The sequence below is a fragment of the Benincasa hispida genome, chromosome 2, assembly GCF_027475165.1.
Source record: "Benincasa hispida cultivar pf3 chromosome 2, pf3_genome.v1.1, whole genome shotgun sequence".
NCBI lineage: Eukaryota > Viridiplantae > Streptophyta > Magnoliopsida > Cucurbitales > Cucurbitaceae > Benincasa > Benincasa hispida.
Window position 1 is genome coordinate 7,777,475 of NC_143479.1, and position 72,089 is coordinate 7,849,563.

The window sequence follows — 72,089 nt, forward strand, 5'->3', positions numbered from 1 at the left end:
AACAGCAAATGAAGCAGTATGGCTCAGAAAGTTTCTGACAAATCTGGAAGTAGTTCCTAACATGCACCTGCCTGTCACTCTCTATTGTGACAACAATGGAGCAGTTGCAACCATGAAGCCATAAAAGGGGAAAGCATATAGAACAGAAATACCATCTCATCAGGGAGATTGTACACAGAGAAGATGTTATTGTCACTCAGATTACTTCCCAAGACAACTTAGTTGATCCATTTACAAAGGCCCTCTCGGCTAAAGTGTTCGAGGGTCACCTAGTAGGACTAGGTCTACGAGTTTTGTATCACTAGGGCAAGTGGGAGAATTTATGGCTATTGTAATGCCCTAGTTTATTATATTTGTATTTATGGGTATTGTAATGCCCTAATTTATTGTATTTGTACATTTTATTCTCTCCATGTAAACTCAACATTGTATATATTTGTATATATTGATCCACTAGAGTTTTAGTCCATGTGGGAGTATTGTTGGGTTTTATGTCCTAAAACTCGTAGTTTGTAAAATGATAAAAATTATCTATAATCAAATTACTTGTTATTGATTTCATAAATTATATGAAAGTCTAAATTCAATAAACTAAGACCCACAACTATTGTATGAGTACTTGAACTTTATGTGGAGACATAAAAGTGGATCAGGTTAGAGTAAATAGTCAAAATGATCTATGGTACATGAATAAGGTTGGGTACCTTATTTTGGTAGCACCATTGGATGCGACATACTTTGTAGTTTACAAAGAGTTATAAAGTGCTACATATGATGTGATCCTAATTCGTACATGTTATGACATGAGGAGTGGGAGTGTTCTATGTAATGAGTTTTCATAAGATCAGGACCAAGAAATAAGTCACTCTTACTTTATAACGTTGTTTATTGTATAAGACTGGCTATTTCGCCTAGATGACCTAGGTAACTCGATCTTAATTCTAAGCTAACTATGAATTCCTGTTTATTCAGGATTGCCCTTAGATTTGCATAGTTGAGGGTTGGCTCAACAACGCCGACTTAATAAGACTTTCATCTCAAGTGTAAGACCGGGTAGATAGCTGGGGACATAGGGTGCAAGACGGAGTTCACGCCTACCTAACTTAGGGATAGAAGAAAGGTTGTTCTCTCATACTGAATCCAGGTCTTGAACAAGGTGCCCCACCCTCTCACTGGACTAAGAGTGTTTGGTTTAGTGATTGGATCACAAATCATTTGTTCATTAGAGGATCAGTAGGGACTTGAGGAATAAGACGTAATCTCGAGGGTAAAATAGATATTTGACCCAGCCGTTATTATGAACAACTTGTGAAGGGCCGACTTGCTGATTATGTTTAAATCATGTGGACATAATATATCTACAGTGAGGGGAGTGTAACTATGGGCTTTAGTGGATTGGCCCATTAGTTAAAGAATGGAGATTAATTTGGTCTAATGAGTTTAGCCAATTAATCTCGGATCGTTGGAGCCCAGGATTCGTAGGTCCGCGAGGTCTGCCTACTAGCTCGTAATAGACTAGCTCTAGAATAGTGTGATAAGTTAATTTGAATCGTTCAAATTAGGATTAAGGGAGTTAGTAATTATATGAGATATAGTTACATGTTTAATTTGAGAATTAAACGGAATAGGAGAATTTATATATTTAAATATTATTTAAATATATAAAGATGGATATGTATTAAAATTTATTTAATATTTGATATTAAATTAATTAAGTTTTATTTAATAATTAATTTATGAAATTAATTAAATTTTTCATTCTTAAAATCAAAATAGATTTTATAAAATCAAAATTTTATTTTTGAAATAAATTTCAAAAGGAAACGACAAAACACACAACATGGAAAAAGAAGTTTTTCCATTATCCATCTTTGAAGTCACTCACACAAAATGCATTTTCTTTGTCTTGTCTTCTCCAAGCATGAGCTACAACTCATCCAAAGTCTCTCCTTTGCATGTTGATCTGCAATATAATGAAGAGATTGGATTGAAAATCGGGCATGAAATCTATAGAGAATTTGAGAGAAATTTTGGGTTGAAGAAAGAGTTCTTCAACAAGATTACTATAGTGAGCATTTCTCCTTCATCCCTTCATTCAAGCTTGTTTTGAGTCTCACAACTCAATATAGACCACCAGGAGAATAGTGAGGAAGATCTTGAGGTGGTCTGCAACAAGATTTGGAGAAGAAAGCAGCTGAAGAATGAGCTTTGAAGAAGTTCTACAAGAGGTATGTCTTGAAACTCATTTGTTTTTCTGCAAGAGCATGCTTAATATTTTGCCAAAATTAGTGAATTTGAATGCTTAGATAATCCTTGTGCTTCCGCTGTTGTTGATACAATTCTACATTCTATACCTTATAATATTCTTAATTTCCCTAGACAAGATGACTCATATCCCGTAGACCCAGACTCTCTAGGTGACTTTCATTAAGTTTAGCTGTGAGGGTCTTCATAAATAGATTAACAACATTGTGCTCCGAAGCAATCTTCATGACGATCACGTCTCCTCTGAACGAAATCGAACACGAGATTTCTATGAGCAGTGGAAAATAGATCATTCCAAATTACAATCATGAATGAACATTACAAATTACAATCGTAAACTCAAACAAATGGTTATGCAATCATTACAGAAATTACAGCATGATAGCTACAAATGAACAAGGAAAATGCTACGAACATTTGTAGACTCGTCTCCACGCTTCTTGCTCACAAATGCTCAAACACAGCAACCTCAAACACTTGAACAACATGACCGCAACACTACATGTGCTTACCACTCGAACTCAGCAATTGCCTCGGTCATGAACTCCCCAACAGCACGAACGACCCCCATAGAACCTCGATGGTGTCGAGTTGAGTATGACACCACCAAGAAGGTTACCTTGGTATTCTCGGGTGAGAATCCAGAGAGTGGGCTCTGTGTGGACTTGGAATGAGGCAGACAAAGGAGGAGACAACAATCGTGTACACGATTGGGCAAGTGGGAGAAGGCTGAAACCTATTATATAGGTCGATGTCCAATCGGTTAGCAAAAGCTAAGCGATTGTCTAGAAAAAGCTAAGCGATCGTTTAGCTCATCACTTAGTACCGTGTTTGTCGCTTACAAAACACTACACAATCATCTAGCTCGCTTAAGTTGTCGCTTTTTAAATCCGTATTTACTTGACAGCTTCTATGAGATGTTTTTCCGAGAGAAAATCTCTAAATTACTTTCGCAAAACTTACTAAAATTAGGAAAAAAAAATTTTCCTTTTATCTCACGGTTACCATGAACCATCAATAACCGTCCACTCAATTGGTTATTAGAGAAAAAGATTTAATTATACAATAATTAATATTATTATAAATATAAATGCAACTTATCATACTATATTTATAACCTATAGTTTTAATATTTCATCTCATGAAACATATAAACCATAGCTTTTTTTCCTATTCCATGGTACTTAATGTAAATTTCATTTACATTAATCCTCCACTAGATGTATCTCATACACCATATCGACCATATCATATATAATCGAATTACCTTTCGTTAATTTGAACATTTCAAATCAACACCAAGAACAGATCCTCAACTGAATCTAATGAGCTACCAAGGGACCTTATGAACCTGTAGCTCGAAGCTCCAACGGTACATGAATAACTAACTAAACTCTTTAGCCACGGGATCCAACATCCATTAACTGCCAAACACTCCACTAAAGACCGATAGTTGAACTCTCCTTACCACAGATATATTATGTGTCCATCTCAACTAATCATTAGTGCGACAACCCTTCATAGATCGCTCATAAGTACAACTGGGCCAATAATCCTTCTAGTTACATCTAACTCCTTAAGTATCACTGATCTTTTTAATAAACATAAGTCATAGTCCTATTATGACTGAGCCTTCTCTTCCAAAGAGAAGTTGTGACCATTATGTTCAAACCCCGAAATCAACTCTTTAGGGAGCAATCTCTCTACTTATCCTTGCTTCGGGAAAGGAGTGAATTCCATCTTGTGGATTGAGTTCACAACTCCCAGATTAGACAAGTCCCCAAAAAGGTAGGCATGTTGAGTTGGCAATTTGGCCACTCTCACCCATACTAATCAAAGGACCGCCCTCAAAGGCAGGGGTTTCCAAAACACTCAGCATTGAGGTCGTGTCACCTATGGTTGTTTAGATGAGATGTAAGTCTCTAGTATCAATGGAATTATATACAGAGTCTAGTTAACTTGTGGTTCGGGTCTTATACAAACTCTTTGTATAGAATAGCCCCGCTCGCACGTCTTCACATGAATGGTCAGGATCTACCATCTGTAGTAGTTTACAACACTTGAAAACCTCTACAAAGCGGGTTGTATCCGTAGTGTCACCAGGATCAGGTATGCCACCTTAATCCTTATACTACAGACCTATTTAGGTTATCACTTAAAGCATGATCCATTTGTATATCACATATACATGCTTAAGTTCACATAAGATAACCAAGGAGCTTTGTTTATTGGATATGAGTAAATGTCAGAATTAAATAACAATTATTTTATTCATCAAATAATGTGTATCTTTACAAAACAACGAGACTCCGGGAGAATTAGGATACTAATCCCAACATCCTCATTGCACAATCTCCCGTATGGGATGATATTTACACCTGATATGTTTTCCTCTCTTGTGCCTTAAAGGTTCCTTGGAGTTTGCCACAACACTAACATTGTCATAATATGAAGTGATCGACATTGACATATTTGGAACCACTTCCAAGTATGTCAAAAACTTCCTGAACCAGACAGCTTCTTTTGTAACATCACAAGCAGCTACATACTTTGTTTCCATGGTAGAGTTAGCAATATAACCATGATTGATGTTATGTCATAATATAACCATGATTGATGTTATGTCATACTATATCTCCTTCATTAAGAGTGAACATTGATCTTGACGTGGATTTTCTAAAATCCTTAATAGTCTGAAAATTAGAGTCAATGTATCCCGTAAGGATCAAATCCTTAGCACCATAGACAAGCATATAGTTTCTTATTCTCCTAAGATACTTGAGATATTTTTAACCGCCAACCAATGATCAAATCTTGGATTAGATTGATATCTATTGATTATTCCTACTGCATAGAAAATATCTGACTTAGTACATAACATGGCATATGTGAGGCTACCTACTGCAGATGCATAGGGAATCTATCTCATCTTCTCAACCTCTTGAAGGTGTCTTAAGATACTGTTTCATAGATAAGATGATTCCATATTCGAAAGTTAATAAACCCTTCTTGAAATTCTGCATCGAATATCTGACAAGCATTTTATCGATGTATGATGCCTGAGGCAAGGCTAGAATTTTGTTCTTACAATCTCTAGTGATCTGGTTCTCTAGAACAAACTGTTCTTCACCTAAATCTTTTATTTGGAATTGAATAGTCAACCATTTTTTAACCTCAGTCAATAAGCCTACATCATTCCGAATGAATAGGATATCATCCATATACAATACTAAGAAAACTACTGAACTGTTGACGATTTTCTTGTATACACAAATTTTATCAATATATTGGTCAAAGTCATAAGATTTGATTTCAGTACTAAATAATATATTTCAAGATCGAGATGCTTGCTTCAATCCATACATGGACCGATTAAGCTTGCAAACCTGTTACTTTTGACCCTGGGCAACGAATCCCTCTAGTTGTTTCATGTAGACATTCGCATCATGATTACCATGAAAAAAGGTAGTCTTGATGTCAATTTTCCATATTTCATAGTCATAATAGACGACAATAAACAGAAGAATATGGATAGACTTTAACATGACAACAGGTGAGAAAGTTTCATCATAATCCTCTCCCTCAACCTGGGTATAACCTTTTGCCACTAGTCTAGCCTTAAAGTTTGACACCTTTCCATCTACTCCTCTTTTCCTCTTATAGATCCATTTATAACCTATAAGTTTTACACCATCAGGTTGATCTACAAGATCCTAGACTTGATTGAAGTACATGGACTCCATCTCAAGATTCATGGCTTTAATCCATTCATCTTTATCCATAGCACCCATTACCTGGTTATAGGTTAATGGATCATCGACGCCATCATCTGACATGATGACTTGAGTTTTTGTAATACCAAAATAGCGGGTAGGTTAGGTAACAACATTCCCACTACTTCGAGACTCCGTCAACTCTTGAGAAGGATGTGTTTGACTAGATGAAGCAACATCAACACTACTCGTTAAAGTGCTAGGTTCTTCAACAACTTTTGTTGAAGTTTTTAGTAGTTTCATTGGAGAACTCATTCAATACAATTTTGCTTCTTGGTTTATGCTCCCTAATGTTGTCTTCCTCTAAGAAAGTAGCATTTTCGATACAAATACTTTATTCTCTCTCTGATAATAAAAGAAACCACCTCTTGTTTTTTTTGAATAACCTACAAATAAGAATAACTTCGAACGTGGTTCCAATTTCTTTGGGCTAGCCACTAGTACATGGGTCGGACACCCATGTCACCACGTGCCCGAGACGACGCGGAGTGGCCGACGTCCTTAAAAATAGTTTATTTAAAGAAAATAAAATAGGAATCAGCTATCAATCCTTTTTATGATGTGATTGGACACCAAAATAAAATGAGTAAATTTTAATTAAAAAAATGGTCTACAAAAACTAGAGTTGAGTTCAAGTCGTTTGTGTATGGAGAAGTTGTGAGCACCCCACAACACCCTTTTAGAAAACAACGACCAAATTTGAAATCTTGAATTGCTTTATTCCTTAAATAAATTGGTTTGAGAAACAAAAGTTTAGAAACAAATGTCTTATCATGTCCCTCATTCTCCAATATTTTTTGAAGTAATGATCCCTAAGATATGTGGAATAAACTTCCATCAATTAGGCTACGGTGGAATTGAGTAATCATTTCTCACCTCAAGAATATGAGAAAATATTACCATTTCCTAAAATCCGTCACAAGAATAGCCTTTAATAAGGAAAAGATTTTTTAAAGATATTAATTAAATTCATTTTTTCTTGGAATTATATCTCGAACTCTCAAAGCTATGATTCCTCACATAAAAAATTTTAGAAAATTGGACTCCAAAATTTTCTAGATCCCGTTGTAGGATTATTTTTTTATTTTTTATTTTTATTTAGAGAAACGACCATAAAAATAATTTACTAGAAAAGTGGTTAGAAATTTTTTTGAAATAATATATTAATTTATGTTTAAAAACACAAAAAATTTAATTTAAGGTAAATTTTTAAATGACTTAAAGAAAAGTTTATGAAAAGATTTAAAAAAATTGGAAAGATTTTAATTAAAAATCAAATAATAGTTCATGTGAACGTTATGTAAGCAAAACATAATTTAAGAAATTAAAATTATGAATTAAATAAATATAAATAAACATATTAAAAAATTTATGAAAATATATTAGAGATCGATATCAGACTTCTAAATAATCAATTCCCTATCTCAAGAATTCTAGGAAATTGGATTCCTAAATTTATAGATTCTGTCGTCAGAATTTTTTAAAATTTAAATGAGCATTAATAATATTAGTATAATGGCATTTATAACATAACATGAAAAATATTGAAATAATAATACAATAAAATATTGAAAAATAAAAGGACTAATTGCACTATGTAAAATAAAATGAATAAATATAATATAAATAGAGTACATAAATAGAGACATGAAAAAAAAGAGTATTTAAATAGAGATATGAAAAAAATATATGTTAAAGTTTGAAATAAACCTTTTTAAAATAAAAGTTTAAATTAATTTAAGAAAAATGATAAAACTTGATTAAAACTATATCTAAAAAAGGAAAGAAAAAAATGGAAAATAGTGGATGGTGAAGTGGGGATAAGTGGCAACCCCTGATCAGGGTTAAATCAAGTGGACAAAAACATTCAAATTCGATTCAGGGAATTATTAACTATATACGATATAATTAAATGTTTAATTATCAAATTAAACAGATTATAGAATTGGAAATATTTAAATATGATTTAAATATTGTGTACATAAATAGGGATTCATGTTTAGGATATGTGTTTCATTATTTTAATATTTGACATTAAATTAATTAAAATTTTGATTAAATTATTTAATTAATTATTAAAATTAAATCAATTTTATTTTAAATTAAAGAAAATTCAAGTTAATTATGACTTTTCAGGAATTTATTTAAAGTAAATAGAATATAAAATTTGAAAGTAAAAAGTTCCCACATTTCAAATTTTATCTTAATTCAACACCTATTTTCCATTAATTTTTTCTGTGTTTCGTAGTCAATTTCTCATGTATTTCATTTGCATGATTTTGGTTCATAGATATGTAAGTTTAATTATTGGAACAACTTCATGCAAAATAGAAAATTGATGAAGAAATTGTGATTTTTCTCTGCAACACACCAAAGTTCTCCAAATCCCAAAAATCCTTCAAATTTCATCAAATTTCATCGAATTTGGATCCCACAATTCACTATAAGGTCAGAGTATAGTAGAGAAGATCCTTGTAACGACCCTAGTTTCCTACTTAATTCTAGGATGCTACTTCATGTATGCATAGGCTTAACCGTACATTTTCTTTTAAACCAACCAATAAAAGCCGAATTTTATTTAATAATGCTCAAATGAGCAAAGATAAGAAAACATAATTAAATGAAAATAAATACACTAAGACAAAAATAAAATAAAATAAAATATAATAAAAATTTACCATTCGGGGTACCCCTAAACCCTACTTTAAAAATGAAGGAAATTAAATAGTCAAATAATAAAATTGATGTATTTTGCATGAAAGTGTAAGATGCCTAACTCCTAACCAGATTTCAAAATATGATACTAGGTGCAGAAGCAGTAAATCGTCCTAATGGCCAAGTCATGGATCTCTCTTGTCATGCGCCAGTCTGTCATTACCCTTACCTGAAAAATAGGGAAAGAAAAGGGTGAGTATAAAAATATACTCAGTAAGCAGCCCACTACTGAGCCCACTCAGTGATATGTTAGTCTATCCATTGGACCAAAATGCACAAGGGCATCATAGACATAGGCATAGGCATAGGCATAAGGGGTGAACCCGAAGGCACGCTTTCATAAGTAGTGACACAAAGGTCACAAACATAAACACAAGAGGTGGTCCCCCAAAAAGGACACCATACATAAGCATAGGGTGTGGGCCCAAAGGCTCAGACATGCGATGTGCATAGCCCAATGGTAACACTAACAGCCACTAAAATCTCATATGGACATAAGCATATAAACAGTCAGTACAATCTCAGACATAAGCATGCAATCAAGGCCATGAATCAACATCAAACTTTAACACCGCTACCTATACATAAACTTTATCACAGTTTCCTCATACATTAAACCTCATCATAGTCTATTCATACATCAACATTAGCACCCTATCCCCAGCCTACTCATGCATCAAACCTTATCCCAGTGTTTAGTCTACTCTTACATCCAACTTTACACAGTATTCTCATACTTCAACTACAATTACCCATATCAAATTCCATCACAGTTTACCCATAAATGACATAAAAATTTTCAGCAGACTTAACAAGATCTTAGGGCGATTGGTAGTAAACCACTTACCTCAGGATAACGAACTTGTCCCAAAACGAGACCTTACTCCACTTGCAAACTTCCTTCACCGTCACATGTTCCTAAAACCAATTACAAATTCCATAGGCGACGTTAGCTTAGGCCCAAGAATCTCTAAATTACATTGGGCTTCCAAAAAAAAAATCGAACTTACCTCAACAGACCAATCGGCTGGACTGCTGTGATCCGACTACTACCAGAACCAACAACAGCAGGCAAACAGAGAACGACGCTTGGAAGAGAAGAATCCGGCATGGCTGGAAGACCCACAATCGAGCGGTGACTTGGTTGACAACAGTGAGGAGGCACAGCTGCGGGTCGTCGGAGGTCGAGCTTCGCAACGGCACGAACCAAGGCTTCGGCTACACGGCGCTTGGTCGATGACGGAGAAGACGGAAAACAACGATCGACTCACCACTGGATGCCTCGGATCGACGGACAGGGAAGCCGACGGGGACTGCACCATGAAGTGGGGGGGTTCACGAAACTGGAGAAAGAAGAAGAAGAAGAGAAAATAATTTTTTTTTCTTTTTGCACGGTTCCCCAACACCTTTATAACCTTAAACCCCTTTTCTTTTTCCTAAATTAACCACCAACTCTCCTTTTTTTTTAAAGACAAAACTTTGGGGCGTCAAAATCCTTGTGGTAGTCTACAACATGCATGCTTATTTGCTAAAATTGATGTTGTTAGAGTGCTTATGATCCTAATTGCTTCCACATGTTGAATGTCAACACCATTAACCACAATATATATTTGTTTGGCTTTCTCTCTGAACTTTTGTTATCCGAAAAGCATTTTGTGTAATTTTGTTTGATTGTAAAGTTGTTGGAGAGTTTTATAAAATTTTGGTGATTATAGGCATTGTGTAGTTTTGGAACATATTGTGTAGCATTGTTTGATTATCAAGCTGTTGGAGATGATTTTTGAAATTTTGGTAGAACTTATACATTTTGTTTAGGTATGAAACATGTTGCATAACTCTATATTAAAATCCAGTTGTGAATTAATCATCAAAATTGAAATGATATGATAGATTGTATTCTCTGGAAGGTCTTTGTTTTGATGAATATTTTTGTGGAGAAGTTAACTAAAACAGAGAATAAGAATTATTAGTATTATAAAAATAATTTATGTAGGATTTGGGTTTCATTTTTTACTAATAGTTTGTTGCAGGTCATAACAGATATGATGTCAGTGTTAAACTGACATCGTAGTATACAACAATAATAAATATGAAACGAAATCTAAACACAACATAATCAAATTTAGTTCACAACTGCCATCCATGACCTATATTATGTCGATTAGAAACTGATATCGTACCGAACCGTCATTGTAGTATGTATGATGGCAGTTCCTAACCACCATCATACAAAATTGTTGGGAATGTCTGAAAACTCGTAGTTTGTAAATCATGGAAACATATTCTATTTTAAATAAAAGTATTGTTGAAGTATTTATTCAATAAAAGCCTTGTTGAAATGGTATTATCTAATAAAAATCCAATAAACGAATCCATGACTATAGTATGAATACTGTAACTTTATGTAGAGACATCAAAGAGGATCAAGTTATAGTTTATAGCCAAAAAGGTCTATAAATATATAGATGAGATTGGGTACCTCGTCTTGGAGACACTATGGATGCGGCCTACTTTGTATAATGATACAAATGACGTGATCCTGAAATCGTTCATATGAAGACATGCGAGTAGTGACATCCTATGCAAAAGAATTTTGCATAAGACCGGATTACAAAATAATCACTTTTTCTTTATAACGACCATTTACTATTAAACTGACTATTTGAATTCGATGACATAGGGTAACTCAATCTTAATCCTGAATTAGCTATGAACTCCTATATATTCGAGATTATCCTTTGATCTGCATAAGTGAGAGTAGTTCAGTAGCACTACTCAACAAACTTACCATTTTGGGGTTAAGACCGAGTTAGCTGGGAACATAGTCCTACAAGATGAAACTCATTACTACCTTTTTTTAGGGTTAGCAGATAGGTTTTTCCCTTAAGTATTGATTTCTGGTCTTGAACAATGGAGTCCCACCATCTCATGGCCGAGAGCGACATGGTTTATTAGAGGATCAGTGGTAGCTTAAGTGTATTAATAGGGGTAAAATGGTAATTTTGACTAAGTTGTAAATACAAACGACCTGTGAAGGATCGACTTACTGATTATGATTAAATTTTGTTTCTTAATTTAAAAACCTTTCAAACTTATATTTATATTCAAAGGTGGACTTGAATTTTCGAGTCTCATATTATATATTACCTTTCCTTAATACTATATATATATATATATATATATATATATATATATATATATATATATATATATATCTTATTTTCTACTAATCCAAACTAAATCATACAATTTTTAACAAGTTTTATCTTTGTTATAATTTTGTTTTAAACGTGAAATATAATATTTTTACCGATTCTTATTATTTTTAAATTTGAAATCATCATTATCTTTATTTTAGTTTGGTTTTAAACAAGAAATATATAGGGTTCAGTTCATTTTTACCAACGAAATCAGCCTAAAAAATATTAATTATGAGTAAAAAATGTATAGACAAACTAGTTAAATGAACCTAAAAATAATGTGTATAGAAACCATTAAATAAAATCACGACATTTATACTTTGGTTAAAACCATAACCTAGGAATTGAAAATGGAATACCCAACTCATCAGACAGAAGAGAAAAATAATAAAAATCCCCAAATTCCTTGTCCAAATCAAACCAAGAAACATATCTCAATCAGAATGATGAACAGTGAACCTATAAACCATAACATGTTCATAACTCTCCCCTGGCTTCACAATCTGCGAAGGAAAATTAGGATGATTCACGGAATCCAGAAAGCCTTGATTCCAAGCAAACCCCTACATATTCCTTATACATAACCCCATCTTTCCTTTTCACATCTTTCAATTGATTTTCTGTATAAAATTGAACTCCTGGTTGATTACTCCATAGCTCCATCTTTGTCCCCGATGTTCTCCCTATAACCTCTGCCACTTTCTTTAAATGCTTACTCCCGGTGTCATCCACCACGTAATTAGTGTCCTATCCGCCGGCTGCACTCTTGATCTGCGACCCGATCTCTCATGGGGTTGAGAAATCGAAAGGGGTTCTGACCACTGGCACGATTTCACCGGTGGGGATGAGCTCGGTGTCGACGGGAGTTATGCTTGAGGTGATGAGTTTAATTTTGTGAGATAAAATGTTGCCGCTTGAATAGCCGTCTAGATTCCAGTCAGAGTGTTGGGACAGGTTTACTAGGGTTGGTTTGTTTATGGATTTTGCTTCCATTTTTACTCCTAATTTGTTTGTCTCTATGAACATGTAAGTTACTGAAACTCGAAGATCGCCGGGAAACCCTGTTTACACAAAAACCAAACAAAACCCTCCATTTGTTCATTGTAATCCTTTAATTTAGGGTTTAAGATTTACAATTTAGAGTTCGACCTTGTTTGCCATCAAAACTGTCATGGGTGAATGTAATGTAGCTGTCCTTCACATAACTCTCCACCTTCCATATCACATCTCCGAACCTTTTCTTCCCACCTTCACTGTCAAATAAAAAATGCTTAAAAAATCTCAATATAAAATCAATTTGCTTAGCATTTTGATTGCTTTTAAATGTTCATGAATTTGAGTTAACTACCTATTAAGTAATGTAAACAATTTTAGTCATTTGGAGTTCTCAAATTCCAGACCCAAGAGAGAGAAGCACGTGTCATTACAGGGTTGTTAATAGATGACGGCGAATAGGTGACAGTACGAGTTGAACCAGGAAATAGATGACGATGAATAAGTGACCATACAAGTTAACTAATGAATAGATGTCGGTTGATAGGTTTCAGTAGAAGCTTAACTATGTTTAATTTGGCCATATAAATCAAATGTAGCGTCATACGCTATGAAAAAGATGAATCCACAATTAGAGAGGAAAACATTGGGGGAGAAAGAAGAGAAGGAAAAAGTGTTTTGATCGATAAAATATACCATGGAGCAAGTTCCTTCCATCATTAGGAGTGAGTTTATAAAAAACACCATTGATACCAAATTGAGCTCCTCCAATTCTATTTGTTACACGTCTAACAATGTTTTCAAAGTAGGTAGTATCATTCTGTCAAACACATACATAAACAAATCATACCCTTTTATTCATTTTTCTCTTTTATATCAGAAAATCACAACAAAAAACGCAATTATCTCACTTGAAAATCATCAATTGAAGAGAAAGAAAGAACAATATCATCCAACTTCCTTAAAACAAATAACGGAAAAAAAAAATTTAGAACTATATCATAATGTGTTGAATGCAAATATAAATGGGTAATGTTAAGAAAAAAAAAACAGAACAAACCATTTTTATCAGGAAGAATAACAGAGAGAATGGTAGCACCATAATTGGTAAATTTAATAGAAAAATCTCCCCTTCTCAATTCATAAACTCCCACTTCATTTCCATTAGCAAATCCAATGGCTGCAACCACTAAGAGAAAGATCAATGGAAGAACTTTGGCCATTTTGAAGAATAGAACAATGTGTCTTGATGGGTTAAACTTAAACTAAAAGGATATTTATGTAGCTAGATAGAGAGATGCATCTAATTTTGAAATTAAACTCAATTGAAATTGGGATGTGCCTGATGTTTTATTAATATCCCTAGTTTAGTTGGACTTTATCTTAAGTTACTTATATACATAAATTGTTGTTATAAGAACTTGAGATATGATTTTTTTTTTTCATTTTTTCTATTTTCTTTCTTTGCTTCAATGTTCCGGATTATCATATCTAAGATATGAACATGGTATCTAAGATACGCTTTTAAATTCCAGGAAACTTTTAAAGATCCTCTGGAAAAATCAAAATCAAAATCTTGAAAATGATAAATGAGTAAAACCTAACAATATAACTCAACAATTGATCGACATATATTTCGTTGGCCTTCAATGAATAGGTTAATATTATGGCATATTAGACACAAAATTAAAAGCTCATACACCTATTAAAACACTTTAAAACTTGAGGACTTATTAAAATTCTAGTTTAGGAACTTGTAATTTAACCTTTTAACACATGAATAAATGAGATTAGAACCCATGTTTAAAATGTTGATATCAACGGAAATATCAAAGTCTCAGTTTTTTGAAAATGTTGATACATATTTATGGAAAGTTATAATAATAAATTATTTCTTTTAAGTACAATAGGCGTAGGAGAATTCGAACCACATATCTCATGGTCAATAACACTATCGTATTATGCTAGTTTTGGCATAATAACAAAATTTTAAAAATAATAAATTAGTAAATAAATATTGTATCTTTTTTAAACAAGTTAAATGTTTATTACTGATTTTATATTCATATTAGTGGCATTTTGTTACGTCTCAGTTTAAATTAGGTGATAAAGCAATTTTCTATCGAACTCTAAAATCCTTTTATGATCAAGATTTTAGTCGTTCAGTATTTTGGAACGTTGGTTGTTAACATTTTATGTCACCTTCATTTTGCTTAACACATTCTAGATACAACTTAATCAAATAGTCAATAAAATTTTAATAATAGAGACCAAAATAAAAACTTTTTAAAAGTTCAAAGACTAAAATAATCATTTTTGAAAGTTTAGGGACAAAAAAGAACAACGTTCAAAGTTTAGAGATCAAAATAGGATTTAAACCATTTTTTAATGTTTCATCAAATTTTTTACAATATAAAGAAAATGTCAATATCAAACTCCTAGAAATGTGAAAATATCATAGATGTCAATGAGAATTTATACTATTTTTTTAAAGTTAGAAACAAATGATTAACTCAAACAACAGAAACCAAATATAATTTTATGATATAGCTATTGATTGACATGAATATTTGATTTAGATATTGATTGAATATATAATCAAGAATAATAATCGTTTACTTATTATAGTTTTACTGCTTAAGATGAGCTCAATTAACATTTAGGAGTGACAGATTCCAATCTTCCAATCTAAAAATGATTGATAATTTCAATAGTATATATTTTAGATTGATAATTTCAATAGTATATACAAGGAAAAGATAGATAATGATACACTAATATTTTATTTCCTCCATGCTATCTAAACCAACATATATCAAAATTTATAAAAATGTAAATGATGTTTAACCAACAGGCAAAGGAATAATTATAAATGCGTAGAAGTATACGTGTAAGTTCTTAGAGAATCTGACGTATATTCAAACATATAGAGATAAAAGACAAACGTAACAGTGGAATGAAAATTGAGAGAAATAAGGATCATGAAAGAACATTGAATGCTTAAGCTCCTCCAATGTTGCGTCAGCAAGCCTCCAAGCAAAGACTATAAACGCACTCTTTGCATTCTCAATGCGGACCTTGTGTTTTGGCAGTTCGAACTTCTGTGTTCCTGAGATGTGGTAGATCTTGCTAGCACCAGGATAGAAATTCTTCACCATGTTCTCGACGTCGTCATCATGATTTGCTGATGTAGTCATTGTGAATACATAAGATCCTCCATACCTACCTCTGAGCCGTAAATCACAATTTAAGTATTGTCATGAAATTGACAAATAAAGAAAGTGAGAAAACATAATCAGTAAAGATAGATACATAAATTTATAGAAACACCGTGTCTTTGAATTGGGATCGAGAAAATCATAGATTTGAAACATTAAGGCCGGACATTCAATTAAGGGAATTTAGGAGAAATGCTTTTGAAGACCAAATTCTTTAAGAACCTCCGTGAAAATCCTCTGCACGATCAGGAAAAAAAAAATGGACAGCAAGACACTACCAAAATGACTTTCCCGCTATGACTGCAATAAGGAATTGGATTGTGGGATCCAACTTGTTTACCATGAATTACTTATTTTGAATTTGAGAGAGAATACAGAGTGATGTGTTTTAGAGAGAGAGCTTTTTGGAACCAATTGATTCTTTATTTTTATATATTTCATACAAAAACCAAGATGAAGGGAAAAGTAACCCCTCACCTCACTCTCCACTCTTCTACATAAGGAGTTATTTTATTTTAATTAATTTATTAATTAAATTAATAAATATATATTAAATCACATTTAATATATAATAAATAATTAAATAAATATTAATTAATTAACCATTAATTAATTAATAAAATACCTCATATTTACTAATAATTCATTCAAACCATATAAAATGCATTTCTCTCTCTTAACCTATAATCTTTAATATCAATCCAATTCACATTAAATTTTACTATATAGTTTTTATATGAATCCAATTCGTATTAATTTAATACTTGAATTTGATTCAAATATTATTATCTCATATTATATAGTTTTAATTATAAATGATATTTATAATTAACTATATAGTATAATGAATCATTATACATCATACTCTATATTAATCCTTATTAATATAAAATTTTCTTAAATAATTTAAACAATTCAAATTATTCCAAAATTAATTGATCATTGTTTTATCCATAGTGAGCTAGCAGGTGACCTAATAGACCTACAGATTAGAAGCTCCAATGATTCGAAATTAAATTAATTAAACTCTTTAATTAACTTAATTAACATTCATTAATTGTGAGTCAGTCCACTAAAAACTCACAGTTGCACTCTTTGCACTCTAAATATATTTTTGTATCTATGGATATAACCAGTCATCAATAAGTCGACCCTTCATGAATTTTTCATAATTATAGTTGAGTCAAAATTACTGTCAAAATTACCGTTTTACCCATGTAATTACATCTTTCTTCTTAAGTCCCACTGATTCTCTAATGAACAACACGTTTATGATCTACCATAAACAAATCTCTCTCGAACCAATGAGTGGGAGGGACCTCTTGTTTAAGACCCGGAGTCAGCATTTAAGAGAGAAATTCATCTACTTTCTCTGAAAGTGGGAAGGAGTGAATTCCACTTTGAGGAGTTGTGTTCCTAACTCCCTACTTGGATAAATCCCTAAAATGGTAGGCTTATTGAGTCGGTGACAAGGGTCACTCTCACCCATACAAATCCAAGTATTGCCTTCATAGACAAGAGTCTATCACCCATTCAGGATTGAGATCGAGTCACCTATAGTCATCCTATGAGATGTTAGTCTCTTCAATTAACGATGTTATAAAGAGAGGACAAAATATTTCATGGCCCGATCTTATAATAACATTTACAAAGTGGGTTGTATCTGCAGTGTCTCTAGGATAATGCACCCAACCTTATTCATATATTGCTAACCTTTTAGGTTATTACTTGAACATGATCCACTTGTATGTCTATCACATATTGTTCAAGCTACATAAAATAACCATGGATCTTATTTTATTGGATTAAGTTAATGCGTTTTAATTGTTGAATAAAATATTGCTTATTTTAATAAATAAATAATTTGTATTTACAAATTACAAAATACAAGATCCACGAGATTTAAGACACTAAATTCAACAATCTCACTCTTGTCCTAAAGCGAGTTGATTGTACAATACATATAAAATAAAGTATAATATAATAAACTATGGCATATTCTATGTTGGATTTTATGTCCTAAAACTCGCAGTTTGTAAAATGATAAACATTTTCTATAATCAATATACTTGTTATTGATTTCATAAATTGTATGAAAGTCTAAATCCAATAAACTAAAACTCATGACTATTGTATGAGTACATGAACTTTATGTGGAGACATAAGAGTGGATTAGGTGCAAGTAAATAGTCAAAATGATATATGGTACATGAATAAGGTTGGGTACCTTATTCTAGTAACACCATTAGATGTGGCCTACTCTGTAGTTGTTACAAAGAGTTGTAAAGTACTACATACGATGTGATCCTAATTCGTAGATGTTATTGAAGGAACTCTTATTCAAGAGTACCTACGAGCGGAAGCGGATCTTTCCAATTCATTATGACTGAATTACCACATATACATTCAAACATATTTTCATAATACTAAAGAGATCAAGAAATCATACCAGATAAAGATTTCTTCTTAACAGCGAGTCTGAAGCCCAACCGTCTATCTCAAACAATCACCACTCAGACAGGAACGGAGAATACAACAACACTTAGAGCCTTCATTATTCTTGGAGTGAGAATCCAAAGTGTAGGTTTTATTCGGATTTGGTAAAGGGAAGAAAGAAGAGAGACCGTACACAACGATCAAGCAAATGGGAGGAGAGGTTGTCTATCACATAAACAAGATGCTTGATCGTTTAGGTGAAGTATACGAACGTGTAGGAAAAGTAAGCGATCGTCTAAACGATCGTGTAGGAAAAGATTAGCGATCCTATAAACAATCGTGTAGGAAAAGGGTGAGCAATCGTCCAAACGATCGCATAAGAAAAACTATGCGATCGTCTATACGATCGTTTAGTAAATACCAGGAGCTAAATGATTGCTTAGGAAAAAAGTAAACGATCGTTTAGATAATAGCGTGCGACGGTGTAATCTGTATGCGATCGCTTAGAAATATCGTATATGTAAGCGATCGTGCAGTCACTATCGTATATGCACTAATTTTAAATGATGACGCTATCTTTTCACAATGTCCGCGCACGCCGAGATCAACACACCGCCTATTATTTATAATGCACTCATCCGTTATTTAGAATAGAAGAGGCGCCTTCTCATTTCCTTTAACCGTCCAATGAATGTGATCTAATCATATTCATAACATATAAATAAATATCATATATTAATTATAATATTTTTCTCCACTAGATATAATCATATTTATATCCAATTTCCTCCAAATTAATGTATCTTATACATAGAGTTAATTATATCATATTTAATTAACTCATTCAATTATATCATATATAATCGAACCCTCTCTTGTCATCTAAACATTTCAAACTGATCCAAAAACTGATTCTCAACTTATATCCAAGCTATTAAAGGGACCTTATGAACCTATGACTCGAAGCTCTAACGGTGCGTGAACAGCTGATTAAACTCTTTAGTCAAGATATCCACTATCCGTTAACTGCCAGGTATTCCATTAAAGACCGATAATTGAACTCTTCTTGCCATAGATATATTTCTATGTCCATTGGATATAACCAATCATCAGTATGATGAGCCTTCACAGATGCTTGTGATTACAGCAGGCTAATTTACCATTTTGCCCCTGTAATCACATCTTCTTCCTTAAGTACCACTGATCTCTCTAATGAACAATATAACATAGTCCTACTATGTGTGAACACCTCTCGGGCCATGAGAACGTGCGTGGCGCCACATCGTTCAAGTCCCGGGATCAACCCTTGAGAGAGCAATCTATCTACTTACCCCTACTTTGGGGAAGGAGTGTACTCTATCTTGTGAAGCTGAGTTCCCAGCTCCCAAATCAGACAAATCCCCAAAATGGTTGGCTTGAGTTGGCGTTCTAGCCACTTGTACCCATGCAAATCAAAGGACCATCCTCAATGGCTGGAGTTTCCATCTCACTAAGGATTAAGGTCATGTTACATATGGTCATCCTAGTGAAGTGAAGTCTCAGTCATGAACGGTGTTATATGACGAGACTTTAACACTTCGTTTTCAGGTTTTATACAAACTCTTTGTATAGGATGCCCTCGCTCGTATGTCCTTTACACGAATGATCAGGATCAGACCATCTGTGACAAGTCACAACACTTGTGACCATTCCACAAAGCGGGCTGCATCCGTAGCATTATCAGGATAAGGTTTCTCTCCTATACCCATATACTACACACCATTTTGGTTATTACTCAAGACATGATCCACTTATATGTCACCACATACATGCTTAAGTTACATACAGATAACCAGGGATATTAAGTTTGTTGGTTTGTGGTAAAATAAAAAACATCTAAATGTGCAAAGTCAAGTAGTGAAGTAAATATCATATATATTATACGTCACAAATGTTCGTACAAAGTTGTTTACAAACTACTAGACACGAGACTTTAGGGCACAAACCCCAACAGTTATGACATGAAGAGTGAGGACATCCTATACAATGCGTCTTCATAAGATTAGGACCAAGAAATAAGTCACTCTTACTTTATAACGTTGTTTACTATATAAGGCTGACTATTTCACCTAGATGACCTAGGTAACTCGATCTTAATCCTGAGCTAACTATGAACTCCTGTTTATTCGGGATTGCCCTTAGATTTTCATAGTTGAGGGTTGGCTCAACAGCACCGGCTCAATAAGACTCCCATTTCAGGGGTAAGACCGGGTAGATAACTGGGGACATAGGGTGCAAGACGGAGCTCACGCCTACTCGATTTAGGGATAGGAGAAAGGTTGTTCTCTCAAGTACTGAATCTAGGTCTTGACCAAGGTGCCCCACCCTCTCACTGGGCTGAGAGAGTTTGGTTTATTGATTGGATCAAAAACCACTTGTTTATTAGAGCATCAGTAGAGACTTGATGAATAATATGTAATCTCGGGGGTAAAATAGATATTTGACCCAACCATTATTACGAACAACTTGTGAAGGGTCAATTTGCTAATTATGGTTAAATCATGTGGACATAATATATCTACAGTGAGGAGAATGCAACTATGGGCTTTAGTGGAGTGACCCATTAGTTAAAGAATGGAGATTAATTTGGTCTAATGAGTTTAGCCAATTAATCTCAGATCGTTGGAGCCCATGATCTGTAGGTCCATGAGATCCCCTACTAGCTCGTAACAGACTAGCTCTAGAATAATGTTATAAGTTAATTTTAATCGTTCATGGTTTAACTGAAACTCAAGTCATCATACCAAATGATGGTTTAGAGGATCCATTGTCTTTTAATCAAGTAATGAACGATGTGGATAAAGAAAAATGGATTAAAGCCATGGACCTTGAAATGGAATCTATGTATTTCAATTTAGTCTAGGATCTTGTAGATCAAGAGAAAACGAGACAAAGCTAGTAAGGTACAGAACTATAAAGCTAGACTTGTGGCAAAAGGGTTTACCCAAAGAGAGGGGGTAGATTTTGAAGAAACCGTTCCCCAGTTGCCATGATAAAGTCTATTAGAATACTCTTGTCCATAGCCACATTTTATGATTATGAAATATGACAAATGGATATCAAGACAGCTTTTCTGAATGGCTATCTTGAAGAGAATATCTATGTCTCAACCAGAAGGGTTCATACAGCAGGGTCAAGAACAAAATGTTTGCAAGCTTAATCGATCCATTCATGGATTAAAACAAGCTTCTAGATCTTAGAAAATGAGATTTGATGCTGCGGTCAAATCTTATTTCTTTGAACAAAATGTTGAAAAACCTTGTGTATACAAGAAAATCGTCAACAAAACTGTCGCTTTTCTAGTGTTGTATGTTGATGATATTCTACTCCTTGGGAATGAGATAGAATATCTAGCTGACGTTAAGAGATGGCAGGTTTCACAATTCTAAATGAAAGATTTGGAGAAGCACAGTATGTTCTTGGAATCCAAATAGTTCGGAATCGCAAGAATAGAACATTGACATTATCTCAAACATCTTATATAGACAAGATGTTGTCTAGGTATAAAATGCAATATTCCAAGAAAGGGTCTTTACCTTTCAGGCATGGAATTCACTTGTCTAAGGAACAAAGTCCCAAGACACCTCAAGAGGTTGGGAGATGAATCGAATTCCATATGTATCTGTAGTAGGGAGTTTGATGTATACAATGTTGTGTACTTGTCCCGATATATGCTATGCCATAGGAATTGTCAGCCAATTTCAGTCCAATCCTGGTCATGACCATTGGACTGCTGTTAAAACCATTTTCAAGTATCTTCGGAGAACAAGAGATTATATGCTTGTGTATGGTCCTAAGGATCTGATCCTTACTGAATACACTGATTTTGAATTTCAGACCGATATTGATTCAAGGAAATTAACTTTGGGGTCAGTGTTCACTCTTAACGGAGGAGCAATTGTGTGGAGAAGCATTAAGCAGAGTTGTATTGTGGAATCCACAATGGAAGCTGAGTATGTAGCTACAAGCGAAGCAATAAAAGAAGCAGTATGGCTCAAAAAGTTCCTGACAAATCTCAAAATAGTTCCTAACATGCACCTGCCTATCACTCTCTATTGTGACAACAGTGGAGCAGTTGCAAATTCAAAGGAACCACGAAGCCATAAAAGAGGAAAGCATATCGAACAGAAATACCATCGCATCAGGGAGATTGTACATAGAGAAGATGTTATTGTCACTCAGATTGCTTCCCAAGACAACTTAGTTGATCCATTTACGAAGGCCCTCTCGGCTAAAGTGTTCGAGTAAACTAAGACCCATGACTATTGTATGATTACTTGAACTTTATGTGGAGACATAAGAGTGGATCAGGTTAGAGTAAATAGTCAAAATGATTTATGGTACATGAATAAGGTTGGGTACCTTATTCTGGTAACACCATTGGATGCGGCCTACTCTGTAGTTGTTACAAAGAGTTGTAAAGTGCTACATATGATGTGATCCTAATTCGTACAGGTATGACATGAGGAGTGGTAGCGTCCTATGCAATGAGTTTGAATAAGATCAGGACCAAGAAATAAGTCACTCTTACTTTATAACACTGCTTACTGTATAAGACTGACTATTTCACCTAGATGACCTAGGTAACTCGATCTTAATCCTGAGCTAACTATGAACTCCTGTTTATTCGGGATTGCCCTTAAATTTGCATAGTTGAAGGTTGGCTCAATAACACCGAATCAATAAGACTCTCATTTTAGGGGTAAGACCGGTACATAGCTGAGGACATATGGTGCAAGACGGAGTTCACACCTATCTGATTTAGAGATAAGAGAAAGGTGGTTCTCTAGAGTACTGAATCCAGGTCTTGAACATGGTGCCCCACCCTCTCACTAGGCTGAAAGAGTTTGGTTTAGTGATTGAATCATAAATTAGTTGTTCATTAGAGGATCAGTAGGGACTTGGGAAAAAAGACGTAATCCCGGGGGTAAAATAGATATATAACCCAGCCGTTATTACGAATAACTTGTGAAGGGTCGAATTGCTGATTATGGTTGTTAAATCATGTGGACATAATATATCTATAGTGAGCGGAGTGCAACAATGGGCTTTAAGGATTGACCCATTAGTTAAAGAATGGAGATTAATTTGGTGTAATGAGTTTAGTCAATTAATCTCGGATCGTTGGAGTCCATGATCTGTAGGTGCGCAAGGTCTCCCTACTAACTCGTAACAGACTAACTCTAGAATAGCGTGATAAGTTAATTTGAATCGTTCAAATTAGGATTAAGGGAGTTAGTAATTATATATAAGATATAGTTACATGTTTAATTTTAAAATTAAACGGAATTGGAGATTCTATATATTTAAATATGTAAATATATAAAGATGGATATGTGTTTAACTAATTTAATATTTAAGTTTTATTTAAAAATTAATTTATGAAATTAATTAAAATTTTCATTCTTCAAATCAAAATAGATTTTATAAAATCAAATTTTTATTTTTTAGATAAAATTAAAAAGGAAAAGACAAAACACACAACATGGAAAAAGAAGTTTTTCCATTGTCCATCTTTGAAGTAGCTCACACAAAATGCATTTTTCTTGCCTTGTCTTCTCCAAGCATGAACTACAACTCATGCAAGTCTCTCCTTTGCATGTTGATCTACAATATAATGAAGAGTTTGGAGTGAAAATCGGGTATGCAATCTATAGAGAAATTGAAAGAAAATTCGGGTTGAAGAAAGAGTTCTTCAACAAGATTACTGCAGTGAGCATTTCTTCTTCATCCCTTGATTCAAGCTTGTTTTCAGTCAAAATTCAATCTAGAGCACCAAGAGAATAGTGGGGAAGATCTTGAGGTGGTCTGCAACAAGATTTGGAGAAGATAGCAGCTGGAGAAGGAGCTTTGAAGAAGTTCTACAAGAGGTATGTCTTGAAACTCACTTGTTTTTCTGCAAGAGCATGCTTAATATTTTGCCAAAATTAGTGAATTTGAATGCTTAGATGATCCTTGTGCTTCCGCTGTTGCTGATACAATTCTATATTCTATACCTTATAATACTCTTACTTGCTCTAGACAAGATGACTCATATCCCATAGACCCAGACTCTCTAGGTGACTCTCATTAAATTTAGCTGTGGGGTCTTCGTAAATGGATCAGCAACGTTATGCTTCGAAGCAATTTTCATGACGATCACGTCTCCTCTGAAGGAAATCAAACACGAGATTTCTACGAGCAGCAAAAAATAGATCATATCAAATTACAATCATTAATGAACATTACAAATTATAGTCGTAAACTCAAACAAATGGTTATCCAATCATTAAAGAAATTACAGCATGATAACTACAAATTAACAAGGAAAATGCTATGAACATTTATAGACTCGTCTCCATGCTTCTTGCTCACGAACGCTCAAACACAGCAATCTCAAATGCTCGAACAACACGACCGCAACATTGCACGAACACTTTACGCTCGAACTCAGCAATCGTCTCGGTCACAAAGTCCCAAACAGCACAAATGGCCTCCACAGAACCTTAACGGTGTCGAGTTTAGTATGACACCACCAAAAAGGTTACCTTGGTATTCTCGACGTGAGAATCCAGAGAGTGGGCTTTGTGGACTTGGAATGAGGCAGACGAAGGAGGAGACAACAGTCCTGTACACGATTGGGCAAGTGGGAGAAGGTTGAAACCTATCTTATAGGTTGATGCCCAATCGTTTAGCAAAAGCTAAGCGATCATCTAGCAAAAGCTAAGCAATCGTTTAGTACAGTGTCTATCGCTTACAAAACACTACACGATCATCTAGCTTGCTTAAGCTGTCGCTTTGTAAATTCGTATTTACTTGACAGCTTCCGTGAGATGTTTTTTCGAGAGAAAATCTCTAAATTACTTTTGAAAAACTTACTAAAATTAGGAAAACAATTTTCCTTTTATCTCACAGTTACCATGAACTACCAATGATCTTCCAATCTCTAGTGATCTGGTTCTCTAGAATAAACTGTGCTTCACCCAAATATTTTATTTGGCATTGAACAGTCAACCATTTTTTAACCTCAGTCAATAAGCCTACATCATTCCGAATGAGTAGGATATCATCCACATATAATACTAAGAAAGCTATTGAACAGTTGATGATTTTCTTGTATACACAAAGTTCGTCAATATTCTGGTCAAAGTCATAAGATTTGATTGCAGTACCAAATATTATATTTAAAGATCGGGATGCTTGCTTCAATCCATAGATGGACAAATTAAGCTTGCAAACCTTTTATTCTTGACTCTGGGCAAACGAATCCCTCTAGTTGTTTCATGTAGACATTCGCATCAAGATTACCATGAAAAAAGGTAGTCTTGATGTTAGTTTGCCATATTTCATAATCATAATAGATGACAATAAACAGAAGAATACGGATAAACTTTAACACGACAACAGGTGAGAAATTTTCATCATAATCTACTCCCTTAACCTGGGTATAACCTTTTGCCACTAGTCTAGTCTTAAAGTTTGGCACCTTTCTATCTACTCCTCTTTTCCTCTTATAGATCCATTTATAACCTACAAGTTTTACCTCATCAGGTTGATCTACAAAATCCTAGACTTGATTGAAGTACATAGACCCCATCTCAAGATTCATGGCTTTAATCCATTCATCTTTATCCATAGCACCCATTACCTTGTTATAGGTCAATGGATCATCGATGTCATCATCTGGCATGACGGCTTGAGTTTCTGTAATACCCAAATAGTGGGTAGGTTAGGTAACAACATTCCCACAATTTCGAGACTCCCTCAACTCTTGAGAAGGATGTGTTTGACTAGATGAAGCAACATCAACACTACTCGTTGAAGTGCTAGGTTCTTCAACAACTTTTGTTGAAGTTTTGAGTAGTTTCATTGGAAAACTCATTCAATACGATTTTGCTTCTTGGTTTATGCTCCCTAATGTTGTCTTCCTCTAAGAAAGTAGCATTGTCGATACAAATACTTTATTCTCTCTTGGATCATAAAAGAGATCACCTTTTGTTTTTTTTAATAGCCTACAAATAAGAATAACTTCGAACGTGGTTCCAATTTCTTTGAGCTAGCCACTAGTACATGGGTCAGACACCCATGTCACCACGTGCCCGAGATGAAGCAGAGCGGCCGATGTTCCTAAAAATATTTAATTTAAAGAAAATAAAATAGGAGTCGCTACCAATCCTTTTTATGATGTGATTGGACACCAAAATAAAATGAGTAAATTTTAATTAAAAAAATGATCTGCAAAAACTAGAGTTGAGTTCAGGTCCTTTGTGTATGGGGAAGTTGTTAACACCGTATAACACCCTTTCAGAAAATAACAGCCAAATTTGAAATCTTGAATTGCTTTATTCCTAAAATAAATTGGTTTGAGAAACAAAAGTTTAGAAACAAATGTCTTATCATGTCCCTCATTCTCCAATATTTTTTGAAGTAATGATCCCTAAGATATGTGTAATAAACTTCCATCAATTAGGCTACGGTTGAATTGAGGAATAATTTCTCAGCTCAAGAATATGAGAAAATATTACCATTTCCTAAAATCAGTCCCAAAAATAAGGAAAAGATTTTTTTGAAATATTAATTAAATTTATTTTTTCTTGGGATCATATCTCGAACTCTCAAAGTTATGATTCCTCACCTAAAAAATTTTAGAAAATCGGACTCCCAAATTTTCTAGATCCCGTCGTAGGTTTTTTTTTTTTTTTTTTTAATTAGAGAAACGACCATAAAAATTATTTAGTAGAAAAGTGGTTAGAAAAACTTTTGAAATAATATATTAATTTTATATTATGTTTAAAAACACAAAAAGTTTAATTTAAGGTAAATTTTTAAATGACTTAAAGAAAAGTTTATGAAAAGATTTAAAAGAATTGGAAAGATTTTAATTGAAAATCAAATAATAATTAATGTGAACATTATATAAGAATACATAATTTAAGAAATTAAACTTATGAATTAAATAAATATAAATAAACATATTAAAAAATTTATGAAAATATATTGGAGATCGATAGCAGACTCCTAAATAATCGATTCCCCACCTTAAGATCTCTAGGAAATTGGATTCTCAAATTGCATAGATTCCATCGTCGGAATTTTTTAGAATGTAAATGAGCATTAATAATATTAATATAATGACATTTATAACATAATATGAAAAATATTGAAATAATAATACAATAAAATATTGAAAAATAAAAGGACTAAATGCACTATGTAAAATAAAATGAATAAATATTAATATAAGTAGAGTACATAAATAGAGACATGAAAAAAATAGTGCATTTAAATAGAGATATGAAAAAAAAATATGTTAAAGTTTGAAATAAATCTTTTTAAAATAAAAGCTTAAAATAATTTAAGAAAAATGATAAAACTTGATTAAAACTATATCTAAAAAAAAAGGAAAGAAAAAAATGGAAAATAGTGGATGGTGAAATGGGCAGTAGGTTCTGCCACTACCATTGAAAAAAATAAATGTTAAAAATTAAAAACTGATGGGATAAGTGGCAACCCCTGATCATGTTAAATTAAGTGGACAAAAATATATCTACAGTGAAAAAAGTTTCTACTGAGCTTTAGAAAAGCATCCCGATAGTTAACAAATGTTGGGTAATTCGGTTAAACTAAAAAGTTTAGTAGGTTAATCTCGGATCATTGGAGCTCATGGATCCATTAGTTCCCTCTACTAGCTCATAAATGGACTAAACCTTATATTAATGTATTGAGAGCATTTGAAATATTCAAATTCGATTCAGGGAATTATTACTTATATACTATATAATTAAATGTTTAATTATCAAATTAAACAAATTGGAGAATTTGGAATATTCAAATATGATTAAAATATTGTATACATGAATAGGAATTCATGTTTGGGATATGTGTTTCATTAATTTAATATTTGACATTAAATTAATTTAAATTTTGATTAAATTATTTAATTAATTATTAAAATTAAATTAAAGAAAAATCAAGTTAATTATGACTTTTTAGAAATTTATTTAAATTAAATAGAATATAAAATTTGAAAGTGGAAAGTTCCTACATTTCTAATTTTATCTTAATTCAACACCTATTTTCCATTAATTTTTTTTTTTGTGTTTCGTAGTCAATTTCTCATGTATTTCATTTGCATGATTTTGGTCCATAAATATGCAAGTTTAATTTTCTACTAATCCAAACTAAATCATACAATTTTTAAATAGTTTTTACCATTATCTTTGTTATAATTTTGTTTTAAACATGAATATAATATTTTTACCGATTCTTCTTATTTTTAAATTTGAAATCATCATTATCTTTATTTTAGTTTGGTTTTAAACAAGAAATATATAGGGTTTAGTTCATCTTTACCAACGAAATTGGTATAAAAAATATTAATTATGAAGAAAAAATGTATAGACAAACTAGGTAAATGAACCTAAAAATAATGTGTATAGAAACCATTAAATAAAATCATGACATTTGTATTTTGGTTAAAATCATAACCTAGGAATTGAAAATGGAATACCCAACTCATCAGACAGAAGAGAAAATTAATAAAAATCCCCAAATTCCCTGTCCAAATCAAACCAAGAAACAGAGCTCAATCAGAATGATGAACAGTGAACCTGTAAACCATAACGTGTTTATAACTCTCCCTTGGCTTCACAATCTGCGAAGGAAAATTAGGATGATTCACAGAATCCGGAAACCCCTGAGTTTCCAAGCAAAGCCCTGCATATTCCTTATACACAACCCCTTCTTTCACTTTCATATCCTTCAACTGATTCACCGTATAAAATTGAACTCCCGGCTGATTACTCCATAGCTCCATCTTCCTCCCTGACGTTCTCCCTGTAACCTCTGCCACTTTCTTCAAATGATCACTCCCGGTGTCGTCCACCACGTAATTAATGTCGTATCTGCCGACTACGCTCTTGATCTGCGACCCAATCTCTCGTGGGGTTGAGAAATTGAAAGGGGTTCCAGCCACTGGCACGATTTCACCGGTGGGGATGAGCTCGGTGTCGACGAGAGTTATGCTTGAGGCGAAGAGTTTGATTTTGTGAGATAGAATGTCGCCGCTTGAATGGCCGTCTAGATTCCAGTAAGAGTGTTGGGCCAGGTTTACTGGGGTTGGTTTGTTTATGGATTTTGCTTCCATTTTTACTTCTAATTTGTTTGTTTCTATGAACATGTAAGTTACTGAAACTTGAAGATCGCCGGGAAACCCTATTTACACAAAAACCAAATAAAACCCTCCATTTGTTCATTGTAATCCTTTAATTTAGGACTTAAGATTTACGATTTAGAGTCCGACCTTGTTCGCCATCAAAACTGTCGTGGATGAATGTAATGTGGTTGTCCTTCACATAACTCTCCACGTTCCGTATCACATCTCTGAACCCTTTCTTCCCACCTTCACAGTCAAATAAAAAAATGCTTAAAAAATCTCAATATAAAATCAATTTTCTTAGCATTTTGATTGCTTTTAAATGTTCATGAATTTGAGTTAACTACCTATTAAGTAATGTAAACAATTTGAGTCATTTGGAGTTCTCAAATCCCTGTCCCAAGAGAGAGAAGCAAATGTCATTACAGGGTAGTTAATAGATGGACGGCGAATAAGTGACAGTAGGAGTTTAACCAGGAAATAGATGACGATGAATAGGTGACAATACAAGTTAACTAGTAAATAGATGTCGGTCGAAAGGTTTCAGTTGTACTTAACTATGTTTAATTGGGCCATATAAATCAAATGTAGTGTCATACGCTATGAAAAAGATGAATTCACAATTAGAAAGGAAAATGTTGGGGGAGAATGGAAGAAAAAAAGTGTTTAGATCGATGAAATATACCATGGAACAAGTTTCTTCCATCATTAGGAGCGAGTTTATAAAAAACAGCATCGATACCAAATTGAGCTCCTCCAATTCTATTTGCTACACGTCCAACGATGTTTCAAAGTAGGTAGTATCATTCTGTCAAAACAAATGCATAAAAAAATCATACCCTTTTATTCATTTTTCTCTTTTATACTAGAAAATCACCACAAACAACGCAATTATCTCACTCGAAAGTCATCAATTGAAGGGAAAGAAAGAACCATATCACCCAACTTCCCTAAAACAAATAACGAAAAACAAAAAAAATAGAACTATATCATAATGTGTTGAATGCAAATAGAAATGGGTAATGTTAAGAAAAACAAAAATAAAACAAACCATTTTTATCAGGGAGAATTGTTAGATAAGGGATTTATACGCCCTAGCGTGTCTCCATGGGGAGCACCTATTTTATTTGTTAAGAAAAATGATGGATCAATGCGTTTATGTGTAGATTATCGGGAGTTGAATAAGTTGACAATAAAGAATAAGTATCTACTCCCACGCATTGATGACCTATTTGACCAATTACAAGGAGCCTCGGTATTCTCTAAATTAGACTTACGATCTGGTATCATCAACTACGAATCAAGGAGTCGGATATACCTAAGACTGCTTTCCGAACAAGATATGGGCATTATGAATTTACGGTGATACCCTTTGGATTAACGAATGCCCCCGCAGCCTTCATGGACTTGATAAATAGAATTTTAAGGACCATCTTGATAACTTCGTGATCTTATTTATAGATGATATTTTGGTCTATTCCAAGTCTAAGGCAGAACATGAAAAACATTTTAGGGACGTCTTTTCCATACTAAGGAATGAAAAGTTATATGCCAAATTCTCCAAGTGTGAGTTTTGAACGTGACAAGTCGCCTACTAGGGCATATTGTAAAGCAAGAAGGAATCTCAGTAGATCATGCTAAGACGGAAACAGTTAGCAAGTGGCCTCGCCCAACAACAGTTAGCGAAGTGCGAAGCTTCCTTGGATTAGTAGGATATTATAGACGATTTGTGAAGAATTTCTCAAGTATAGCATTACCCTTAACCAACCTCACCAAGAAGAATAATCCTTTTGTTTGGAACCAAGCATGTGAGCAAAGCTTCCAAGAACTAAAAGAAAAATTGACCACAACCCCTATTCTCACTATATTTGATGGATCAGGGGCTTTAACTGTGTATAGTGACACATCAAAGATGGGGCTTGGTTGTGTATTGATGCAACACGGAAAGATAATAGCATATGCTTCAAGACAACTAAAACCTTATGAACAAAATTATCCCGTTCATGACTTGGAGTTAGCTGTCATAGTCTTTGCTTTAAAGATATGGAGACATTACTTATATGGGGAAAAGATCCAAATTTATACAGATCATAAAAGCCTTAAGTACTTCTTTACCCAGAAAGAGTTAAATATGAGGCAACGAAGATGGTTAGAATTAGTCAAAGACTATGACTGTGAGATCCTCTATCATCCAAGAAAAGCTAACATTGTTGCTGATGCTCTTAAGCAGAAAGTTAGCTCATATAGAAACTCTAAGTACCATCTCCAAACACATAATGGATGACCTGGAAAGAGCTAAGATCTCACTAATACCATACACCTTCACAACTCGAATAGCACAGTTAATTGTAAGACCTGCATTAAGGCAAAGGATAATTGATGTATAACAAATAGATAAATATATAAACAAACAACTGCAGTCAGAAAATGGAAAAACCAATCAATTCTCTACAACCCCAGACTCTGCCTTCTTTACCGTGGGCGTCTATGTGTACCAGATGATAAAGAAATCAAAGAAAGAACTACTGAAGGAAGCTCATGAATCATGCTTTTCAATACATCCTGGGAGTACCAAAATGTATCGAGACCTAAAAGCACATTACTGGTGGGGTAACATGAAAAAGGATATAGCTGACTATGTAAGTAAATGTTTGGTTTGTCAACAGGTGAAAGCTCTACGACAACAACCACAAGGACTTCTCCAGCCTCTAAATGTTGCAGAATGGAAATGGAAGCATATTTCTATGGACTTCATCTCCGGACTCCCGAGAATTGTTAAAGGCCACAACATGATTTGGGTGATTATAGATCGACTCACCAAATCGGCCCACTTCCTACTATGCAAGACTACTCATACTACGGAAGCACTAGCTCAAATGTACTTAAAAGAGGTCATCCGGTTACATGGAATCCCAGTATCAATTGTTTCATATCGAGACCCTCATTTCGTCTCCAAGTTCTGGAAAAGTTTGTAGAAAGCAATGGGCACACAGCTAAATTTCAGCACAGCGTTCCACCCACAAACTGATGGCCAAACAGAACGAGTTAATCAAATCCTAGAAGACATGTTGAGGGCATGTGCTTTGGATTTTTACTGAAGCATGGGATTTGCAGATACATCTTATAGAATTTGCTTATAATAATAGTTATCAGACGACAATTGGTATGGCTCCCTTCGTAGCCTTATACGGAAAGAAATGCAGATCCCCTGTACACTGGGATGAAATCGGGGAGCGAACACTACTAGGACCTAAGTTGGTGCAGCAAACATCAAAGTCAATTAAGCTAATTCGGGAAAGAATGCAAACAGCTCAAAGCAGATAGAAGAGTTATACTGACAACCGTAAAAAAGAGTTGGAATTCAAAGTAGGAGATCACGTATTTCTAAAGGTAGCACCAATAAAGGGCATTATGTGTTTCGGACGAAAAGGCAAACTTAGCCCCCGCTTCATTGGACCCTTTGAAATATTAGAATGTATTGGCCAAGTAGCTTATCGATTAGCATTACCACCTACCCTTTCTACAATACATAATGTCTTTCATGTATCAATGCTTCGAAAATACGTGTTTGACCCATCACATGTAGTAAATTATGAATCTCTACAAATAAGTGAAAACTTGGAATATGAAGAGACTCTAGTTTGCATCCTAGCAAGAGAGAAAAAGTCGCTTCGTAATCGGGAAATAAGTTTAGTAAAGGTTTTCTGGAGAAATCAGCAAGTGGAAGAAGCTACATGGGAACGAGAAAAAGAGATAAAAGACAAATACCCTTATCTGTTTAAGAACCAAGAAACTTGCGAGGACGAAAGTTCTTAAGGGAGGAAGAATGTAACAACCCAGCTTTGTACGCATACACTACAGGAAATTAAATATTGAAATTTATTGGATGATAAATATAAATACCCTAACCTTAATTTAGAAAGCAGAGAAACAATCAAAATAATAATAATAATAATAATAATAAATAAATAAATAAAAATTGAAAAGAACGAAGGTGGAGAGAGCGAGACTCTAATTTAATGATAAATAAATAAATAAATAAGTAAATAAAAGAAAATTAGAGAAAGCGAGATTCTCAGCGAGACAGAGGGAGAGAGCGGGAGCAGGAGCGGGAACGGGAGCGAGAGCCACACCAACGAGAAAACTGGAAAGAGTGAGACTAAAGAGAAAATTTGAGAGCGAGAGTGGAGAGAGCGGGATTCCCAGCAAGAAAGCTGAAGAGAGCGATATTCTAAGAGCAGGGAGAGCGAGATTTGGACAAAGCGAGAGTAGAGAGAGTGAGATTCTGAGAGCAGAGTGAGCGAGATTTGGATAGAAGCGCGAATTATGCGTTGAATTTGGCCACGATCTTATAGATTATACATTGAAAAACCCTAAAATTGAATACAAACAAAGAATGATGACGTAAGGGCAAACATTAGCCAAGATTAGGTGTCTTATTGAGAGGAATCCTTAAACCCTAAGTAATTTTAAAGAAGCCATCTGTAGGATGATTTGTCACACTGAGAAGAGCTGAAAACTACTATAAATAGGACCCATTTGCCTGAAGATTTAACCCATTCTCAAACAAATCTCAGTAACAAAAAATCGTGTTAAAGAGTAAGTGTGAGTGAGGAAGTTCTGTGAGGCTAAAAGAGAAAAGCTCGGGTAAAGTGCTGCCTAAATTTCCTTCTAGTTTAAAAAGGGAAAGCTCTACTGGTCAAATCATAAAGAATAATAAGGAATAACTAAATCACGATAAGTAGTTTATCTCACCCTCTCTTTAAATGTTCTATGGTAGTGTACCTTTATTATGTTGCATGGTTATGTTAATTGTTATATTGCATTACATGTTTAGAACACGTTTCTCTACAAGGGACTCCATGCATTATGTTTGTTCACGATTATGTTAAAATCAAGTTTTAATTAGGTGTAAGTTATGCTTCCAGTCTAATCTTACGTTTATGTTAATGGTTGATGTTAGATGTGACTCTAGCCCTACTGACTGCATGACTCGCTAATCATCAGATGGGTTAGTTTCTGCTTAAGTCCTCATCTTCCTATCAGGGCGGAGAAATTCATGCTTCCAGGGCTGGCAGGGCATGTATGGTTGAATCCCTCCACGCCTAATCTTATGTTATGTTTATGCTAGGGACTAGCAGGGTATGTATGGTTGCACCCCTCTAGTCCAATATTACGTTTATACTAATGGTTGATGTTGGATGTGACTCTGGCCCTACTGACTACATATCTGCTAATCATCAGATGAGTTAGTTTTCGCTTAGGTCCTCATCTTCCTATCAGAGCGAAGAGATTTATGTTGGAAGCATAACCGACCACCACATGTTATTATACATTTTCGGTCCCAACCATATGTTTTCATGACATGTTGCTTGTGATTGTGCATTTGGTCACTACCCTACGTGAGAACTACTTACTGGGTATATTATATACTCATCCTATATTTTTACAGACTTTGTAGGTAAGGACACAGCGTAGATGGCAGAATTGGACGTCGCTCAAATGGCCAACCATCAAACTCACTATTATAGGTACATGCATTTTGTACCACCACGCTAATGTTTTATGGATCCTGATGTTTTGATAAATAAACTTTTTATATAGTTTTTCTATCTAATTAATAAAATTTAGATATGTTCTTTGAAATTTTCACCAAAACTCATCTCATGATAGAAAAGTCTAAGTATGTATGTCGTAGCGGTCGGATCATAATGTGTAAGGATCCGGTCGTTACACAGTAGTACTTAACTATGTTTAATTGAGCCATATAAATCAAATGTAGTGTCATATGCTATGAAAAAGATGAATTCACAATTAGAAAGGAAAATGTTGGGGGAGAGAAGGGAAGAAAAAAGTGTTTAGATCGATGAAATATACCATGGAGCAAGTTCCTTCCATCATTAGGAGCGAGTTTATAAAAAACACCATCGATACCAAATTGACCTCCTCTAATTCTATTTGCTACACGTCCAACAATGTTTCCAAAGTAGGTAGTATCATTCTGTCAAAACAAATGCATAAACAAATCATACCCTTTTATTCATTTTTCTCTTTTATACTAGAAAATCACAACAAAAAACACAATTATCTCACTCGAAAGTCATCAATTGAAGGGAAAGAAAGAACAATATTACCCAACTTCCCTAAAACAAATAACAGAAAAAAAAAAATTAGAACTATATCATAATGTGTTGAATGCAAATATAAATGGGTAGTGTTAAGAAAAACAAAAACAAAACAAACCATTTTTATCAGGGAGAATAACAGAGAGAATGGTAGCACCATAATTGGTAAATTTAATAGAAAAATCTCCCCTTCTCAATTTATAAACTCCCACTTCATTCCCATTAGCAAATCCAATGGCTGCAACCACTAAGAGAAAGATCAATGGAAGAACTTTGGCCATTTTGAAGAATAGAACAATGTGTCTTGATGGGTTAAACTTAAACTCAAAGGATATTTATGTAGCTAGATAGAGAGATGCATCTAATTTTGAGAGAAGGAGAAGATACAGTTTGTTGATTTTCTTAACCATTTTGTAGATTTGGGATAGAAACGTTTTTATTTTTCAAATGGGTTTTCTTTTTTTGGTTGAAATTTGAATCTACTTTGACCTATTCTTTCTCGCTTTTTTATTCAGTTTGTATTTGCCATGTATGTTTTAACTAAAAGCCAGAAAAGATAAAACATTTGCCATAAATGAAATTGAGATGTGCCTAATGTTTTATTAATATCCCTAATTTAGTTGGACTTTATCTTAAGTTACTTATATACATAAATTGTTGTTATAAGAACTTGAGATGTGATTTTTTTTTTTTTCATTTTTTCTATTTTCTTTCTTTGCTTCAATGTTCTAAAATATGATATCTAAGATATGAACGTGGTATCTAAGATACGATTTTAACTTGTAAAGACCCTCTGGAAAAATCAAAATCAAGATCTTAAAAATGATAATGAGTAAAATCTGACAATATAACTCAACAATTGATCGACATATATTTCGTTGATCTTCAACTAATAGGTTAATATTATACATAGATTTATAGAAGCACTGTGTCTTTGAATTGGGATTGAGAAAATCATAGAATTGATTTATAAAAACATTAAGGCTGGACATTCAATTGAGGGAATTTAGGAGAAATGCTTTTGAAGACCAAATTCTTCAAGAACCTCCGTGAAAATCCTCTGCAAGAACAGGAAAAAAAAAACGAACGACAAGACACTACCAAAAGGACTTTCCCGCTATGACTTCAACAAGGAATTGGATTGTGGGATCCAACTTGTTTACCATGAATTACTTCTTTTGAATTTGAGGGAGAATACAGAGAGATGTGTTTTAGAGAGTGAGAGCTTTTTGGAACCAATTGATTCTGTATTTTTATATATTTCACACAAAAACCATTATGAAGGGAAAAGTAACCTCTCACCCAACTCTCCACTCTCTGCATAAGGAGTTATTTTATTTTAATTAAATCAATAAATATATATATTAAATCACATTTAATATATAATAAATAATTAAATAAATATTAATTAATTAACCATTAATTAATTAATAAAATAGCTCATATTTACTAATAATGCATTCAAACCATATAAAATGTATATCTCTCTCTTAATCTATAATCTTTAATATCAATCCAATTCACATTAAATTTTACTATATAGTTTTAATATGAATCCAATTCATATTAATTTAATACTTGAATCTAATTCAAATATTATTTTCTCATATTATATAGTTTTAATTATTAATGATATTTATAATTAACTATATAGTATAATGAATCATTATACATCATACTCTATATTAATCCTTATTAATATAAAATTTCTTTAAATAATTTAAACAATTCAAATTATTCCAAAATTAATTGATCCTTGATTTATCTATAGTAAGCTAGCAGGGACATAATGGACCTACAGATTAGAAGTTCTAATGATTCGAAATTAAATTAATTAAACTCTTTAATTAACTTAATTAACATTCATTAATTGTGTGTCACTTCATTAAAAACTCACAGCAGTACTCTTTGCACTCTAAAGATATTTCCGTATCTATGGATACAACCAGTCATCAATAAGTCGACCCTTCATGAATTTTTCATAATTACAGTTGAGTCAAAATTACCATTTTACCCATGTAATTACATCTTTCTCCTTAAGTCCCACTGATTCTCTAATGAACAACATGTTTATGATCTACCATAAACAAATCTCTCTCGAACCAATGAGTGGGAGGGACCTCTTGTTCAAGACCCGGAGTCAGCACTTAAGATAGAAATTTATCTACTTTCTTTGAAAGCGGGAAGGAGTGAATTCCACTTTAAGGAGTTGTGTTTCTAACTCCCTACTTGGATAAATCCCTAAAATGGTAGGCTTATTGAGTCGGTGACAACGACCACACTCACCCATACAAATCAAAGGGTTGCCTTCATAGACAAGAGTCTATAACCCACTCAGGATTGAGATCGAGTCACCTATAGTCATCCTATGAAATGTTAGTCTCTTCAATTAACAATGTTATAAAGAGAGAACAAAATATTTCGTGGTACGATCTTATACTAACATTTATAAAGTGGGTTGTATCCGCAGTGTTATCAGGATAATGCACCCAACCTTATTCATATATTGCTAACCTTTTAGGTTATTACTTGAACATGATCCACTTGTATGTCTATCACATACTGTTCAAGCTACATAAAATAACCATGGATCTTACCTTATTGGATTAAGTTAATGCGTTCTAAATGTCGAATAAAATATTGCTTATTTTATTAAATAAATAATTTGTATTTACAAATTACAAAATACAAGATCCACAAGATTTAAGACACTAAATTCAATAATCTCACACTTGTCATAAAGCGAGTGGAATGTACAATACATATAAAATAAAGTATAATATAATAAACTAGGGTATATTCTATGTTGGGTTTTATGTCCTAAAACTCGCAGTTTGTAAAATGATAAACATTTTCTATAATCAATATACTTGTTATTGATTTCATAAATTGTATGAAAATCTAAATCCAATAAATTAAGACTCATGACTATTGTATGAGTACTTGAACATTATGTGGAGACATAAGAGTGGATTAGGTTTGAGTAAATAGTCAAAATGATCTATGGTACATGAATAAGGTTGGGTATTTTATTCTAGTAATACCATTGGATGCGGCCTACTTTGTAGTTGTTACAAAGAGTTGTAAAGTGCTACATACGATGTGATCCTAATTCGTACATGTTATTGAAGGAATTCTTATTCAAGAATACCTACGAGCGGAAGCGTATCTTTCCAATTCATTGTGACTGAATTACCACATATACATTCAAACATACTTTCATAATGCTAAAGAGATCAAGAAATCATACTAGATGAAGATTTCTTCTACACAGTGAGTCTGAAGCCCAACCGTCTACCTCAAACAATCACCACTCGGATAGAAGGAAATAGAGAAGACAAAAACACTTAGAGCCCTCAATATTCTTGGAGTGAGAATCCAAAGTGTGGGCTTTATTCGGATTTGGTAGAGGGAAGAAGGAAGAGAGACCGTACACAACGATCAAGCAAGTGGGAGGAGAGGTTGTCTATCACATAGACAAGATGCTTGATCGTTTAGGTGAAGTATACGATCGTGTAGGAAAAGTAAGCGATCGTCTAAACGATCGTGTAGGAAAAGGTCAGTGATCATATAAACAATCGTGTAGGAAAAGGGTGAGCAATTGTCCGAACATTCACGTAGGAAAAACTATGCGATCGTCTATACGATCGTTTAGTAAATACCAGGAGCTAAACGATCGCTTAGGAAAAAAGTAAACGATCGTTTAGATAATAGCGTGCGACGGTGTAATCGGTATGCGATCGCTTAGCAATATCGTATATATAAGCGATCATGGAGTCACTATCGTATAGGCACTGATTTTAAACGATGACGATATCTTTTCACAATGTCCGCGCACGTCGAGATCAACACACCGTTTGCTATTTATAATGCACTCATTCGTTATTTAGAACAGAAGAGGCACCTTCCAATTTCCTTTATAACCGTCCAATGAATGTGATCTTATCATATTCATAACATATAAATTAATATCATGTATTAATTATAATATTTTCCTCTACTAGATATAAATCATGTTTATATCCAATTTCTTCCAAATTAATGTATCTAATACATAAAGTTAATTATATCATATTTAATTAACTCGATCAATTATATCATATATAATCGAACTCCCTCTTGTCAATTTGAACATTTTAAACTGACCCAAAAACTGATTCTCAACTTGTATCCAAGCTACCAAGGGGATCTTATGGACCTATGGCTCGAAGCTCCAACAGTGCGTGAATAGCTGACTAAACTCTTTAGTCACGATATCCACCATCCGTTAACTGCCAGACATTCCACTAAAGACCAACAATTGAACTCTTCTTGCCATAGATATATTTCTATGTCCATTGGATATAACCAATCATCAGTACGATGACCTTTCACAGATGCTCGTAATTACAGCAGGCTAATTTATCGTTTTGCCCTTGTAGTTACATCTTCCTCCTTAAGTATCACTGATCCCTCTAATGAACAATACAACATAGTCCTACTATGTGTGAACACCTTTCGGGCCATGAGAAGATGTGTGGCACCACATCGTTCAAGTTTTGGGATCAGCCCTTAAGAGAGCAATCTATCTACTTACCCCTACATTGGGGAAGAAGTGAACTCCATCTTATGAAGCTGAGTTCCCAGCTCCCAAATGAGACGAATCACCAAAATGGTAGGTATGAGTCGGCATTCTGGCCACTCGTACCCATGCAAATCAAAGGACCTCCCTCAATAGCAGGTGTTCCCAACTAACTCAGGATTGAGGTCATGTTATCTATGGTCATCCTAATGAAGTGAAGTCTCAGTCATGAACGGTGTTATGTGACGAGACGTTAACACTTTGTGGTCAGGTCTTATACAAACTCTTTGTATAGGATGCTCCTGTTTACATGTCCTCTACACGAATGATCAGGATCGGACCATCTGTGATAAGTCACAACACTTGTGGCCATTCCACAAAGCGGGCCGCATCCATAGCATTACCAGGATAAGGTTTCCCTTCTATATCCATATACTAAAGATCATTTTGGTTATCATTCAAGACATGATCCACTTGTATGTCACCGCATACATGCTTAAGTTACATACAGATAACCAGGGATATTAAGTTTGTTGGTTTGTGGTAAAATAAAAAAACATCTAAATGTGCAAAGTCAAGTAGTGAAGTAAATATCATTTATATTATACATCACAAGTGTTCGTACAAAGTTTTTTACAAAATACTGAACACGAGACTTTAGGGCATAAACCCCAACAGTTATGACATGAAGAGTGGGGGCATCCTATGCAATGAGTTTGCTGTTAAAAACATTCTCAAGTATCTTCGGAGAACGATAGATTATATGCTCGTGTATGGTCCTAAGGATCTAATCCTTACTAGATACACTGATTTTGACTTTCAGACTGATATTGATTCAAGGAAATTAACTTCGGGGTCAGTATTCACTCTTAACGAAGGAACAGTTGTGTAGAGAAGCATCAAGCAGAGTTGTATTGCAGACTCCACAATGGAAGCTGAGTATGTAGCTACAAGCGAAGTAGCAAAAGAAGCAGTATGGCTCAGAAAGTTCCTGACAAATCTGGAAGTAGTTCCTAACATGCACCTGCCTGTCACTCTCTATTGTGACAACAATGAAGCAGTTGAAAATTTAAAGGAACCATGAAGCCATAAAGGGGGAAAGCATATCAAACAAAAATACCATCTCATCAGGGAGATTGTACACAGAGAATATGTTATTGTCACTCAGATTGCTTCCCGAGACAACTTAGCTGATCCATTTACAAAGGCCCCCTCAGCTAAAGTGTTCGAGGGTCACCTAGTAGGCCTAGGTCTATAGGTTTTGTATCACTAGGGCAAGTGGGAGAATTTATGGGTATTGTAATGCCCTAGTTTATTGTATTTTTACATCTTATTCTCTCCATGTAAACTCAACATTGTATATATTTGTATATATTGATCCACTGAAGTTTTAGTCCATGTGGGAATATTGTTGGGTTTTATGTCCTAAAACTCGCAGTTTGTAAAACGATAAACATTTTCTATAATCAATATACGTGTTATTGATTTCATAAATTGTATGAAAGTCTAAATTCAATAAACTAAGACCCATGACTATTGTATGAGTACTTGAACTTTATGTGGAGACATAAGAGTGGATCAGGTTAGAGTAAATAGTCAAAATGATCTATGGTACATGAATAAGGTTGGGTACCTTATTCTGGTAGCACCATTGGATGCGACATACTCTGTAGTTGTTACAAAGAGTTGTAAAGTGCTACATATGATGTGATCCTAATTCGTACATGTAATGATATGAGGAGTGAGAGCGTCCTATGCAATGAGTTTTCATAAGATCGTGACCAAGAAATAAGTTACTCTTACTTTATAACGCTGTTTACTGTATAAGACTGGCTATTTCACCTAGATGACCTAGGTAACTCGATCTTAATCCTGAGTTAACTATGAGTTCCTGTTTATTCAGAATTGTCTTTAAATTTGCATAGTTGAGGGTTGGCTCAACAGCGTCGAATCAATAAGACTTTCATTTCAAGGGTAAGACCGGGTAGATAGCTGGGGACATAAGGTGCAAGACGGAGTTCACGCCTACCCGATTTAGGGATAGGAGAAAGGTTGTTCTCTCAAGTACTGAATCCAGGTCTTGAACAAGGTGCCCCACCCTCTCATTGGACTGAGAGTGTTTGGTTTAGTGAATCGATCACAAACCACTTGTTCATTAGAGGATCAGTAGGGACTTGAGGAATAAAACGTAATCTCGGGGGTAAAATAGATATTTGACTCAACCATTATTACGAACAACTTGTGAAGGGTCGACTTGCTGATTATGGTTAAATCATGTGGACATAATATATCTACAGTGAGGGGAGTGCAACTATGGGCTTTAGTGGAGTGGCCCATTAATTAAAGAATGGAGATTAATTTAGTCTAATGAGTTTAGCCAATTAATCTCGGATTGTTGGAGCCCAGGATCTGTAGGTCCACCTACTAGCTCGTAAGAGACTAGCTCTAGAATAGTGTGATAAGTTAATTTGAATCGTTCAAATTAGGATTAAGGGAGTTAGTAATTATATGAGATATAGTTACATGTTTAATTTGAGAATTAAACGGAATAGGAGAATTTATATATTTAAATATTATTTAAATATATAAAGATGGATATGTATTAAAATTAATTTAATATTTGATATTAAATTAATTAAGTTTTATTTAATAATTAATTTATGAAATTAATTAAATTTTTCATTCTTAAAATCAAAATAGATTTTATAAAATCAAAAATTTATTTTTGAGATAAAATTGAAAAGGAAAAGACAAAACACACAACATGGAAAAAGAAGTTTTTCCATTATCCATCTTTGAATTCACTCACACAAAATGCATTTTCTTTGCCTTGTCTTCTCCAAGCATGAGCTGCAACTCATGCAAGTCTCTTCTTTGCATGTTGATCTGCAATATAATGAAGAGATTAGAGTGAAAATCGGGCATGCAATCTATAGAGAATTTGAGAGAAAATTCGGGTTGAAGAAAGAGTTCTTCAACAAGATTACTACAGTGAGCATTTCTCCTTCATCCCTTGATTCAAGCTTGTTTTGAGTCTCACAACTCAATCTAGACCACCAGGAGAATAGTGGGGAAGATCTTGAGGTGGTCTGCAACAAGATTTGGAGAAGAAAGCAGCTGAAGAAGGAGCTTTGAAGAAGTTCTACAAGAGGTATGTCTTGAAACTCACTTGTTTTTCTTCAAGAGCATGCTTAATATTTTGCCAAAATTAGTGAATTTGAATGCTTAGATGATCCTTGTGCTTCCGCTGTTGTTGATACAATCCTACATTCTATATCCTATAATACTCTTAATTTCCCTAGACAAGATGACTTATATCCCGTAGACCCAGACTCTCTAGGTGACTCTCATTAAGTTTAGCTGTGAGGGTCTTCGTAAATGGATTAGCAACATTGTGCTCCGAAGTAATCTTCATGACGATCATGTCTCCTCTGAAGGAAATCGAACACGAGATTTCAATGAGCAGTGGAAAATAGATCATTCCAAATTACAATCATGAATGAACAATACAAATTACAATCGTAAACTCAAACAAATGGTTATGCAATCATTACAGAAATTACAACATGATAACTACAAATGAACAAGGAAAATGCTACGAACATTTGTAGACTCATCTCCACTCTTCTTGCTCACGAATGCTTGAACATAACAACCTCAAACGCTCGAACAACATGATCGCAACACTGCACGAACACTTTGCGCTCAAACTCAGCAATTGCCTCGGTCACAAACTCCCTAAAAGCACGAACGACCTCCATAGAACCTTGACGGTGTCAAGTTGAGTATGACATCACCAAGAAGGTTACCTCAGTATTCTCGAGTGAGAATCCAGAGAGTGGGCTCTGTGTGGACTTGGAATGAGGCAGACGAAGGAGGAGACAACAATCGTGTACACGATTGGGCAAGTGAGAGAAGGCTGAAACCTATTATATAGGTTGATGCTCAATGCTAAGCGATCGTTTAGCTCATCGCTTAGTACCGTGTCTATCGCTTACAAAACACTACACGATCGTCTAGCTCGCTTAAGCTGTCGCTTTGTAAATCCATATTTACTTGACAGCTTCTGTGAGATGTTTTTCCGAGAGAAAATCTCTAAATTGCTTTTGAAAAACTTACTAAAATTAGGAAAAAAATTTTCCTTTTATCTCACGGTTACCATGAACCACCAATGACCTTCCACTCAATTGGTTATTAGAGATAAATATTTAATTATCCAATAATTAATATTATTATAAATATAAATGATAACTAACTTATCATACTATATTTATAACCTATAGTTTTAATATTTCATCTCATGAAACATATAAACCATAGCTTTTTTTCTATTCCATGGTACTTAATGTAAATCTCATTTACATTAATCCTCTACTAGATGTATCTCATACACCATATCGACCATATCATATATAATCAAATTACCTTTCGTCAATTTGTACATTTCAAATCAACACCAAGAACAGATCCTCAACTAAATCCATTAAACTACCAGGGGGACCTTATGGACCTGTAGCTCGAAGCTCCAACGGTACATGAATAACTAACTAAACTACTCGTTGAGAAAGATGTGTTTGACTAGATGAAGCAACATCAACACTACTCGTTGAAGTGCTAGGTTCTTCAACAACTTTTGTTGAAGTTTTGACTAGTTTCATTGGAAAACTCATTCAATACAATTTTGCTTCTTGGTTTATGCTCTTTAATATTGTCTTCCTCTAAGAAAGTAGCATTTTCGATACAAATACTTTATTCTCCCTTGGATCTTAAAAGAGACTACCTCTTGTTTTTTTTAATAGCCTACAAATAAGAATAACTTTGCGCGTGGTTCCAATTTCTTTAGGCTAGCCACTAGTACATGGGTCGGACACCCATGTCGCCACGTGCCCGAGACGACGCGGAGCGGCCGGCGTCCTTAAAAATAGTTAATTTAAAGAAACTAAAATAGGAGTTGCTACCAATCCTTTTTATGATGTGATTGGACACCAAAATAAAATGAGTAAATTTTAATTAAAAAAAGGGTCTACAAAAACTAGAGTTGAGTTTAGGTCGTTTGTGTATGGGGAAGTTGTTAGCACCCCACAACACCCTTTTACAAAACGGCGACCAAATTTGAAATCTTGAATTGCTTTATTCCTTAAATAAATTGGTTTGAGAAACAAAAATTTACAAACAAATGTCTTATCATGTCCCTCATTCTCCAATATTTTTTGAAGTAATGATCCCTAAGATATGTGGAATAAACTTCCATCAATTAGGCTACCGTGGAATTGAGTAATAATTTCTCACATCAAGAATGAGAAAATATTACATTTCTTAAAATCCATCACAAGAATAGCCTTTAATAAGGAAAATATTTTTTTAAAATATTAATTAAATTCATTTTTTCTTGGAATTATATCTCGAACTCTCAAAGCTATGATTCCTCACATAAAAAATTTTAGAAAATCGGATTCCCAAATTTTCTAGATCCCGTCGTAGGATTTTTTTTTTTTTTTTTTTTTTTAGAGAAACGATCATAAAAATAATTTACTAGAAAAGTGGTTAGAAATTTTTTTGAAATAATATATTAATTTTATTTTATGTTTAAAAACACAAAAATTTTAATTTAAGTTAAATTTTTAAATGACTTAAAGAAAAGTTTATGAAAAAAATTAAAAGAATTGGAAAAATTTTAATTGAAAATTAAATAATAATTCATGTGAACATTATGTAAGCAAAACATAATTTAAGAAATTAAAATTATGAATTAAATAAATATAAATAAACATATTAAAAAATTTATGAAAATATATTGGAGATCGATATCAGACTCCCAAATAATCGGTTCCCCATCTCAAGAACTCTAGGAAATTGGATTCTCAAATTTCATAGATTCCGTTGTCGGAATTTTTTAGAATGTAAATGAGCATTAATAATATTAGTATAATGACATTTATAACATAACATGAAAAATATTGAAATAATAATACAATAAAATATTGAAAAATAAAAGGACTAATTGCACTATATAAAATAAAATGAATAAATATTAATATAAATAGAGTACATAAATAGAGACATGAAAAAAAAAAGAGTATTTAAATAGAGATATGAAAAAAAAATATATGTTAAAGTTTGAAATAAATCTTTTTAAAATGAAAGTTTAAAATAATTTAAGAAAAATGACAAAACATGATTAAAACTATATCTAAAAAAAGGAAAGAAAAAAATGGAAAATAGTGGTTGGTGAAGTGGGGAGTGGGTTCTACAACTATCATTGAAAAAAAGAAATGTTAAAAATTTAATACTGATGGGATAAGTGGCAACCCCTAATCATGGTTAAATTAAGTGGATAAAAATATATCTATCGTGAAGAAAGTGTAGCTACTGGGCTTTAGAGGAGCATCCTGATAGTTAACGAATGTTGGTTAATTCGGTTAAAAAAGTTTAGTAGGTTAATCTCGGATCGTTGGAGCTCATGATTTGTAGGTCCATTAGTTCCCTCTACTAGCTCATAAATGGACTAAACCTTAGATTAATGTGTTGAGAGAATTTGAAATATTCAAATTCGATTCAAGGAATTATTAACTATATACGATATAATTAAATGTTTAATTATCAAATTAAACAAATTGGAGTATTGAAAATATTTAAATATGATTTAAATATTGTATACATGATTAGGGATTCATATTTGGATATGTGTTTCATTAATTTAATATTTGACATTAAATTAATTAAAATTTTGATTAAATTATTTAATTAATTATTAAAATTAAATTAAATTATTTTAAATTAAAGAAAAATCAAGTAAACTATGACTTTTTAGGAATTTATTTAAATTAAATAGAATATAAAATTTGAAAGTGGAAAGTTCCCACATTTCAAATTTTATCTTAATTCAACGCCTATTTTCCATTAATTCTTTCTGTGTTTTGTAGTCAATTTTTCATGTATTTATTTGCATGATTTTGGTTCATAGATATGTAAGTTTAATTACTGGAACAACTTCATGCAAAATAGAAAATTGATGAAGAAATTGTGATTTTTCTCTGCAACACATCAAAGTTCTCCAAATCCCAAAAAATCCTTCAAATTTCATTGAATTTGGATCCCACAATTCACTATAAGATCAGAGTATAGTAGAGAAGATCCTTGTAACGACCCTAGTTTCCTACTTAATTCTAGGACGCTACTTCATGCATGCATAGGCTTAACCGTACATTTTCTTTTAAACCAACCAATAAAAGTCGAATTTTATTTAATAATGCTCAAATGAGCAAAGATAAGAAAACATAATTAAATGAAAATAAATACACTAAAACAAAAATAAAATAAATTAAAATAAAAATTTACCATTCGGGGTACCCCTAAACCCTACTTTAAAAATGAAGGAAATTAAATAGTCAAATCATAAAATTGATGTATTTTTCACGAAAGTGTAAGATGCCTAACTCCTAACCAGATTTCAAAACATGATACAAAGTGCGAAAGCAGTAAATCGTCCTAATGGCCAGGTCACGGGTCTCTCTTGTCATACGCCAGTTTGTCATTACCCTTACCTGAAAAATAGGGAAAGAAAAGGGTGAGTATAAAAATATACTCAGTAAGCAGCCCACTACTGAGCCCACTTAGTGATATGTTAGTCTATCCATTGGACCAAAATGCACAAAGGCATCATAGACATAGGCATAAGCATAGGCATAAGCATAGGCATAAAGGGTGAACCCAAAGGCACGCTTTCATAAGTAGTGACACAAAGGTCACAGGCATAAACACAAGTGGTGATCCCAAAAAGGACACCGTACATAAGCATATGATATGGGTCCGAAGACTCACACATGCGATGTGCATAGCCCAATGGTAACACTAACAACCACTAAAATCTCATATGGACATAAGCATACAAACAGTCAGTACAATCTTAGACATAAGCATGCAATCAAGGCTATGAATCAGCATCAAACTTTAACACCGTTACCCATACATTAACTTTATCACAGTTTACTCATACATTAAACCTCATCATAGTCTGTTCATACATCAACATTAGCACCCTATCCCCAGCCTACTCATGCATCAAACCTTATCACAGTGTTTAGTCTACTCTTACATCAACTTTACACAGTATTCTCATACTTCAACTACAATTACCCATATCAAATTCCATCACAGTTTACCCATAAATGACATAAAAATTTTCAACAGGCTTAACAAGATCATAGGGCGACCAATAGGAAACCACTTACGTCGGGATAACGAACTTGTCCCAAAACGAGACCTTACTCCGCTTGCAAACTTCCTTCACCATCACACGTTCTTAAAACCAATTACAAATTCCATAGGCGAATGTTAGCTTAGGCCCAAGAATCCTCAAATGACAATGGGCTTCCAAAAAAAGAACCGAACTTACCCCAACAGACCGATCGACCAGACTGCCGCGATCTGACTGCTACCAAAATCGACGACAACAGGTGGACATAGAACGACGCTTGGAAGAGAAGAACCCGGCTCGGCTGGAAGACCCACGATCGGGTGGCGGCTTGGTTGACAACAACGAGGAGGTGCAACTGCGAGTCATCAAAGGTAGAGCTTTGCAGCAGCGCGAACCAAGGCTTCGGCTAGGCGGCGCGCGGTCAATGATGAAGAAGAAGGAAAACAACGATCAGCTCACGCTGGACGCCTCAGATCGACGGACAGGGAAGCAGGCGGCGACTGCACCGTGAAGGGGGGTTTCGCGAAACTGAAGAAAGAAGAAGAAGAGAAAAAAATTCTTTTTTTTTCTTTTTGCATGCATCCCAAGGTCCCCCAACACATTTATAACCCTAAACCCCTTTTCTTTTTCCTAAATTAACCATCAACTCTCCGCCTTTTTTAAAAAAAAAAAAAAAAAAAAAACTTTGGGGCATTACACTCTTCCCCCCTTAATAAACTTTCGTCCTCAAAAGTTCTAATCCTGGAAGAGCTCTGGATGCAATGTTCTCATCTCGTCATCTCCCTCCCAAGTTGCTTCCTAAAACTGATGATTCTGCCACAGAAACTTTACCAGTGGCACCTCCTTACTGCGCAAAACTTTCACCTCCTTGGCCACAATTTGCGCGGGCTTCTCCTCGTAACTCAAGTTTTCATTCAGTTGCAAGGGCTCAAAGTCCACCACATGAGACGAGTCCATTAAATACTTCCTCATCATGGAGACATGAAATACATTATGGACTGTGGAGAGAAACGGTGGCAAGGCCAAACGGTAAGACACATAGCTGACCCGCCCTAAGATCTTGAATGGCCCTACAAAACTGACTTAGCTTACCCTTCTTCCCGAATCTCAGAACACCCTTCATCGGAGCCACTTTCAGGAACACTTTGTCACCTGCTTCGAACTCCAGATCTTTATGCCTAACATTCGCGTAACTTTTTTGTCTACTTTACACTGCTAGCATTCTAGCCCTGATCTTTTGCATGGCTTCGTTCGTCAACTCCACTAGCTCAGTTCCCACCAGTTTCCTCTCCCCAATCTCACCCCAACAAACAGGAGACCTGCAACCTTTACCATAAAGAGCTTCAAATGGGGACATGCCAATGGTAGCCTGACAACTAATATTATAAGAAAACTCTGCCAAATGTAAGTGGGAGTCTAAATCCTCTGAGAAATCCAACACACAAGCACGCAACATGTCTGTTCACTTACTATCGTGAGATGCTTTAGGAGTGTATAAAGTAAAACAAATTGGAAGAATAAAGTCTAAGTGATGCGTTCTGCCTTGATGCGTTTAAATGAATGTGCGTTGGGGCGTTAGTATTATACACATAAGGCACACAACTCCTTATAATAACGTTCAAGTTTTCCTAGATAAAACTCAAGTATAAATCTAATCTAGGTTCCTGGCAAGTCGAGGGTCGATCACAGAGATTCAGTTTCACTAACACAGATTATGCGTTGTACTTGCAGTAGGAGGTTTTTCCTAAATAAATGTGAAAGATGTATTATTTACACTAACATGCTATGCTTGTGCAAGACAATACAAAAGAGTTGAGTGGAAAATGATGGATCATGTGAAAATGGAATTTAAGTAGGTAGACGCGCCGGTTAAAGATAATTGCACACAACTGAAGTAATATGGATGAAATGGGATGGGTTGCTTATCTTTCGATTCATGCGTTAGACATCATTCAACACTTCTCAATGCGAATAATATACAAGCCTATCTCTAGGGTGCATGCGTCTACTTAGAATGCAAGAAACACCAGTAAGTCTATCTCTAGTTGTACTAGGCGTTCTACTTAATACGGCTTAGTTATTCTTTCGAACAACTAAGTAAAGAAGCTTTCACCAAGTTATCAAGTTGGTTTAGGCATTGGAACCGAATTATGCATGAAGTACTAATGCTTTCAACATACGATCAAATATATGAATTTTATAAAGAATCAATGAATCTTTACAAAGAATTATATTCAATCAAAATGAAAAGGAAATGATATTAAGAGAGAAACTGAGTCAAGCCAAAGAATACAATCTCTTGTAGTTCTTTAGCTCAATCTTGTTGTGTACAATCACTTTAAAGAGCCGAGGACATAGTATCTTTCTCAAAAATAACTTTCTCCACTCTCTGGCCAGCGGTGGTGGTGGTTCTCAGCTTCTTTAATCATCTTACACCTCGGCACAGCTTGTACAAACTAAAACTAAGTCTAAAATATTATAGAGAGTATGAAGCTTCTAATTGTCTCACTCTTTATTCTTGAGGGTCTTCAAGTATTTATAGGCGTTGGTCTCGTCTACTTGGAGGATGGGCTGCATTTAAGTCTATGCCCTGGTCAATATTAAACTCCATGTCCTGGTTGGCCGCCTGACCTCTGGAAGCTTTTTTAGACACCGCCTGTTGTAGGTGCCCATGCTTGCAGGTGGTGTTGTGACACAGTTAGCCTGTAGCAATGAATCTTCTATGCGATGAATTCCCTTCGACGTATGACTCATGCATTAGCGTGTTTCTTGTGGCACTTGTCTAATGCGTTATTGTTAGTTCTTGCGTTGTAATCCTGCAAAGTAGTGCATTAGCACCGTGATTTTTAGTGATAAACTTCTTTTACACGAAATTCCTATTTTTTAAGTAAATCCATGTGTTTCTATTAAAAAAAAGGAGAGTTTATCATTAAAAATCCTAATTGTTCTAACTTAAGAGCAAAGATAACTTCTATATTTACAAGTTATCAACCACCCCCAAATTTGAACAATGCTTATCCTCAAGCATTCTAGAATAATTCTTTGCTATCTCCTCTGCCTTAGATGTGCAAATTTCACCTCTCATCATATTAGTCACAAAGCTTAAATAAGAGTTGGGAAAATATAACTTAGATTGATGCTTTTAAAAGGACTAATACTTAGTTTCCGATGCGGCAGGCTTCTTATCGCAACTCCTTTCATTTTTCAAAACATTTCAATCTTTTCTAAACCAGCAATGCGCTAGATGCTATTTCTCTTGAAAAAAAAATGCTGGATAAAAAGAAAACGATTGTGTACTTGTTTACCCATGCATTGCTCCAGGTATCCCACTTTCGTTTTGGCTTGCCCCCACGGTTGTCATGCGAGCATCCAACTACGGGTGAGAACCCTTTATAACTAAACTCGTATCTATATTCATCCTTTTTTTTTTTTCTCAGACTAGATAGAGGAGTTTTGTGGGATGCGTTGGTCTAGGATACTTAACTTTGTTTTGGCTTACCCCCACAGGTGTCATGCGAGCATCCAACTACGGCTAAGTGCCTTTTCCAATTAAGCTCATATCATTTGAAATTTCTCTCTTTTGAAGTAATGACAGAGGAGCTACGTTCCAAATTCTTCTTATTTTTCCCTTTTTCTTTATGATGTATACATTGATGCGTCTACGCTCGGATTTCCTTCATCCCCAAATTTGGAGATGAGCTATATCCTCATTACTAAAAGAGAAACAAAGTTTTAAAAGGCTTTGAGAAATTGAAAGGAGTTTTAAGACTTCAAGCTTGCATGCGTTAGAAAGTAAACTTAATCATTTTAAGAGAAGTTCAAGCCTTGTCTATTTTCCTAACGCCTATCTTATGCTTATAAGCTCATTTAGTTGATATCATTGAGGTTAAGTTAAGCACAAGACTTAGAAATCAATCAAAGAACAAAAATAAAGTATGCTAAGGACAAACGCAAGGATCAAAGTGATAACTTCTTATTCATTTTTCATATTTTAACATAGATTGCATAAACACAGCAAAAAGATGCAAAAGGACAATTAAACCAAAATTACAAATTAATTTTAACCCAACACCCCAAGATTCTACTGTGCTGGTGCATCATCTCTGTGATCTTCGGGGTTCTCGTCCATGAAGCGCAAAGGATTTCTAAGATGGACTGGTAACGGAGGCAAGGCAAACATACCCACTAAGACCTGATTGATATACTTCGTTGTGTAGACAAATTGGTCTTGCATGCGTCTTGTCTGTTGCCTCAAGTAATCCCTTAATACCTAGTTTTGTTGTTGAAGATCTTCAATTTATGCGGCCAACGGTCAGAGTTGATCACTGATGAATGTTTTCAACTCCTCTAGGTCTATGCTGCATTGGGGTACTAGTTCTTCTCGTCCAACTGGGTCTTCAAATGCTACTGCGTTACTGGACCCAACCCAGTTGGCTCAAAGATCACTAGAGGTGGCACAAAATTTTCGATTGGACTTTGTTGGGGTGAAGGAATGGAGTGAGGGAGGTTCTGATCAATGAATATGGGTTCTTGATGTGTCTACTCAGGACTCCCTTCTAGCTGGGCTATTGGTGAGTCATGGAAAAGTTCAAGTGCAAGCTGCGCTTCTTCAGCCAAAGCTTCTGGCTCAGCTTTACATTCTTCATTCTCTGAAGCTTCATTGTTATGTTCAACTACCATGACGCGTCTTTTCTTAGGGGTACGTTTTGTTGATTGAGGTCTACGTGTTGCTTCTTTGGCAGGTAAGGCTGGTTGATGTTGTGATCCTCGAAGGAGACGCCTCACTACCTTTATGTCTATCAAACCATCGACTTCTTCATAATCATCCCCTAGAGGGATGCCTCCGCGTTCGCATAACGCATAGATCAGCCAGGGAAAATATAGTTGCCTTCGAGGCTTATTCTTGATGGCCTTGATCTGGTCCCGTAGAATCTTCCCAATATCCAATAGGATGCATTCCATTATGTAGTAAGTGGCCAGGACGCATTCTTTGGATAACGTTTCATCATGCATTGTAGGCATGATGCTGCGTTTGATTAAATAATACCACATGTTAGCGTCTAGGTTCAGATTCTTAGAAGCAAGTATCTTTGATCCATTCCTTGATGTCTGCCACTTACTTCCAGTTTTGGCCACTATCTTCAACGCATCTTTCAATTGACCAGGCGTTGGTTGCTCTAAGATGCGGTTTCCTTCTACGTCAGGATTACTATTCAAGTTGAACACTTCATTTATCTTGTCTGCGAGACGCGCATTAACATCTCTTCCATGAAGGCGGTGTTCTTTTCCATGTCGAATTCGCTGTTGTAGAACGTGCGAACAAGGTTGGGCCAGATGTGATCGTGCCCAATGCAGAATTGATTCTACCCTAGTGCGTTGATGGTTTCCGTGATATAGACTGGCAATGGGTGGTTTTCAGGGAAGAAGTCTTTCTCTACTAATATGTCACTAAACTGAAGCTTCCTTCCCGTGGTTCTCTTAGGTAACGCCTCTGTTACCTTATGTTTCACGTGTTTTCTTGTTCTTTAGCCAACTCTCTTAATTCATTCTCCAACTCCTTTTGGAGATTGGTTTTCCTTTACCTTTGTCTCGCGGGCGCATATTTTTCCAATTCATTTTCCAATGCGCTGTGCCTTTTTTCACGCGTTGCACCCTCAGGTCTGGGTGCAACTTGTTCTTCTTCTTCCTCTAGTATCAACCTTCTCTTCCTTGATACTCTCTTTGATTTTATAGGCCCTTCATCCGTGTCAGATGGGCATGGTTGCGACGCATCGGGGCCAACTCTCCTTTCTCTATTTTCTTCTTCTCTTCCTTCATTCTCTTCCCTTTCTTCATTTTCCATCTCCTCTTCTAGCATCGCTGCATATCTTTCTGTTTTGTCCAACTCGAGTGATGCGTTTGGTGGATCTGAACGCATCACTTGAGTTGGTTCTTGCTCTTGGTTGAGCAATGCTAGAATAGCTTCAAATACTTCCTCTTCATCATGTCTTGCTGACTCTACCAAGTCTTCAAGGTTATGCTCTGATGCAGGACTGTCAGAGGCTGGGATAGGTGGAGTGAATGGCGGGGTTAGACGTGTCTGATTCCATCGGGTAAATTGTGGCTAAAGGTTTAATGGATAGAGGGGGAGGTGGACGCACTGCTGGAGATGGTGCAGTATGGGCATAGGTAGGAAGTGGTTCATGCGTTGCACCCACTAAGGTTATGTTCGGGATAAATGGTGGTGGGGCAGGCTTGGTATAAGGACACAACCATAGATGACAGACGTATCCTAGACTTGGTTAGTGTCTTTATCCTTAGTTTAGGGGCAGACTTGGGTTTTTGTGGGGTTTTAGCCCTAGGCAGAGAAGTTTTAGCAAGAGGGTTTATAGGTTTCTTAGAGCTCTTAACCAAAGCTTTCATGGAGGTGGAAGGAGGTGTAGGGGCGGCCAGACACTGAGTAGAGGTAGCGCCATCATAAGAGGCTTTCGATTGGTTAGGGACGGAGGTTGATTTCCTAGGGCTAGGTGGTGGTGAACTCGAAAATGAAGAAGAGGAGAAGGAACTTATTAGTGAATTGTTGCCTAGGTTGTAGCTTTGGTTCTGAGAATCTGAGCAGGACGACATTGTTCACCGAAGATGCTGAGTGAGAGAGGAAAATGGAAGTTTGTTGGATCTGAGGTTCTAGGGTTTCTAAAGAAATGGAGGTTCGTAGGCGCAGTGAAGGAGAAGAAGAAGTAGTTTGATTCAAGAGAGGTTTTTATAGGGGGAGAGGATGATCGCGGCTAACATCAGGCGGCGTCTGACGTCTGCAATTAATGCAAAGTGGAAGGGTCGCCTCGTTTAGCCAAAACACTCAGAGTGTTTTGTGTTTTCAAGACGCGTCCCTTCAACTACCCCCTGCGTTAGACTTGTGTCTAACGCGTCCAATGTTTCCGTTTTAATTATACACAACTTTTCTAAAAGAAAAACAATCAACTTAAAACCCTCAAATAATTAAACTAACAAATTCAAACATAACTTAAAATACAGAATGCAGAAGAATAAGGTTGAGAGAGGCGTCCCTGGAAGATGTGTCGTTAGAACCGCGAGAGATGAATTTTGGTGTTCCACTTCGTCTTCAAAGTATGGCTTAACCCTTTGGCCGTTTACTTTGAACACAACAGTGCCATCTTCTTGCATTAATTCCACAGTATTGTAGGGAAAGATCGTTTTAATTATGAAGGGCCTGAACCATCTAGATTTCAATTTTCCTGGAAACAAAATGCATGCGTGAGTTGAACAATAAAACTTTTTGACCAACAACAAGTACCTTCTTGCTGATGCGTTGGTCGTGCCAACTTTTTGTCTTTTCCTTGTAGATCTTATTGTTTTCATATGTGTTCATTCGCCATTCTTCGAGCTCGTTGAGCTGAAGCTTGCGTTGAATGCCTGCCGCATCTGGATTCATGTTCAACTTCTTTACTGCCCAAAATGCCTTATGCTCCAACTCTAAAGGAAGATGACATACTTTACCAAAAACAATGGAGTAAGGAGACATACCTATAGGCATTTTGTATATAGTCCTGTAGGCCCAGAGTGCTTCATCTAGCCTCTGTGCCCAATTTTTTTGCGTTGTGCTAACGAATTTTTTCAGAATTGATTTGATTTCTCGATTTGAAATTTCTACCTAACCGTTTGTCTGAGGGTGGTAGGTGGTAGCAATCTTGTGCCTGGCATTATATTTTGCAAGTAATTTTGAAACGATGCGATTGATAAAATGCGTACCTTCATCGCTTATCAGAGCTCTCGGCGTTCCATAGCGTGTGAAAATATTCCTGATAAGAAATTTAGATACAGTAGACGCGTCATTTCTGGCACAGGCTACTACCTCTACCCAGTTAGATACATAGTCTACAGCCAACAGGATATATTGCTGACCACAAGACAGAGGGAACGGGCCCATAAAATCTATGCCTCAGACATTAAATAACTCCACTTCAAGAATATTGATCAATAACATTGCGTCCCTTGAAGAAATATTCCCTGTGTGTTGGCAGGGGTCATAATTTTGAACAAACTCTCGTGCGTCCTTAAAAAGGGTGGGCCAAAAGTAACAGCATTGAAGGACTTTCGCCGTGGTCCTTTGCCCACCATAAGGAGAATTATGACACTCAGCCAAGATGCATTGTGTCTCCTCCTCTGGGATGCATCGACGCAGTATAAAGTCTGGGCCTTGTTTGTATAGAAACGGTTCGTCCTAGAAATAAAACTTGCTATCGTGGACTAGGCGTTTCTTCTGCTAGGAATTGAAGTTTTCAGGGAACTGTTTGGTGGTCAAGTAATTAACTATATCAGTATACCAAGGTTCCCTACCTTCAATTCTAAACAGGCTCTCATCAGGGAATGCGTCCTTGATGTCATTTTCCTGGACTTGCATTTCTTGGTTTTCAAGCCTGGACAGGTGGTCAGCCACCTGATTTTCTGTTCCCTTTCTGTCTTGGATGTCAATGTCAAATTCTTGTAGTAGTAGAACCCATCTTATCAGTCTCAGCTTTGCGTCCTTCTTGTTCATCAGGAACTTGATGGCTGAGTGGTCAGTATATATGGTTGCTGATGCACCAATTAAGTAAGAACGAAATTTTTCAATATCGAATACTATAGCCAACATCTCTTTCTCAGTAGTTATATAGTGTTCCTGAGAGCCGTTTAATGTTCTGGACACGTAGAAGATGAGATGTATCAAGTTTCCCCTTTTCTGCCCTAACATAGTTCCCACTACGACATTACTCGTGACACACATAAGAATGAAATGCTGCGACCAATCTGGTGCCATTAACACTGGGGCTGTTGTCAACGCATACTTTAAGGTTTCGAACGCATCAGTGCAGACTTCGTTAAAAACATAGGGCCTGTTCGCCTCCAATAATGTGCTCGGAGGTCATGTAATCTGAGAACAGCTTCTGACGAACCTCTATAGAAGCCGGCATGTCCTAGAAAACTTCTTAGAATTTTGACATTCACTGGCGGTGGAAGTTTTGCTATTACATCAATCTTGGCTCCATCCACTTCCAAGCCAGCCTTGGATACTTTATGCCCCAAAACAATTCCTTCTGTCACCATGAAGTGACATTTTTCCCAATTTAGTACTAAGTTTGTTTCCTTGCACCGAGTGAGGACGGCTTCTAAGTTATCCAGGCATGACTGGAATGAGTCTCCAAAGACTGAAAATTCGTCCATGAAGACTTCTATGGTCTTCTCCAGGAAGTCGGAGAAAATGGCCATCATACAGCGTTGAAATGTCCCTAGTGCGTTGCATAGCCTAAAGGGCATGCGTCTGAATGCGAAAGTGCCAAAGGGACAAGTGAACGTGGTCTTCTCTTGATCTTCCGAATCTATTAAAATCTAATTGTAACCAGAATAACCATCGAGAAAACAATAAAACTCTTTACCTGTAAGTCCATCAAGCATTTGATCGATGAAACGAAAAGGAAAGTGATCATTTTTAGTTGCTGCATTGAGTTTCCAATAATCCGATCCATACAAATTCGCCAGCCTATGACAGTTCTTGAAGGAATGACTTCATTGTTATTGTTTACTATCACGGTCGTCCCCCTTTCTTGGGAATGCATTGAACTGGACTAACCCATCTGCTATCGAATATTGAATAAATAACTCCCGCGTCCAACCATTTCAGAATCTCCTTTTTGACCACTTCTTTCATAATGGGGTTAATCTTTCTTTGAGGCTCGATTGACCCCGTCTTCCCTTCCTCCAGCCTAATTTTGTGCATACAATAGGATGGACTTATTCCGAATATCTGCAAGCATCCACCCTATTGCGCGTTGATGTTTCTTCAACATCTGCAAGAGTGAATCTTCATTAGGCTTTGTGAGATTAGCGGAAATGATAACAGGCAATGTATTATTAGTTCCAAGAAAAGCGTATTTCAAATGTCCGGGTAACTATTTTAATTCGAGTTCAAGTGGTTGTTCGAGTGAAGGACATATTGGTTTTGTCTGCCGCTCACTCAAATTTGGCGGCTCGAATTCCTTCAGGGTTCCCTCCAACGCGAGAACTTCACATACTCGAGTCTCTTCTTCAGTCAATTCAATATTGTTTAGTTGACAATCATCACTGTCTGGGAATTTTAATGCGTTGTATTTTCTGGTGTTCTCTCTTCCTGATCTGTTGAGCATGCAATGCATTCTTTCGAAGGACTATTATTTCTTGGATTCATCTTTCTTTCTACAAGGGCTCTTCCACTTCGAAACGTCACTATGTGACATTGCTCTTTCCTGTTATTATTCCTAGGTGTCTCTGTATTGGTAGGTAAAATGCTTGGCTGCTTGCTTTTCAACTCGCTTGCAATCTTCCCCACCTAGATTTCCAGGTTTCTATTGATGACGTTTGGCTCTTCAGCATTGTATCGTTCTGGGCTATATATTCCTTTAATAGGTTTTCCAGCAGAGTTCCAGAACTCGACGCGTGGCCACCTCTATTGAAGGGTTGTTGATGCATTTGTTGAAAGGCAGGCAGTGGTCCATTCCTTTACTGATGGCTCGCGCCTGGGTGGTGCTCTTGCTTATTTCCTCCTATCCACGAAAAATTCGGATGGTTTCTCCATCCAGGGTTATAAGTATTAGAAAATGGGTTATTCTTAATGAAACATACTGACTGAGGGTTTTGAGGACATTCAGCATATGAGTGAAAATCTCCACATCCCACACAGGTTACCATGGGTTGCCCAAACGCCTCCACTTAATTCACCTTCTGCTGGTTTGGTGTGTTACCTAGCGGTATGTTCTGTAGAAGGCTGGTCATGGTAGCCACTTAAGCAGAGAGCGTGTCTATCGCATTGGCATCAATAGAGTTAATGTTCTGAGATCTTTTTCTCTTGTCATTTCTTCCATCGTATGTGTCACCTACCCACTCCATGTTATGTTTGGCAATGCGGTCTAAGATTTCTTTAGCTTTAGTATAGGATATGTCCATCAGTCCTCCCGCTGCTGCTACGTCTGCTGCTATCTGTGACGCCCTGTTTAGTTCGCCATAAAAAGTCTCCATCTGAATAGTCAAAGGTAGTCCGTGGTTCGAGCAGTTCTTGACCAAGCCCTTGAAATGCTCCCATGCAGTGCTCAAGGTCTCAGTGTCTTCCTGTTCAAAGTTTATGATTTTCCGACGCCTCCTCGCGTTGGTGGTAGGTGGGAAATATTTCTGCATAAACTTTTCCACCAACTTTTCCTATGTGGTGATTTCCTCAAGCTCTAATGAACTCACCCATTACTTTGCGTCGTCTCGCAAAGAATAGGGAAACAAGGAGAGTTTGATTGCCTCTGGTGTGATTCCAGGAATCACAAAGGAATTGCACATTTCCAGGAAACGCTTCAAATGGGCATGAGGATCTTCGCCACGACTACCTCCAAATTGCTCAACAGTCTGGAGCATTTGGAGCATAACAGATTTCATTTCAAATCTGGTTCAATCAGGCGTCGGATATATGATTCCTGGAGAGAAATCATATAGTACAGGGGATGCGTATTCTCTTATAGGACGCATGCTATTTTTTGCCATCAGTATTGGATTCTGTGCAGCGTGAGCCAGTTGCTGAGCTAGTTGCTGATTTTGTTGTTCTTCCGCCATTGCTCTTTCCCTTTCTTGCTGTCTGGGTAACTGTTGCCTTAACCTTCGACGACCGTTGGATCGATTCTTACACTGGAAGGTCCTTTCAATCTCGGGGTCGTATTTGAGTTCAGGAGTGTTCTCCTTGTTCATACACGTTCATAAGCCTAGGCGTAGCTTGTAATACTTCCCGTAATTGAAGTGTCCCTACAACAAATACAAACGAAATTTCTGGTTAGTTCTTGTTGCTGAATCCCAGGCAACGACGCCAAAAACTTGTTCGCTTGCTATCGTGAGATGCTTTAGGAGTTTATAAAGTAAAACTGATTGGAAGAATAAATTCTAAGTGCTACATTCTGCCTTGATGCATTTAAATGAATGCAACGCGTTGAGGCGTTAGTATTATGCACAGAAGGCACACAACTCCTTATAATAACGTTCAAGTTTTCATAAATAAAACCCAAGTATAAATATAATCTAGGTTCCTGGCAAGTCTAGGGTTGATCACAGGGATTCAGTTTCACTAACATAGATTATGCGTTGTACTTGCAGTAGGAGGTTTTTCCTAAATAAATGTGAAAGATGTATTATTTACACTAACATGTTATGCCTGTGCAAGACAATACAAAAGAGTTGAGTGGAAAATGATGGATCATGTGAAAATGGAATTTAAGTAGGTGGACGTGCCGGTTAAAGATAATTGCACACAACTGATGTAATGTGGATGAAATAGGATGGGTTGCTTATCTTTCTGTTCATGCGTTAGACATCATTCAACACTTCTCAATGCAAATAACATACAAGCCTATCTCTAGGGTGCATGCGTCTACTTAGAATGCAAGAAACACTAGTAAGTCTATCTCTAGCTGTACTAGGCATTCTACTTAATGCGGCTTAGCTATTCTTTCGAACAACTAAGTAAAGAAGCTTTCACCAAGTTATCAAGTTGGTTTAGGCATTGGAACCGAATTATGCATGAAGTACTAATACTTTCAACATAGACAGAAGATAAACAATAGCAAAAGTGATGATCAAATATATGAATTTTATAAAGAATCAATGAGTCTTTACAAAGAACTATATTCAATCAAAATGAAATGGAAATGATATTAAGAAAGAAACTGAGTCAAGCCAAAGAATACAATCTCTTGTAGTTCTTTGGCTCAATCTTGTTGTGTGCAATCACTTTAAAGAGCCAAGGACAGAGTATCTTTCTCAAGAATAACTTTCTCCACTCCCTGGCTGGTGGTGGTGGTTCTCAACTTCTTTGATCCTCTTACACCTCGGCACAGCTTGTACAAACTAAAACTAAGTCTACAAAATTATAGAGAGTATGGAGCTTCTAATTGTCTCACTCTTGATTCTTGAGGGTCTTCAAGTTTATAGGCGTTGGTCTTGTCCACTTGGAGGATGGGCTGCATTTAAGTCCATGCCCTAATCAGCATTAAACTCCATGTCCTGGTTGGCCGCCTGACCTCTGGAAGCTTTTTCATACATCACCTGTTGCAGGTGCCCATGCTTACAAGTGGTGTTGTGACACAATCAGCCTGTAGCAATGAATATTCTATGCATTGAATTCCTTTCGACGCATGGCTCATGCGTTAGCGCGTTTCCTGTGGCACTTGTCTAATGCATTATTGTTAGTTCTTGCATTGTTATCCTGCAAAGTAGTGCGTTAGCACCGTGATTTTTAGTGATAAACTTATTTTACATGAAATTGCTATTGTTTAAGTAAATCCATGTGTTTCTATTGAAAAAAAAAGAGAGTTTATCATTAAAAATTCTAATTGTTCTAACTTATAAGCAAAGATAACTTGTATACTTACAAGTTATCAATGTCCTCCAACATCTGATTTAAACATTATGTTTCCCCATTAGTTTGGGGATGAAACGTTGTACTGAAGTTCAATCGCGACTCTAAAGCTGCCTGGAGGCTCTTCCAAAAACTTGAGGTGAAACGAGGGCCCCTGTCGGACACAATTGACATTGGCACACCATGCAACCTTACTATCTCCATCATATATAACCGAGCTCACTTACTCACCGCGTAAGTGGGATTTCCTGGAATAAAATGTGCCACCTTGGTGAGTCTGTCTATCACAACTCAAATCACTGAGAAACCCTCCGCTGTCTTGGGCAACACCATAATAAAATCCATAGTTACGTTCTCCCATTTCCATTCTGGCACATCCAATGGTTGTAGCAAGCCTACTATTTTCTACCTCAGGGCCTTCACCTGCTGTCAGACTAAACATCTACTGACATAGTCAGCTATCTCCCTTTTATATTGGGCCACCAGTAATACCGTTTCACATCTTGGTACATTTAAGTACTACCTGGGTGCATCGAGAATGGAGAGTTATGAGCTTCTACCAACAGTTCCCCTTTTAGGCCATCATCTGCTGGGACGCACAACCGTCCCTGATACAAAAGACCCTTGTCCACTGACATAGAAAATTCACTTGCCTGACCTAACCCTACCTGACAGCACTTTTGAACCAGGTCGGGATCACCCTGCTGTGCAACAATAATCCGCTGCCTCAAGGTTGGTTGCACTGTAAACTGGGCTAGCTGTAAAGTGACTTCCCCCACTGCCACCGCAATCTCTCCTCGTTCCAGATCTTTACACAACTAAACCTGTTTAGTGATCAAGGCGGCTGAATGAGCTACCTTTCGACTGAGGGCACTGACTACCACATTTGCCTTACCTGGGTGGTAGAGGATCTCGCAGTCATAATCCTTTACTAACTCGAGCCACCAGCGCTGCCTCATGTTTAACTCTTTTTGGGTGAAAAAGTATTTCAGACTCTTGTGATCGATGAACACTTGGATCTTTTCCCTATACAAGTAGTGTCTCCAGATCTTTAGGACAAACACTACTGCTGCCAATTCCAAGTCTTGGGTAGGATAGTTGCGCTCATGGTTCTTCAACTGGTGGGAGGCATAGGCAACCACCCTACCATGTTACATAAGCACACAACCCAAACCCTTCTTAGAAGTGACACTATAGATCACGAAGTTCCCAGAGCCGTCTGATACGGTGAGAACCGGGGCTGAAACCAACCTCTGCTTGAGGTCTTGAAAATTGTTCTCACAAGCTTTGCTCCAAACAAACGAAGCTCCCTTTCTGGTTAGCTGGGTCAACGGCGTGGCCATGATGGAGAAATTCTCTACAAACCTACGATAGTATCCAGCCAATCCCAGGAGCTACACACCTCATTGACCATTGTAAGGTGGGGCCAATTGGTAACGGCCTTAATCTTAGCTGGATCCACTGAAACCCCATCCTTCGACACCACGTGCCCAAGGAAGGACACCTTCCATAGCCAGAATTCGCACTTAGAAAACTTTGCATACAGTTTGTTGGACCTAAGTGTTCCTATGACCTTCCTAAGATCTTCCTCGTGTTTCGCCTCTGTCTTGGAGTATACAAAAATGTCATCAACAAAAACAATTACAAAGGTGTCTAGAAAGTCCCTGAACACCCGGTTCATCAAATCCACAAATACCACTGGAGCATTGGTCAAACCAAAGACATTACAATGAACTCGTAATGCCCATATCTGGATTGGAATGAAGTCTTCGAAATATCACTGTCCCTGATCCTCAACTGATGCTAACCTGACCGTAGGTCAATCTTAGAAAATACGGTAGCACCCTCTAGTTGGTCAAATAGGTCATCAATTCTAGGAAGCAGGTACTTATTCTTAATGGTCACCTTATTCAACTCCCTATAATATATGCATAAACGTAACAGCCCATCGTTTTTCTTCACAAACAACACTGGTGCACCCCACGGAGAAACACTGGGTCGTATGAACCTTTTATAAAGCAGTTCCTGCGATTGAACCTTTAGTTCTTTCAATTCTACCGGAGCCATTCTGTACAGAGCTTTAGATATAGGAATAGTGTCTGGCTCCAATTCAATCGTAAAATCAATCTCCCTTGGTGGAGGCAATCCTGGAAGTTCTTTCGGAAATACATCGGGATAATCTCTCACAACTGGTTTAGAGGTTAGTGCAACCTCGGTTTCTCTTGTGTCAACTATGCTAGCCAAGACACTCCAGACACCTTGGTTAATCAATCTTTTGGCCTTAACCATTGAAATCACCTTGGGCAAAACTATTGTCCCGACCCCTTTCAACTTAAAGTTGGCTTCTCTAGAGGGGTTAAAATTCACCTCTTTACGAGAACAGTCTATACTAGCAAGGTTGGCAGCCAACCAATCCATGCCCAAAATTACATCGAAATCACACATGTCTAATACTATCAGAGTCACATCAAGGGTGCAGTTTGCTATTTCTAATTAACATGCTTTTATCTTTTCACTTGCTATCATAATTTCTCCTGACGATGTAGACACTGACAAAACATAGCCCAAAGGTTCCAAAACTAACATGACATGCTTTACAAACAACGAAGAAATGAAAAAGAGGGACGAGGCAGAGTCAAACAATGTTAAGGCATAGTGCCCCAAGATTGGGAGCGTACCTATCACCACTGTTCCTGAGTGCTCAACTTCCCGACGACTGGTGGCATAGACCTAACCCTGCTGCTGGTGTCGGTTTGAACTACCCTGATGCGAACTCGAGGGCTGACCCCTCACATTTCCGAAACCACTACTAGGGCATTGGTCTGCTGTTTGCCCTATCTATTTACATCTGAAATAAGTTCCTATGCCAATCAGACAGCGTCCCTAATGACGCTTCCCACATGACTTGCACACTGGCCTTTCCCTCCAAACTTCTCCTGAAGTAGTAGCCTGTCATTGGGCATGCCCTACTGAACTGCTTGTACTCTGGACCTTCTACGGAGGTCTCGGAGCTTTTTGCTCAACCTTCCTCTTCTGGCAGGGGGCCAGTTCCTCCGTCAGAGACTTTAGGAACTCTATCCCTAAAGGACAACCCACGTGTGCTGCCGTTCGGAAGACTACGGCATAGGTGGGAGGCTTCAGAGCTTACACAATGCCTCAAATCCCATCTCAGAGTCCTTGCACAAACCTTTCAACCCTTTTTGCTTCTGTAGACATTAGATTAGAGGCAAAGCAAGACAATTTTTCAAACTCCTCTTCATACTCTTCTACTGTCATGGTTCCCTACTTCAAGTTCATGAACTCAGCCTGCTTGTTGTACCTCACATGAGTAGAGAAGTACTTATCGTAGAACCGCTCCTTGAACTAATCCCACGTGGTTTGGCCTCGACCAGCTTCTATCATTCTCTTAGGCAAGCGCCACCAGCACTTGGCATTGTCGATGAGAACGAAAGTGGCACATTGCAGCTTCTGCTCCTCTGGACACCTCATGTATTGGAAGATCCCCTCAATAGTGGACAACAATAGTTCTACATTTGTAGGATCTTTCAGGGACCCGTTAAACGTCGGGGGATCATACTTCTTAAAATCTCGTAGGTATCCAACTTCCAACGAAAGGTTTGCCACGGTCTGGCTCATGGCCCTATCCTAATTTTGAACTGTTGGTAATGGGACTGACAAGGATGGTGCCTATTGTGACTGTACGTGCTGGGTGATCTGCTTGGCCACCATGCCCCTTAGCTGTCCCACCACAGCCTGCGTGACGACGTTCCCAATAACTGCAGCCATAGTCGTATATTCTACTAGAATTTATGAGGACGAAGGTTCTGGGGGGGGGGGGCACAGTCGAAGCTCGAGGCCTGTTTCTTGGTCTAACCCTTTGCCAGAGGGGTCACGAGGTGGCGGGTCCCGCATCTCTTGGCTCTGCACCTCGGGTTCTTGCAAGTCGGGGTCCCGCTCCCCAACTACTTTCCTGCCTCGACTGCCCCTTCCTCTAGTTCGTGGTGCCATACCTGGTCACCACACATAGCACTTTAATACACACTAGCAAGGTAAACCATCAAACGACTGCACCACAAGTAGGATTTCATATATACATATATACTTCCCTAAAGGTTTTAAAACAACATATCTGGCGATGACGAGAGATCCATTTGTGGCCATAAGGAATAGATTAGAGTCACAATGTAAGTCAGTCTACAGAACCTAAAACATAGGCTCTGATATCAACTGTAACGACCTTAGTTTCCTACTTAATTCTAGGACGCTACTTCATGCATGCATAGACTTAACCGTACATTTTCTTTTAAACCAACCAATAAAAGTCGAATTTTATTTAATAATGCTCAAATGAGCAAAGATAAGAAAACATAATTAAATGAAAATAAATACTCTAAAACAAAAATAAAATAAAATAAAATAAAAATTTACCGTTCAGGGTACCCCTAAACCCTACTTTAAAAATGAAGGAAATTAAATAATCAAATAATAAAATTGATGTATTTTGCATGAAAGTGTAAGACGCCTAACTCCTAACCAGATTTTAAAACATAATACTAGGTGCGAAAGCAGTAAATCGTCATAATGGCCAGGTCATGGATCTCTCTTGTCATGCACCAGCCTGTCATTACCCTTACCTGAAAAATAGGGAAAGAAAAGGGTGAGTATAAAAATATACTCAGTAAGCAGCCCACTACTGGGCTCACTCAGTGATCTGTTAGTCTATCCATTAGACCAAAATGCATAAGGGTATCATAGACATAGGCATAATCATAAGCATAAGGGGCGAACCCGAAGGCATGCTTTCATAAATAGTGACACAATGGTCACAAGCATAAACACAAGTGGTGATCCCAAAAAGAACATCGTACATAAGCATAGGGTGTGAGCTCGAAGGCTTACACATGCGATGTGCATAGCCCAATGGTAACACTAACAGCCACTAAAATCTCATATGGACATAGGCATACAAACAGTCAGTACAATCTCAGACATAAGCATGCAATCAAGGCCATGAATCAGCATCAAACTTTAACACCGCTACCCATATATCAACTTTATCACAATTTACTCATACATTAAACCTCATTACAGTCTATTCATACATCAACATTAGCACCCTATCCTCAGCCTACTCATGCATTAAACCTTATCACAGTATACAGTCTACTCTTACATCCAACTTTACACATTCTCATACTTCAACTACAACTACCCATATCAAGTTCCATCACAGTTTACCCATAAATGACATAAAAATTTTCAATAGGCTTAAAAAGATCTTAGGGCGACTGACAGTAAACCACTTACCTCAGGATAATGAACTTGTTCCAAAATGAGACCTTACTCCGCTTATAAACTTCCTTCACCATCACACGTTCTTGAAACCAATTGCAAATTCCATAGGCAAACGTTAGCTTAGGCTCAAGAATCCCCAAATGACAATGGGCTGCCAAAAAAAGAATCGAACTTAACCCAACAAACTGATTGGCCGGACTTCCATGATCTGACTGCTACTAGAACCGATGACAACAGGCAGACAGAGAATGGCACTTGGAAGAGAAAAACCCGGCGCAGCTGGTTGACCCATGATCGAGCGGCAGCTTGATTGACAACAGTGAGGAGGCGCAGTTGCGGGTCATCAGAGGTCAAGCTTCGCAGCAACGCAAACCAAGGCTTCGGCTAGGCAGCGCGATCGATGATGGAGAAGACGGAAAACAATGATCGTCTCACCACTGGACGCCTCGGATCGACGAACAGGGAAGCCGACGGCGACTGCACCATGTAGGGGGGGAGGGTTTCGCGAAACTGGAGAAAGAAGAAGAAGAGAAAATAATTTCTTTTTTTTTTTTTCTTTTTGAACGCATCTCAAGGTCCCCCAACACCTTTATAACCTTAAACCCCTTTTCTTTTTCCTAAATTAACCACTAACTCTCCCTTTTTTTTTAAAGACAAAACTTTGGGGCGTCACAATCCTTGTGGTAGTCTACAACAAGTTCGTGAGGAGATTTTCATTAGTGGATTGGATCAATAAAGACTTCTACAAAGGTTGTACTCTAAACCCTAATTTCTGGAAAACTATGAACATGCATGCTTATTTGCTAAAATTGATATTGTTAGAGTGCTTATGATCCTAATTGCTTCCGCATGTTGAATGTCAACACCATTAACCACAATATATATTTGTTTGGCTTTCTCTCTGAACTTTTGGTATCTGAAAAGCATTTTGTGTAATTTTGTTTGGTTGTAAAGTTGTTGGAGAGTTTTATAAAATTTTGGTGATCATAGGTATTGTGTAGTTTTGGAACATATTGTGTAGCATTTTTTTTATTGTCAAGCTGTTGGAGATGATTTTTGAAATTTTGGTAGAACTTATACATTTTGTTTAGGTATGAAACATGTTGCATAACTCTATATTAAAATCCAATTGTGAATTAATCATCAAAATTGAAACTATATGATAGATTGTATTCTCTGGAAGGTCTTTGTTTTGATGAATATTTTTATGAAGAAATTAATTGAAACAGAGAATAAGAATTATTAGTATTATAAAAATTATTTATGTAGGGTTTGGGTTTCATATTTTGCTAATAGTTTGTTATAGGTCATATCAGATATGATGTCAGTGTTGAACTAACATCTTAATATACAACAATAACAAATATGAAACGACATCTAAACACAATAGAATCAATTTCAGTACACAACTGCCATCCATGACCCATATTATATCGATTAGAAACTGACATCGTACCGAACCATCATTATAGTATGTATGATGGCAGTTCCTAACCACCATCATACAAAATTGTTGGGAATGTCTGAAAACTCGTAGTTTGTAAATCATGGAAACATATTCTATTTTAAATAAAAGTATTGTTGAAGTATTTATTCAATAAAAGCCTTATTGAAATTGTATTATGTAATAAAAATCCAATAAACGAATCCATGACTATAATATGAATATTATAACTGTGTGTAGAGATATAAAAGAGGATCAAGTTATAGTTTATAGCCAAAAGGGTCTATAAATATATGGATAAGATTGGGTACCTCATCCTGGAGACACTATGGATGCGGCCTACTTTGTATAATGATACAAATGACGTGATCCTGAAATCGTTCATGTGAAGACATCCGAGTAGAGACATCCTATGCAAAAGAATTTTGCATAAGACCGGATTACAAAACAGTCACTTTTTCTTTATAACGACCATTTACTGTTAAAACTGATTATTTCAATTCGATGACATAGGTTAACTCAATCTTAATCCTGACCTAACTATGAACTCCTATTTATTCGAGATTATCCTTTGATATGCATAGGTGAGAGTAGTTCAGTAGCACTACTCAACAAACTTCCCATTTTGGGATTAAGAATGATTTAGCTGGGAACATAGTCCTACAAGATGAAACTCACTACTACCCGTTTTAGGGTTAGGTTAAATGCCTCTAGTTTGACCGATTTTATACAGTGGAAAGAGTCTTGTAAAACATATTTCATGGTAAACAACCTCGAGTTTGTCATGGTTGAGGAGTGTCCTCAAGTCCCGACCCTTAATGCACTGCGAAATGTTCATAATGCATATGAGGTGTGGATGATGACTAATTCATTGGCCCGACTTCACATTTTGGCTAGAATACCAGATGCTTTGGTAAAAAAGGTTGAGAATTTGGTCATTGCAAGTGAGATCATGGACTCGTTGCAAATATTGTTTGAACACCAGTTCTTACCTTTCGAGCACAGAGGGATGGATGACAAAGACACCAGTAGTGTCAGTTTCGTAGTTTGTAATTATCTCGGAGTCTCGTAGTTTGTAAACAGTTTGTACACATTATTATTAATAAAATAAATGTTATTTTATTTGCATTTACCCATATCCAATAAACTAAGATCTGTGGTTATTTTATGTAACTTAAGCATGTATGTGAGACAAACAAGTGAATCATGCCTTAAGTAATAACGTAAATGGTCTGTAGTATAAGGATAAAGAAGGAAATCTTATCCTAGTGACACTATGGATACGACCCGCTTTGTAGATATTTAAAAGTGTTGTAAAGTGCTACAAAGGGCCTGATCTTTACCATTCATGTGGAGACATACGAGCAGGGGTGTCCTATACAAAGAGTTTGTATAAGACCGGACCACGAGATGATTAGTCTTTTTATATAACGCCATTGTAATTGAGACTTACATTTCACTAAAATGACTATAGGTGACATGACCTTAATCCTGAGTGTTTTAGGAACTTCTGCCTATGAGGGCGGTTCTTTGATTAGTATGGATGAGAGTGGCCAGATTGCCAACTCAACAAGCCTACATTTTTGGGGATTCTTTTGATTGGGGAGCTAGAATCTCAGTTACACAAGATGAAATTCACTCTTTCCCTAAAGCAAGGGTAAGTAGATAAATTTCTCCCTTAAGGGCTAATTTCAGGTTAAACATAGTGGCCACATCTCTCTTTGGAAGAGAGGACTTGGTCATAGTAGGACTATGACTTATTGTTCATTAGAGAAATTAGTGGTACTTAAGAAGTTAGATGTAACTACAAGGGCAACATGGTAAATTGGCCCAGCTGTACTTACGAGGGATTTGTGAAGAGTTATCACACTTTTGATTGGTTAAATGGACACAGAAATATGTCTGTAGTTTAGTTAGTTATTCACGTAGCATTGGAGCTTCAAGCTACAGGTCCATAAGGTCCCCTTGGTAGCTCAATGGATTTAAGTTGAGAATCAGATTTTGGGTTAGTTTAAAATGTTCAAATTAACAAGAGGAAATTCAATTATATGTGATATAATTGGTGTGATGTATTAGATACATTACATGGAGGAATTAATATAAATATGATCTATATTAAGTACCATAAAATAGAAAAAGAACTGGTTTATATGTTTCATATGATGAAATATTAAAACTATAGGTTATAAATATAATATGATAAGTTGGTTATCATATTTATTTATAATATATTAATTATATGATAATTGTTACTTTTTCTCTAATAACCGATTGAGTGGGAGGTTATTGGAAGTTTTATGGTAACCATGAGATAAAAGAATAATTGTTTTCCAAAATTTGTAGTTGTTCTATTTGGGAAATTCTCACGAAAAAGGGCTATCAAGTGAAAATTATTTTTACTAAGCGTGAGAGTCTACACGATCGCTTAGAGTTGACTATATGATAGTTACTCAGCTAATAGTTGTTACATGATCGAGTAGCAGGTCTATGCGATAGGCTTCATTTACTAAATGATCGAGTATATCGTCTATGCGATAGACAGTGTTCTTATCCCCACTTACTCGATCGTCTACTCGATCGCATACCTCCCATCTTCCTCAAGCCAAGACCATACAAAGCCCACAACTCCTAGATTCTCACATCGAGAATACCAAGGTAACACTTGTGGTGGTGTCCTTACTCTGTTCGTTAATCGAGTTGGACTCGATTGGGTTCGAGGAGCATCAAGTTGTTCGTGTTATTGGTGGTCCATTTGTTGTGTTCGAGTGCTGTTCTTGGACACATTAGAGACTGATCGAGGGATTTTTGAAGAATGGTTCTTCAAAGGTACGCATACTCTATCCCTTGAATCTCTTATAGCATGTTGTAATTTCTATATATGCATAATCTGTTAGTTTCCAGTTAGACTGTAATTGTTTGTGTTCAATCTAAATGGAATTTGGAACGATCCACTTCTGTTGCTTATGGAGATATCTGTTTGTGTTTTCTTTCAATTGCTCATGTAGTTTGAAGCTCCAATGGTACGTGAATAACTGACTAAATTCTTTAGTCACGAGATCCACCATTCATTAACCGCCGAGCACTCCACTAAAGACCAACAACTGCAAAAAGACCAAAGGTTTCTCCTAAGGAAAATGCCCATCTTTGGCATCTAAGGTTAGGTCACATCAACCTCAATATGATTGAGAAGTTGGTGGAATGTGGACTTCTAAAAGGTTTAGAAGAAAACTTCTACCGGTATATGAATCATGCATTGAAGGCAAGATGACCAAACAACCTTTTACTGAAAAGGGTTATAGAG

At 36.0% G+C, this 72,089-nt stretch overlaps 1 protein-coding gene and 2 pseudogenes across 1 annotated transcript; all 3 read right to left on the bottom strand.

Moving 5' to 3' along the window:
- Window positions 1-12,387: 12,387 nt before the first annotated feature.
- On the bottom strand, window positions 12,388-14,169 carry LOC120072286 (uncharacterized; annotated as a pseudogene).
- Window positions 14,170-29,203: 15,034 nt separating this feature from the next.
- Window positions 29,204-29,809, bottom strand: LOC150037628 (uncharacterized; annotated as a pseudogene).
- An 85-nt stretch (window positions 29,810-29,894) lies between these two features.
- Window positions 29,895-36,179, bottom strand: LOC120071860 (uncharacterized). Its single transcript, XM_039024263.2, has 4 exons — window positions 36,017-36,179; window positions 35,867-35,916; window positions 35,651-35,774; window positions 29,895-30,019 (listed from the first exon to the last, which is right to left on the bottom strand). The coding sequence occupies exons 1-4, from the start codon at window positions 36,177-36,179 to the stop codon at window positions 29,895-29,897; spliced, it is 462 nt and encodes a 153-aa protein (XP_038880191.2).
- Between the last annotated feature and the right edge of the window lie 35,910 nt (window positions 36,180-72,089).

What these genes read in the sequence shown, in the direction of transcription:
- LOC120071860 (XM_039024263.2), bottom strand. Translation starts at nt 36,179, where the DNA reads ATGGCCAAAGTTCTTCCATTGATCTTTCTCTTAGTGGTTGCAGCCATT. An exon ending in CTTCAATTGATGACTTTCGA is followed by an intron (nt 35,775 to 35,866) that starts GTGAGATAATTG and finishes TTGTTTTGACAG; the next exon opens with AATGATACTACCTACTTTGG. An exon ending in TGGAAGGAACTTGCTCCATG is followed by an intron (nt 30,020 to 35,650) that starts GTATATTTCATC and finishes TTGACTGTGAAG; the next exon opens with GTGGGAAGAAAGGGTTCAGA.